General features: G+C 46.2%; 2 long non-coding RNA genes across 2 annotated transcripts; both read right to left on the bottom strand.

Moving 5' to 3' along the window:
* Positions 1-10,979: 10,979 nt before the first annotated feature.
* LOC134472477 (uncharacterized) lies at positions 10,980-31,668 on the bottom strand. The gene is made up of 4 exons (XR_010042319.1): positions 16,422-31,668; positions 15,648-15,999; positions 14,912-15,095; positions 10,980-13,122 (listed from the first exon to the last, which is right to left on the bottom strand). It is a non-coding gene; the product is annotated as an uncharacterized LOC134472477 (long non-coding RNA).
* A 31,354-nt stretch (positions 31,669-63,022) lies between these two features.
* On the bottom strand, positions 63,023-70,794 carry LOC134472478 (uncharacterized). The gene is made up of 4 exons (XR_010042320.1): positions 68,401-70,794; positions 67,627-67,978; positions 66,892-67,075; positions 63,023-65,102 (listed from the first exon to the last, which is right to left on the bottom strand). It is a non-coding gene; the product is annotated as an uncharacterized LOC134472478 (long non-coding RNA).
* Between the last annotated feature and the right edge of the window lie 1,295 nt (positions 70,795-72,089).

Genomic DNA, 72,089 nt, shown 5'->3' with positions numbered 1-72,089 from the left:
AGATGGCACCGCCATGTTGCACAAGGAGGCAGTACACCCTTGGTGTGTCCTCTGGTTGTCACTGGTCAGCTGACGGTGAAGGAAATCATTGGCAATAGGATGCTCTGTGCACCCTAGAGCAATAGTAACACCTGCACTTGCAGAGATGTGGGACCTGAGGTAATTCCACAAGGAGGCTCCCAAGGGCACCCACATGCGAGCACAAGTGAGTGCAGACAAGTACATGGTGCTGGTGCCACTACTCGTGTGGGCAAGGGATCAGGGGATTCAGGAGATCAGCAACCCCCACTGCACCACTTGTACTGACAGAGATTAGTCATCACCTCTTTATGTGGATATGCGCGGGCCTTGCTTGGAGTTTCTGTGTGCACTGCAGTGGGTAAGAGTCTGCACGGGGCACATGTGGTAGGTAGGCTTGGGGAACCTCAGGATGACTGGCTCCAGGTGCTCAGTGTCACCATCCTGACTGAAATTCTGGCTTTTGTCTTCCTACATGGTTGTGCATAGGACTAGCAGCCCTAGCTACCTGCTGCACATTTTCAATGCTTTCTGTGGTAAGAATATTCTGCATTTTGATTCATCCTTTCTTTCTTGTATTCTTTCAAAAAGTGTGCCTTTGGTTCCTCTTGTGCATGGTCATTATTCTAATAGCGTTGAAAAATTGAAGATGCAACAGGGATATAGTGAACTTGCATCTAGCAGAGACAGGCACATGAATGAGAAGCTCACACCGCAGGTGATTCTTGCCATGGAGAAAAAACAAGACAGAGATGGAGTGCAGAGGGGTGATGCAGGTGAAGGAAATGAGAACATTGGTAACCACAATATCCATGTAGCCAAAACAGGTACTGAGGCCCCACCTACAAACAGCATAGTGTTCCTGTGCCCAAGTGAAGGAAAAAGAACTTTGTGGGGGATGATCTGGAGCTGTGTGGTGAGGAGTGAGGTGTGAGATGGTGTGTGCATGTGTGAGGCATGTAGGTGTAGTTGTACACTTGGGTACGTTAGGTTGAGGGCTGAGGAGAACTCTGACTTGGAGAATTCTGGAGGCCACCAGCATCTAGCTTGGCTTTAGTGTCACACAGCCTAACATACCCTTACAATCCAATGGTAGCCATGCAGTGGTGATAGTTGTGTTATTTTGATTTATGTGGAATTCATTTTAAAGTTACACACATACAGAATCATCCCATGGTACACGTTGATAGCACAAGTATTTATTTGATAGGTATATCCGGCAATTGTTGTGAGGGCTTACCCCAAAATCCTTTTGCCTCCCTCTCTAGTGCGGGGATTATAGGTATGCACCACACCACCCAGCTCCAGCTATCTCACCTCACATGACACTGTACATGGGAGATTGTACACCTGACCTTATGTTCTTTTTTCCTTCCTTACATTGAGCTGGAACCTCTTAATGTGGGTCCTGAGCTGTTGGCTGAGACCTTTCTGATCATTTGATATTTTTCCTTAGCTACTAGGTTAAGACATTGAGATAGCTCAGAAGGGTCTAGGTAAGGAACATAAAAAGCTGCTTCTTAGTCACAGTCCAGGAAATACTGTGTTGAATCCCCAAAATTTCTGTGTTTTGGCAAGATTATGTTTTAAAGTCAAGGCCTCACCTGGATCTGCAATGCCTGCTTTTCCCTCTGACTCTTGTGAGGATCTTGGTTGAGTCTGAGAAGCCTGGTCAGAGCGCTGCATGGTGCTCCATGGCCTTGTGGGTCCCACTCCTTGTGCAGGTGTGGCCCCTTCGAAGCCTCCCTGTTCCGTGAAGGGGCAAGTGGCGTACCAAGCTGCTGTCCACAAATACACACTGCTTCTGTCAGTTGCCCCACACCCTTTTCAGCACCTGTGAACAGTTTTGTTTTTTCTTGTCTCAGGAAAAGGTGGGAACAGCTTGCTTGGAATTCTTGCACCTTTACTAAATGCAGTTGCTCCACATTTGTATTGATTTCCAGTTGTATGAGTAGAAGCTGCAAGAAGGAAATGCCATTGGTGAGTTAAAGTGCTCCCAGTGGCCTAGGAGGCCTCAGGTTGCAGCAGACCCACGGGCCAAGGAAGCCCAGGTACATTTTAAAATTTGATACTGTGGAGAATACTGTTTATGTTTTTTCATTTCTTAACTGAGTGCATTGATATATTTCAGATATATAATCATCATGTTCATCATAGAGAATTTGTACAAGATCCCTTATGTAGCATAAAGATTTACATGCACTTTTTTTTAATTTACCAGTACCAGGGATCAAACTCATGACCACAGGCTCCCAAGGCAGGCACTTATGCTCCTGAGCTAATTCCCGAGCCCTAGAGGCACTTTTCAGTAAAGACAGCAGTATGGAATCTTGTCCTTCTGTTCTAGGTAGCGAGGATTTGCTTTCCTAGTTACCCAAGTGCTTCAGCGCATATATTTCAACACTAGGTGGTGGGTAGTGCTCTGGAATTGCCAGCTTTATGGTTAAGCCAGATATTTTCCCCCAGTGAGCCACCTTGAGCAGATAGCTTCACCCCATTACTGTCTGCATTTGGTGGGCTTTGGGAAGTGGTATGCAAGGCTGCGTGATGCAGAGATGTCATTTGTCCTGTGAGTCCCCTAATCAGCTTCTGCACCATGGGCCCTGTGTGTCCTCCATGATGAACTGAGAAGCACAGCTGTGATGCCAGAATAAAGCAGAGTTGTACTGGTGGGGAGATCCAGGGGTCACCCCCATAGTGAGTTCCAGGGTGTCACTGTGTGCCTGCCATCCCACTGTGTTTCTGTTTTGGTGAGTGGCACCCACAACTATAGTGTGGCCCTACACTTTGTAGAGATGCTTTGGGTTCTGTGTTTGGAGTGGGTGATCAGCGGGGGTGCATACGCCAAACATTTCTGAAACCAGTGACATTGATGCATTTTCAGCTGCTTGATGTGTCTCAGGCAGATCTCCCTGCAGAAAACTGACAGTCATTGTGCCTCAGTGCTTTCCTGCTGTCCTGATTATAGCTCCGACCTGCACATCCAGCTTGTCTCTGCATGGGGCCCAGAATCAGGCTTGTGTTCCATGCTGAGGGTTTGGTTAACAGCCTACTTGCCATTAGGTTGTGTGGGCTGCACTATGGAACCTTTTCATAAGACTTCACCAAGAGGCCTTTGCTGAAATCAGGATTCACACTATCCTGAGCAGCAGCCCATCAGTCCTGCTGTGGCCATGCAGGTGGTCAGTGCAGAGAGGGCTGTATTCAGTTAACCTTTCCAATTCAGGCTGTGTCATAGCCTAGTTCAAATTTGAGAGACTGTTTCTAAAATGCGTCAGTGGCTGAAACACATTTGTGCCTTCATACATTTAAGCTCCAGGGCAAAAACTTTGGATCTTTTGAGAAATTTGCAGTGCATTAAGTGTGTGACAGGAAAGCTGATCTCACCCTGGTCCTGAGTTGACTTTGACGGATGATCCTTTACTTGGATGAAGTGATCTAAAAAGATACAAAGGCAGTTTGTTATACAAGGGTAGGAAGCAGTCAGAGCTCAGGCTGTGGCATTAGCTCTCTTTTGTTTGCTGTTTGCACTTCATTTCCTTTATTTAGGTTGTGCTCTCAGATTTCCCTACAGAGAGTCAGGATGTGGGGGGCCTCTGCTGAGATCTACCTTGCAGGACATGGGAAATTCTCCTCACATGGATATTTTATAGGAGCCAACCCACACCTGAGATGACCAGGAATGTGGGTTGAGGGCCTTCTGTTCACACTGACCTGAGGGAAGGTCCACATATGTGAAATACTGAAGACATGGTTTTCCACTCACATCCATGTCCGAGAGGCACCCACACACCTGCAGTGATCGGGACAGGGTAGCTCTGAGCTCATCCACACACAACAATGTATGGTTGTTCCCACACTCATGCCTGGGATGGTTAGAAAATGGGGTACACAACTGCTCACACCAACATTGTAGAGACCTCCACACGTGTTTATAATGGTCAGAGTATGAGGATGAGGACATTCTGGTTATAGTAAGTTTCTATCAGGTTCCACACACCTCAGATGACCACAGCATGAGGCCTTTGTATATATTCACACTGCAAAGAGCAGACACTAAGTGATGGTCAGGACTGGCCATCCTGGACATCCACATTATGGAGGGCTCCCCACCCACCTGAGATAGGACATGGGGTGGCCTCTGCTCACATCCACAATGGAGACCTGTGCACAGAAATGACATGGTCAGACACGATGGAGGGCTGCTGCTCTTATCTGGGGAGGAGTGACCTCCATGCAGTGTGGTTGAAGTGGCAGGGACAGGGCTAAGAATCACAATGAGGTGGTAGAGATCTCTACTCACAGCATCTCAGGATGGGGCTTCATATGTGGGATGGGTGTGGCACTGTTAGGCTCTACTCTCATCTACATTGTAGATGGCTCCACACACACATTGTAGAAAGTAGGCAGTAGGGCGGGTCTTTGCTATCTACACTGTAGACAGCTCCACATACAGCCTCAGAGGGTTAGGACATGGGAGGCTCTGCTCATATCCAGGTCAAGTGGGTGCTTGGCCAGGATATAAAAGGCTGAGGACTCTTGGATATGGATGATTGAGTTTCTTCTCACATCCACATGTATAGAGCAGTCTACCCACACCTGAGTAGTTCAGAACATGGGTGAGACAGTAGTTACGTCCATGGTGTATAGGGATCCCCATACCATGGAGATGACCGTGATATTAAGGGAACTGTTGAGTATCCATGTTGAGAGGTCTCTGCTCATTTCTGAAATGGTCTGGATACTGGGGTCCTTAGTCACATCTGTGGCACATGCCAGATGAGGAAGGGAAATCAGGTGCTCGACTCACAACAACATTACAGAAGGCTTCAGGCACCTGAAGAGGTCAAAACCATGGGGTGGCCCTCAGTTCTCTGTTTTAGAGAACTTTAGAACCTGCCCAGATGGTCAGGAAATGGAAGGCTCTGAGAACCACCTCCTTGTAACAGGACTCAAAGTACCTGAGATGGGCTGGATACAGTGGCTCTGAGCACATCCCCAGGTCCACACACAGGGCTTCACACATACCCATACTATAGGGACACATGGAAACGCTATTCACCTTTCATTGTATGGGGCTGCACCCATGTGTGCGGCATTAGGATAGTAAGGGCACAACTAAGGCCATGTGCTCTCCAGCACTGCAACCATGGCTGACATGTTAGAGTTTGTACTGGGGCTGGTGCTCAAATACCCCAAATAGCAGCAGAGAGCTCTCTTGTTACAATGTCAGGTTTCTATCACATATAGATAACCCGTTATGGCACTGGTCATGCAGAAACTGAGACCTTGACCATTGGACCTCACATTGACAAGTGGCTAACATTGCCCCTTGTGGCCCATGAAATCACCGTTTGTGGTATGAGTGGGTAGGTTGTGAATGTCCTGTCAAAGAAAACCATTCATTGTTATTCTTGTTTTTTTACTGTGTTCCAATCACCAGGTGTGGTGGTACAAACTTGGAATCTCAGCCCTCAATAGGCTGAGGCAGGATGGCTTTGAGATAAAGGCCAGACTGGCCTACACAGCAAAACTAAAAATTAAAAATAAAAAGGAAATAGTTCTTTCTTTGTAGGGACACAGTTGAATAAACCCCCAGCTGCTAGTTTTCATTTCCCCACTTCTCTGCTGCTTTTCCAACCCCAACCCCAAAATGGAACCCCTGTCTCCAGTCCCTGCAGCCACAGACCTGTCAGATTCCCTGTCTGAGATTTCAGCTTCTCAGCTGCCTCTTCCAGAGCCCACTGATCCTGAGTGAAAATGGCCCTAAAGGTTGCACTAACATTCCTCAGTTTCCTTTTTCTGCTGGTTGTTGACATTGTCATATTTTACTACTACAGTATCACTCACTCTCATGCTATAAACCAGATTTTATTTTTTACTCTTTGCTTTCTTTATACCCTTCTATCCCACTGGAGAACGAGCCCAGAATTAAGCTTTTTGAATGCTAGAGATTGAACTCAGGACCTCACACATGCCAATCAAGCTGAACTACAACCCTAGCCCTTTAATTTAGTTATCTGCTTATTTCTATTATTTTTGAAACAGAATTCTACTAACTTGCCCAACTGTTTGGGCCCCAACTTGCAATCCTCCTGCCTCAAGCCTCTCAAGTAGCTAGGATTAACAGGCGTGTATCACCGCGTAAGACAAGTTATTATTTGTAACAACCGAAGGACTGCACAGAACGTCGGTTTTGGCTTTGGCATTTGAGCTGACTTTAGCCTTGAACGTGTCAGGCCACTCCATTGCCCACCCCGACCCCTGGGAAACCTCTCACCTGAGCTGCTTGCAGCCCTGGTAGATACAGCTTCACTGTCTTTGTGTAGTGTTCCTAACACTCTGGATGTTTTAAATGGTGACCAGTGCTTCCATAACAATTGGTACTTTGTTTTCCTTTGAACCAGCACTCTTTGCACCCTGGTTTAAAAACTAGGTAGCAGCAGGACACCAACAGCGACAGCCCTCCCTCTCTTTGGCCAGGAGCTTGTCCCTTTTGTTCTGGCCAGGTTCTACCTAATGACACATTGCCCATGAAACCACTGCTTTGCCAAGTAAAGCAGGACTCCCAAGAGTGGAAGCCATGGGCTCAAACCAGTTTTGCTCAACCTCTGTCTGGCAGCCGCTTGCCATGGGTCGGTTGGAAGATGCGAGGCAGTTCTCCCCCAGTGGGATATGCCCGTTGACTGAAGGTGGGACTGATGTCAACCTGAAGTGAGGGCCCTGGTTAGGCTGTTAGTGGCCTGCTTTGGATGCAGGTGTACAGTGAAGGCCTTTGAGGAGCCCGCGAATGTAGGCAGTGCTGCGTGTACAGTAGGCTGTGACCGCAGCGTGTGAGTGCTCAGACACTCAGCAGCGCTTTGGCCCCTGTAGTGACTTCCTGACCTCCAGTGCACAGGATCAGAGATGTCCTAGGCTCCAGATGCATGGGGTAAACACCATGTGTAGCGTCTCTCTTGCTCTACAGATGTGGGGTGGGACTCAGAGCACTCTCCCTGCTCAGGGCTTTTGGTGCTTCCTTTAACAAGTGGGTCCAGCATGCCCAGAGTTTCCCTTTCATCATTCCATTCATTGTATTCGTTCATTCTTCCAGGAAATTTTCTTTGGATTTTTTTTTAATATGTAAAGGAGTGTGGAGAAGTAAGGTAGTTGAGAGCCTGCAGTGTCTAGATGGACTGTATGGAAATAGACAGTGTCTTACGTGGCCACCAGCTGTCTTGCTGTTGCAGTGAAGCCATGCTAATTGTACCTGGTTCAGAGCAGGTGGCAAGACTGTTGTGCCAGATGCCAGGGTGTCCTGGCACTATGTGTGTGTGTCAGGGAAAAGGCTTGACTCCCTGTGTTTTAAGTGCTTAGCCCAGGAGTGAAGCCCTTTGTGTTGCATGATATAGGCATGACAGATGTCTCCCTTGTGCCCCTAACAACATGAGGCCATGTTGTCAGGTCCTACACCCTGGAGGTGGGAGGCTTTCCTGTGACACTGGTGATGCCCACTTCTTATTGATCTCCTGCCCTGGGTGAGCTGAGGTTGCAAACAGAACACAGCAAAATGATAGGAAGTCACTTGAGAGAGAAGATTAAAAGAGGCCTTACTTGTGTCTTGCATGTATCCTTTCTTCCTCACTCACAGGGACACCACCAGCCATGTCCTAAGTCACCCTGCAAGGAAGTCCTTGGTAAACTGGCATTAGGGACTGGAGCCTTCAGTCAGTGCCCATAGTGGAATGAATCCTTTTTGTATCTGAGTGACCATGTTTGTGTTAGGATGGTCACAGACTAGGGTCCTGATGTATCCACAGCTCTAACCTAGACATGTGACAGACAGAGGCAGAGACATAGAGCCGAACCTCATTCACTGTCCTTCTGCAAGGGATGGGTAACAGTGCTCTGGGTTGCTAAGGTTTGCTTTTCTTTGTGATGTAGAAGTGGAGCAGAGTGAAGTCTTTTACCAATATGGAGGAGCATTGTTTCTCTTGGATAATGCTTTTGGATTTCTTGGTCACCCATGTCACCTAATACATGACCACCACAATTTATTGGGTACCTTAGGTATCTGATTGAATGATTTCAGTACTGGGGACTGAAGCCATGTGGGCACTCACATGTACCTGGAACAGGCAGTTCTTGTGAAGTTTCCCGCACTGGCCCTCTCCTGCCTCACCTTGGATTTTTAGTTATGTACCACCACATCTAGCTGATTTTGAGTTCTGGGTTGTGTGCATGTAAAACAAAGTTCTGCTGTAGGTCATATCTGCAATGCTGACTGCTCTGCCCTCAGAAGACCCAATATGCTAGAGAGGTACATGGTGAATACCCCCAGGTTGTGGAGTGAAGCCGGGCCTCCTACTGTGCAGGATCACAGGCTAGGCAAGGAGAGCCATGTGCCACTGGCCCTGCAGACACTGAGACCCTGAGAATTGGACCTCACATTGGCAAGTGACTGGAGCTACCTCTCATGACCCACGAAAGCAGAGTGTTTCAGGATGGGTGAATAGGTCACCCATACAACGTGTAATGAAAACCTAATTTGTTTGTCTTGACTTCTTAGTGTTGTCTTCACCAAATGTGGTGATATACCCCTGTGTTCTTAGCACTTGAGAGGCTGAGGCAGACAGATTTTAAGTTGGAAGCTAGACTGCCCTACATACTGATATCACAGCCACTGATATCATACTGATATCATAAATGAAATTTTTTATCTCACAAAAAATTGTTGTCTTCTTAGATACACAGATAATTTCTATGCCTCCTGGGTATAATCCATAAGCAATTATACTTTGGGCCCTCGAATATCACCTGGAAGTTGATTTTTCTTAACTTAGCTCGCTTTGGTACCACTAATAAATGCTGACTCATAAAAATGTAATGTTAGAACCTGACGTGAATTTCATGAAGCTCCTCAGGAGTGGTCTACTTCCAGTTTAAATTATCCCACCAAAATCCAGGTTTGCCATGAATCCAAGGATGGGGCCACATTCTCCTGTCCACTGACCCCTAAACTAGTCAGAATCTCTGTCCAGATTTCAAATTCTCAGCTGCTTCTTTCAGAACCCACTGGTCCCAGAAAGAAGATAACCCTAAATGTGAGGGTGACAGTCCTAGGCATGGTTTTAGTTTTATGGCTTTGCAATATTTTACCACCGAAGCAGCACTCTTAGGCCATAAACCAGACCTTGTGTTTCTCTCTTTTTGTCCTTTTCATCTAAGGAAGGAGCCAGGAATTCTTTCCATTTCCAGTGCTCAGAATTTAAGTCAGATTGTCACACAAGCCACCATGAGTTACATTCCTAATTCTTGTACCTTACTATTTTATTTATTTATTTGTATTATTATTATTATTTTGAGACAAGATCTTAGAAATTTGCCCAGTAGGGGCTTGAACTTGTCATCCTACTGCTTCACCTTCTGTTTCAACTAGAATTGCTGACTTTTGCCACCCACCCAGCTACATTGTGATTTATAAGTGCTGAAGACGAAATAGAGGGTTGTTCTTTGCTGTCTGGCTCTGCTGTCATAGTGCCTCTGAGCTGCCCCCATAGCTCCTCCCCTCCACGAGGAGACAGACTAAGGTCCTACCTGGAGCCCTGGCAGACAGATCTTCACTGCCTCTGTGTGTCAGTGAATGTAACACCGTTGATGCTTTCAATGGTGAGGAGCACTATTGTAACAATATTTAAACTCCGTGGGTTTTTTTTTTAACATCTGTCCTTTTGCGCACTGGTTTTTACTAACTAGATATCAGCTGAATGCCAGCAGCCAAACTCACAGAGTCAGCCTGTGACCATATTGCCCTGAAAACCAGAGGAGTTCCTCCGCAACTGATGGCACCCAGATATGCCACCACAATCTAGCACAAAGGTACAGTGCTGCCATGGTTCAGCCTAGCATTGCCATTGGTCAGCTGCAAGGTGGAGCGAGGCATTGGTACTGGGATGTGCTCTGCACCAGCACTTGCAAAAGGTGTGAGTCCTGAGATAATCCCACATAGGCATTTCCCAAGGGCATGTGCATTTTAGGGCAGCTGTGTGCAAATACATGCCTGGTGCCAGTGCCAGTTCAGCTGCTGCTGTGGTTGTGCCCCATGTTCGGAAGCCAGTAGGCAAAAGTACACTGCATGTGGTGACGAGTTCCTGAGGTAGGCCCTGAGGAGGGGAAGAGTTCTGTGATACACACATGGCAGGTCGTGGGGACGACCTCAGGACACCTGGGCTCCTGGTACCCACAGCCTCTGTCCTCACTCAAGCTCTCATTTCTGTCTTACTATGTAGTTGCCGACTGGACTCAGGAACCTGGTCACCTGCTGCATGTTTTCAGTACTTTCTATGGTAAGAATGCTCTGTATTTTCATTCATTCATAAATGTTCCTTGGTTTCCTCCTGTGTGTGGGCATTGTTCTAATAGTGAACAAAATAGGAGACACAACGTGGTTGCAGCTTGTTATATAGACAGGATAAGAAGATGGATAAGAAGATGACAAAGCAGCTGGTTCATGCCAGAGCAGTACAGAGAGGTGATGCAGGTGAAGAGAGCCAGAAACTTGGTATCCATAGGAGCCAGGTAGCCAAAACAGGTTCCCAGGGGACACCTACAAAAAACCCAGTGCAGCTGGGATTAATTGAAGAAAAACTCTTTGTGGAGGACGATTGGGAACTGTGTGGTGTGGAGTGAGGTGTGAGATGGTGTGTGCATGTGTGATGCATGTAGGTATAGCTGTACACATGGGTGCTTTAGGGAGGGGCTGAACAGAAGCCACATTGAGAATTCTGAAGGCCACAAGCATCCAGCTGGGCTTTTGAACCCTGAGGCCTAAAGTGCCTGTATCTCTCAAGTGCCTGTACACTCCAGTGGTAACCATCGAATATTGATGGGTACGTTCATTCACTTGATGTGGAACTCAGTTTATAATGTACATGCATACGAAATCATCACATTATATACCTTGAATGTTTATTTGTCAGGTATACCATCCAAATTGTGAGAGTGGACCATGGAGTCATCCAGCCTCAGCCTCTTGCATACTGGGATTACAGGTATGTACCATTCCGTGCAGCTCATACTATCTTACGTACACCATGAACAGAAGATCCTACATCTGACCTTATGTTCATTTTTCCATCCTCCCTTTGAGCTGGAGCCTCTTGATGTGGGAGCTCAGCTTTCTGCTGAGACATTCTAATTGATTGTTATTTTTCTTAAGTGCTTGGTTGAGACATTCACATAGCTCAGAAGGGCCTACGTTAAGAACAAAGAAGTCTGCTTCTTAGTCACAGTTCAGGAAATGAGTCCCGCTGTGTTTGATACACAAATTTCTGTGTTTGTGCAAAAATGTGTCTCCTAAAGGCCAAGGCTACACCCTGGCTCTCCATTGCCTGATTTTCCAGCTGACCATGGTAGGCGTCTCGGTGTGGCATGGGGATTCTGCTTTCAAACTGCTGTGTGGTGCTCCATGGCCCATCCTTCCATGGGGTGGACGCTCTGGTGGTCACCCAGTTGTTCCTACAGTGCCTGAAGGGACATGTGCTGTGCCAAACTAATGTCTGCAAATACACACTCATTCTGATGGTTGCTTACACACTTACAAAGACATGTTAGTAGTTTTCCTTTTTCTGCTCTCATGAAAAGGTGAGAAAAGCTTAACTGGAATTGTTGCATCTTTACTAAAAGCAATTGCTCCTCCTTCCTACCAGTTGTCAGTGGCAAGAATCACAGACGTGCCTGGTGCCTGATGTGGGCGAGTGTGAGGGCTCCAAGTGGCCTAGGAAGGCCACAGTTTTGCATCAAGCCTCAGGGCAGAGAAAGCCTGAGTACAACTTAAAATTTGATACTGTGAGAACACTTTTATTTTTATCATTTTTCCTTTCATAATTATGATTATTGGTACATTTCAGATCCATAAGAATCATATTCAGGTTAGGGAATTTGTAAAAGAACCTTCCTGTAGCCTGAAGGATTTATATGCACTTTTGAATAAAGGCAGCAGTACTGAGCACTGAGTGCAAATCATTGAGGTGCACTGGGTGGTAGGCAGCGCTCTGGAGTTGCCAGCTCTAGGACTAAGCCAAGTGTTTTCCTCCAGTGAGTCACCTTGGGCAGATAGCTTCACCCCATTTTTGTCTACATTTGGTAGTCAGTGGGAGGTGGTATAATGGCCATAGGATACACAGATGCCTTTTTTTCTTTGAGTCCTCTAATGAGCTTCTGCACCATGGCCCTTGCATGTCCCCAGGGAAGTGCTGAAAAGCACAGCTGTAAAGTCAGAGTGATGCAGAGTTGTGGTGCTGGGAAGATACAGAGCTTGCCTACACAGTAGGCTCTGGTGTGTCCCTGTGTCCCTGTAATCTAAGTGTGGTTGTGTTTTGGTGAGTGGCATCCACCATTATAGTGTTGACCTCGACTTTGCAGAAATACTTTGGGATCTGTTTGGTGAGTGGCATCCACCATTATAGTGTTGACCTCGACTTTGCAGAAATACTTTGGGATCTGTGCTTGAGTCCGTGATGAAGGTACATAAGCCAAACAGTTCTCTAACCATTGACATCCATGCATTTTGAGCTGTGTGATGTCTGCGTCTTAGGCAGATCTCAATGGAGAAAACTAAGAGCCACCCATGCCTCAGGGCTGTCTCGTGCTGGAGCTCTGGCTGGCACATTCACCTTTCCTATCCCTTGGGCCTGGAAGCAGGCTTGGGTTCCATGTTGAGGGTTTGTTAAACAGCCTACTTGCCATACAGGTGTCTGGGCTCCACTATGGAACCTTTTCACAGGATGTCACCAGGAGGCCTTTGCTGAAATCAGGAGGATTGACAGTGTCCTGAGCTGCAGTCCATCAGTCCAGATCTGGCCATGTAGGATGACAGTGCACAGAGGGCGGTATTCGGTTCACCTTCCAAATTCAGGCTGTGCCTGGTTCAAACTTGAGATATTGTTTCTGAAATGGATCAGGCACTCTATCAGTCTCATGGCACCTTCCTACATCTCAGTCCCAGAGTAATAATTCTGCACCTTTTCTCAGCTTTGCAGTGTGTGATGTGTGTAACAGGAAAGCTGATCTCCTGTGATCCTGAGATTATTTTTGACAGATGATCCTTCAGTTGGCTGAAATGATCTAAACAGATACAAAGACAGTTTGTTATACAAGGGTAGTAAACCAGTCACAGCTTAGGCTATGAAATTAGCTCAGTATTCTTTGCAGAAGTTGTTTGCTTTTTGTCTTTCATGTGCTTTGTTTAGTTGGTGCTTATAGATCTCTCTAATGACAGTCAAGACATGGGGCCTCTGCCATGAACCACCTTGCAGAAGCTTCCACAAATGATTGCGAATGTTAGGAGAGTTGGGGACTCTGCCCACATCCTCCTGGAAGACGGTTCCCCCCACATCTGAGTGTTCATCCCTGGGGATCTCGGCTCATAGGCACAACGCACAGGGTTCTCTGTGTACTTTCGATAATTGGCGTGGGTGTAGCTCTGCTCACTTCTGTGTTGTAGGGGATCCACATCCAGGTGATAAAGTTCAGGATCTTTACTTCTATTCATGTTGTAGGAGGCTCTGCAGACACTAGTGATATGAGCACATGGTAGATTCTGCTGAGATCCACATATATGTGGAGCCTGAGATGGTAAACTCAGTGAGTGGAAGTCTCTGCTCACATCTGTGTTGTAGAGGGCTCCTCACATGCCTTTGATGGTCAGAACATGGGGTACTCTGCTCATATACACGTTTTAGAGGGATCAATACACACCTGAGATGGCCAGAAATGTGGGTGGAGTGTCTTCTGTTCACACTGACCTTAGGGAAGAGTCCAGATATCTGACATACTGAGGTCATGATGTTCCACTCATCCATGTCTGAGAAGCACCCACCTGTCCCTGAGATGTCAGGACACAGTAGCTCTGAGTTGATCCACACACATCAGTGTATAAGCTATTCCCACACTGCTGCATGGGATACTCAGAAAATGAGGTATATGACTATCCAGAGCCACAGCATACAGGGCTCTGTTATGGTAAAACTAGTCAGAGTTGAGGATGGGGACTTTCTGATTATACTACATTTCTGGAGGGTTCCACACACCTCAGATGACCAGGACACGAGTCCTGTGTCTATATTTTCATTGAAAAGAGCCCCACACAATATGATGATCAGGACTGGCCATCCTGGACATCCACATTACAGAGGGCTCCCCACACACCTGAGATAGTCAGAACATGGTGTGTGCCTCTGCTCCTATCCATGATAAAGACTCTGTACACAGGATATGTGGTCCGCCACCAGGAGGGGTGCTGGTCTTATTTGGGGAGGAGTGACCTGCATGCAGGGTGGCTTAAGTGCCTGGGACAGAACTAAGAGGTTCCAAAGTGTATATCTTCTTTTGTTATTGTTGCCAGTCTGTTTGCTTGTTTTTGTCCTAGGGATAGAACAGGTCACCTCATGTTTGCCAGGTAGGCACTGAGCTAAATCCCGAACTAGGATCAGAATGTGGTGGTAGAGAACTCTGTCATCTTAGTAGAGCATCTCACCATGTGGTTCAGTCTGGCCTTGGTCTCACTTTGGCTAGTATTGAACTTGGCTGACCAGGCTGGTCTCGAACTTGCAACAATCCACCTGCCTCAACCTCCCAAGTGCTGGGATTACAGGAGTGTGCTTCCATGCCCAGCTCAAACACCTGATTGTGAAGCTCTGCTCTCAACTACACAGTAGACAATTCAACCTATATCCTGAGAGGGTTAGGACATGGGAGGCTCTACTCATGTCCAGGTCCTGGGTTCTTGGCCAGGATATAGAAGGATAAGGACTGTTGTAATCTTGTTTTTTGGAGGGTACCTGCTCCCATCCACATGGTACAGCACTCCTCCCGCACCCTAGAAGATCAAGACATAGGGATGAAGAGTACTCACCTCCATGTTGTATATGGATCCTCATACCATGAAGATGATCAGGATTTTTACGGAAGTGTTTAAGCCAGGGTGGTGGTGTAATCCCAACACTTGGAGCTGAGGCACACAGGTGAATTGCTGTGAGTTTGTGCCCAGCCTGAGCTACAAAGTGAACTGAAGGCCAGCCCGAACCGCATAATGAGACCTTATTTGAAAAAAAAAAAAAAAAGCAGAACTATTGAGTATCCATAGGGAGAGGGCTCTGCGCATTTCTGAAAGGGTCTGGGTACTGGAGTTACCACTCATCTGTGGCACATGCCAGATGTGGAACAGACCTAGTCTGCTCGGCTCACAACAACATTACAGAAGGCTTCAGGCACTAGATGTGGTCAAAACAATGGGGTGGTGCTCAGTTCCCTGATTTGGAAAATTTCAGAATCTGCCAAAATGATCAGGAAATGGAAGGCTCTGAGGACCTCCTCCTTGTAACAGGGCTCCAAGGACCTGAGATGGGCTGGATAGAATGGCTCTGAGGACATTCTCAGGTCCACACACAGGGCTCCACACTTGTCCATAGTGTGGGGATACAGTTCTACTCCCCTTCTAACTGTTCAGGGCTGCATCCATATCTGGGGCATCCAGACATTGAGGACACAATGCAGGCCATGTGCTCTCTAGCACTGCACCCACTGCTGAGATGTTAGTGTTTATACAGAAGCTACTGTTCACAAACCCCTACTGATGGTGTCATGCATACCTATGCTCCGGAGAACTTAGTGTACGCTGCTTCCATTCACACTGAAGAGGGCTCCTCACATTGAAAAGCTGATAACCACATAGGGTGCTGCTGGTCATACCCACACTGGAAAAGTTTTCCAGGGGCCTGAGTTCGGATGAATATCGCAGCTCTTCTCATTTTACGGGGCTCATTATATGATGATGACACAAAAACATGTGGGCTGTGATCACACTGACATTGTAAAGGTAACACACACTGGCAGTTGTCACAATTTGGAGGGTCTCTTCTCTTGTCCATGATCGACCAGGCACCATCAAGGCATGAGGCCATCAGGATGTGGAACTCTAGCCTTGCGCATATCCACATATTCCTGAGGAGGTCAGGACAGGGAGCTTAATGATCATGACATTCTAGAATTGCCCACAAAGGAGAAAGGCTGCTGGATTAACAAATCTTTTAAGGCATTACACAGGTGATAAGGATATGGGGACTATTCAGGTCAACTTCATATTGTACAAGATTTCCTATTTGATTCCCATGGCAATGACAAGTGAGGTAGCAGGGACAGCTATGCTCACATTTATATATGGAGGGACGCATACACAGCAGGTTACTAAGGTGATGGGGCTATCAGGGAGCAACTACCTAGTACGGAAATCACAGACACATTAGTACGTCTACTATTGGGGGACTGCTGTGCATGTCCATGTTCTGCAGCACTCTGTGCAGGCCCATAATGTTGCTTTTCTGAAAATATCACATCAGATGCACATTTTATAGGATTCCACATACCTGAGGTGGTGCAGATGGTATGAAGATCTAGCCACGCAGAGGATGTCCAGGTCTTTAATAAAAATATCCTTGCTTTGATGGGATGTGCTGGCCTCCATTCTGATCCACAGTGTAACAGGCACTAAAACTGACACAGAGGGTAGGCACAAGGGGTCCAGGGGCTGCTCAAATCCCTGTCCTGCGGGCCACATATTGCCTGAGACAGAGTCTGCTCCCATGTACCTCCTCAAGATTGTGACTGCCAACCTGGACAGTCGGTACATGTGTGGAGATTCTGGTCCTATGTATGTTTTGCAAGGTGTCCTCACCCTTGAGGGAATCAGGTAGTTTGGTTTCTGCTCACAGCCTGGTTCTACAGGGCCTGACAATTGCCTGCTCCCATGGATATCTCCGTGGCGATGAGGAAATTAAATGACTTAGTGGTACTTACCAGAGGTGGTGAAGATTTGGCTTGGTGCTGCTTAAATGGGTATTTGAGGGGTTTCTCCAGGCTGCCTCTGTGGTCACAAATGTCTTGCAAGTCCCAGGCCATGTCGTCCTTGTGACTATGGGTTGTGCACATGAGAGCAGGTCAAGAGGTCAGGAGCAAAATGTGCTACTCACATGCATGGTGCAGATGAGTCTATGCACAGGAATTGTTAGTAGGACATGCAGTCTCTGCTCCCATCATGCTGTATGGGCTTGAGTTGTTCAGGACACAGGAGGATGCTACTCATGTCTGTGTTTGTACAGGGCAGCACATCTGCCTGGGATGGTGATGATGCATATGTGTGTACAGATGTCTGTGAGTGTATGCACATTTGTGCAGTGATAAAGGGGCTGTTTTGCACATACTCACCTTGCAGGTCATCCACATGTGGCTAAGGGATGAAGGAAATTGGCATCTCTGTTCACAACCTCATTGTGGAGGCCTCTGCACATGTGTGTGATCATTACCACAGGAAGTGGCTCTGGTCACAACCAAGCTGCAGAGGTTGTACTCCTATGTGAGGGTCAGAAGTAGGTCGAGCTCCTGTGCTCTCAATGGCGGCAGGGTCCATAGGTGACAGAGATGCAAAGGCCCTGCTTATGCTTACCTGCTGTAGAGACTGGAGACCCCTGTTGGCAGGAAGTGGAGACCCATTCTTCATATTGATCTCCCTCAAGTGTTCCCAAATGCCTGAGTGTCTCAGGACATGTTGAAGGGTGGCCGTTCTCACACATACATTGCACAGGTTCCCTATATTGTTTGTAAGTACAGTCTCTTTATGTGTGGAAGTCTCTGGCCACATTCGAATAGTAGATTCTTGACAGGAGTCTTCATAGTTGAGTCCTGCACTAGTCCAGCCAGATGCAGATGGAATCCAGCTCAACTCATAGGTGAGATGTAGTTTGGACATTGGCGGAGTCTGTTCCCAGAGTCACTTTATATAGTGCTCACAAACATGTGAGGTTGTGAGGATGTGATGGGACCTTTATCACAACATAATGGAGAGGCGTCCGATGTAGCTGATGGATTGGAGTTGTGAGACCTGTGTTTCCACTTACCTTGAGAGGGCTCCTAATCCCAGCAGAAGTTTGCACACGGGAAGTGTATTCACATCATCCATGTCTAAGATTCTTGACTTGGAAGGGTGATCAGCACCTGGCTGGGCTCCTCCCATTCCTCAGCTTGTCAGTACAGGAGGAGCATTGCATATAGAGATTCGTTAGGGCTCCATAAGAGCCTAAGATGGTGGTTTAAGGGTTGGCACACAGTGCCCATTTCCTGGTGGAGAGTTCCACACAGGCCTGAGGCATTGACGGAATGGACCGCTGTGTGTGTGTTACATGTTGAAAAGGGCTCCACATGCACGAGATAAGCACAACTGTGCACTGCTCTGCTCACCTCTGTGTCGTTGAAGCACTGTACCTACCTAAGAGAATCCAGCCACAAATGGTGTGCCTCTTCTGACCTGCACCCTATAGAGGGCTTCATGCATGATGCTGATGTCTGGAGCATGTGGGGCTCTGCTTGCCTCATCTTTGTACAGGAGCCACACTTCCCTGGGACTGTTGGAATGTCGAATAGCTGTTCTACATCCACACAGTGCAGGGCTCTTCCAGGGCCTGATGTTGTCAGGACACAGGGGAGGCTGCGCTCACAGTCACATCTTGTAGGGCGACATTAATTGCCAGAGTTGTTCACGACAGTGAGAGACTCTGCTCATATTCACTTTAGCGCTGAGTGCATATCCGTGGTGTTGAAGACAAGGGCAGAGCTCTGCTCACATTCACATTGGGAAGGCCACACAATCCTGAGGCTGATTACTGCAGGCAGTGGTTCTCTGGCTGTATTTGTGGGGTAGAGGTTTTCCACGGAGTATGCACTTGCTCCAGAAATGGTGTACCATTTGTCATGTCTTCTTCCTACAGGTGTGCGTGCAAGGTGATGATGCACATGACACGATTGTATTCTGTTCTCTTTGACTTTGCAAAGGGCACACACATCAGAGCTGGTCAAGAGATGGATGATCTGCACACACTTCCACATTCTGCAGCGCTCCAGCAGTGCCTGAGGTCATCAAGACGTGGAGTAGCTGTGCTCAGATCTGTGGTGTGTGATGCTACACATATTCATGGCATATTCACAACAAGAGTGTGTGTGCTCAACACTCTGCCTGGACTGAATGCCATGGGAGAGGTGACTAAAATGATGGTGACATTGCACCAAGCATCAGACTTAGTGGGAGTAGGGAGGACATGATGGGAACATGAGGTCAGGTTCACAATGCACAAGGTTTCATACATGCTTGAGGCAGGGCTGACAGGTCAGGGGGATGCAGGTTTACAATAGAGAGGGCCCCTTTTACAGTTGGTTATTGAGCTCATAGGGTTCTCAGGGGACAAGACATTGGACAGGAATCACAACTGTATCCGTGGTAGGTCCACTACAGGGGGGACTGGTGTTCATGTCCTTGTTCTGCAGGACTCTTCTGAGGCCCAGGATGTTCTTTATCTCAAGGTATCATAAAAGATGCACATTTTACAGGATTCCACATTCCCGCGGTGGGGCCAATGGGACGAAGATCTGACCATACAGTTGATGTGGAGGTCTTTTATAAAGAAATCCCTTCTCTGATGGGGATTGGGTGGGGCTCCATTGTCATACACAGTGTACCAGGCAGTGCAGGGGCCCCAGATGGTCAACACAAGGGGTGTCAGTGTGCTGCTAACATCCCCATCATGCAGGCCACACATGTACCTGAATCTGTCTGCCTGTGAGAGACCCAACTCACATGGACATCCTCCAGAGTGTGACTACAACCCTGGACAGTCGGTACACGTGTGGAGATTCTGATCACACATAGATTTGGCACGTTGTGTTCACCCTTAAGGGGGTCAGGTAGTTTGATTTCTGTTCACAGCGTGGTTCTCCGGGCCCTGACAATTGCCGATGTTGTTCAGAACATGCATTGCGCTGCTCCCATGCATATCTCAGCAGCGATGAGGAAAATGACTGAGTGCTACTTACCAGAGCTGGTGAAGAGTCGGCTTGGTACTGCTTGCATCGGTGTTTGAGGGGTCAATCCAGGCTGCCTCTCTGGTCACACATGTCTTGCAGTTCCCAGGCCATGTCCTCCTTGTGACTCTGGGAGGTGCACGTGGGAGCAGGTCAAGAGGTCAGGAGCAAAGTGTGCGACTTACATGCATGGTGCAGACAAGTCTACTGACAGGAATGGTAGCCAGGACATGCAGGCTCTGCTCCCATCATGCTGTATGGGCTTGAGTTGTCCAGGACACAGGAGGATGCTACTCATGTCTGTGTTTGCACAGGGCTGCACAGCTGCGTGGGATGGTGAGGATGCATATGTGGGTGCAGATGTGTGTGTGTGTGTGTGTGAGCTTATGGGCATGTGTGCTGTGACAGAGGGGCTGTTTTGCACATACTCACCTTGCAGATCTTTCCACATGTGGCTGAGGGATGGAGGAAATTGGCAGCACTTTTCAGAACCTCATTGTGGAGGCCTCTGCACATGGGTGTGATCATTACCCCAGGAAATGGCTTTGGTCACAGGCAAGCTGCAGTTTGCATTCCTCTGCGATGGTCAGGAGTAGGTTGAGCTCCTGTGGTGTCCACGGTGGCAAGGCTCCCCAGGAGACAGAGATGCCAAGGCCTTGCTCATGCTTACCTGATTTACAGAGACTGGAGGTCCCCGATTGGCAGGACACGGAGACCCCTTCTTCACATTCATGTCGCTCAGGTATTCCCAAATTCCTGAGTGTGTCAGGACAGGTTGAGAGGTGGTCTTGCTCACGTATATACTGGACAGGTTCCCTATATTGTTTGTAAGTGCAGTCTCTTTGTCTGTGGAGGCCTCTGTCCACATTCGCATAGTAGATTCTCCACAGGAATCTTCCATGGTTGAGTCCCGGACTGCTCCAGGGAGATGCAGATGCAAGCCAGCTCAAATCAGAGGTGAGATGTAGCTGGGGTGTTGGCAGAGGCTGTTCAGAGAGTCACTTTGTAGAGTGCTCACAAACATGTGAGTTTGTGAGGATGTGATGGGACATTTGTCACAGCATAATGTAGAGGCGTCCCACGTAGCTGATGGATTGAAGTTATGAGGCCTGTGCTTCCACTTACCTTGGAGAGGGCTCCCAATCCCAGCAGATGTTTGCAAGGGGGAAGTGAGTTCTCATCCTCCTTTTGTGAGGTTCTTGACTTGCAGAGGTGATCATCGCCTATCTGGGCTGCAACCGTACCTCAGGTAGTCTGGACAAGACATGGCATCGCCCACATAGTTTTTGAGGGCTCCACAGGAACCTGAGATGGTCTTTGTGTGTGCGGGCACACGGTGACCATTTCCTGGTGGAGAGTTCCGCACAGGCCTGAGGCATTGATGGAATGAGCCGCTGTGTGCCTCTTACATGTTGAAAAGGGCTCCACATGGGTGAGATGAGCACCACTGTGCACTGCTCTGCTCACCTCTGTGTCACTGAAGGCTTGTACCTACCTGAGAGAGTCTGTCAGCAAATGGTGTGCCTCTTCTTGCCTCCACCCTTTAGAAGGCTTCATGCATGATGCTGAGGTCTGCAGTATGTGGGGCTCTTCTTGCCTTCTCTTTATAGTGGGGCCAGACTTACCTGAGAATTTTGGTGTGTGGAAAGGCTGTGTCCTGATCCACCCTGTCCAGGGCTCTTCCATGGCCTGAGGTTGTCAGTACAAAGGGGAGGCTCTGCTCTAAGTCAAATTGTGCAGGGGGCCACACATGCCTGAGTTGCTCAGGACAGTGAGAGGTTCTGCTCACATTCACTTGAGAGCTGAGTGCACATCCGTGGTGTTTAAGACAAGGGCAGGGTCCTGCTCACATTCACTTGGGGAGGGCCACACAATGGTGGGGCTGATGAGCGCAGGCTGTGGTTCCCTGGCTGAAACTGTGTGATAGAGGTTTTTCACAGAGTCTGCACTTGGTCCAGAAATGGTGCACCACTTGTCATGTCCTCTTCCTAAGGGGCTGCATGTAAGGTGATGAGGCATATGCCATGTCTGTGCTGTGTTCTCTTTGACTTTGCACAGGGCACACACATCAGAGCGGGTCAGGAGATGAATGATGGGCACACACTTCCACATTCTGCAGGGCTCCAGCAGTGCCTGAGGTCATCAAGACACGGCGGAGTGGCCCTGCTCACATCTGTGGTGTGTGGTGCTACACCCATTCATGGCAGAGTCAGAACAGGAGTGTGTGCTCACCACTCTGTGCTGGACTCCATGCCATGGGACAGGTGACTAAAATGATGGTGACATTGCACTAAGCATCAGACAAGTGGGAGTAGGGAGGACATGATGGGAACATGAGGTCAGGTTCACAATGCACAAGGTTTCATACATGCTTGAGGCAGGGCTGACAGGTCAGGGGGATGCAGGTTTACAATAGAGAGGGCCCCTTTTACAGTTGGTTATTGAGCTCATAGGGTTCTCAGGGGACAAGACATTGGACAGGAATCACAACTGTATCCGTGGTAGGTCCACTACAGGGGGGACTGGTGTTCATGTCCTTGTTCTGCAGGACTCTTCTGAGGCCCAGGATGTTCTTTATCTCAAGGTATCATAAAAGATGCACATTTTACAGGATTCCACATCCCTGTGGTGGTGCCGATGAGACGAAGATCTGACCATACGGATGATGTGGAGGTCTTTTATAAAGAAATCCCTTCTCTGATGGGGATTGGGCGAGGCTGCATTGTCATCTACAGTGTAGCAGGCACTGCAGGGGCCCAAAATGGTCAACACAAGGGGTGTCAGTGTGCTCCTAACATCCCCATCGTGCAGGCCACACATGTACCTGAATCTGTCTGCCTGTGACAGACCCAACTCACATGGACATCCTCCAGAGTGTGACTACAACCCTGGACAGTTGGTACATGTGTGGAGATTCTGATCACACATAGATTTGGCACGTTGTGTTCACCCTTAAGGGGGTCAGGTAGTTTGATTTCTGTTCACAGCGTGGTTCTCCAGGCCCTGACAATTGCCGATGTTGTTCAGAACATGCATTGCCCTGCTCCCATGCATATCTCAGCAGCGATGAGGAAAATGACTGAGTGCTACTTACCAGAGCTGGTGAAGAGTCGGCTTGGTACTGCTTGCATCGGTGTTTGAGGGGTCAATCCAGGCTGCCTCTCTGGTCACACATGTCTTGCAGTTCCCAGGCCATGTCCTCCTTGTGACTCTGGGAGGTGCACGCGGGAGCAGGTCAAGAGGTCAGGAGCAAAGTGTGCGACTTACATGCATGGTGCAGACAAGTCTACTGACAGGAATGGTAGCCAGGACATGCAGGCTCTGCTCCCATCATGCTGTATGGGCTTGAGTTGTCCAGGACACAGGAGGATGCTACTCATGTCTGTGTTTGCACAGGGCTGCACAGCTGCGTGGGATGGTGAGGATGCATATGTGGGTGCAGATGTGTGTGTGTGTGTGAGCTTATAGGCATGTGTGCTGTGACAGAGGGGCTGTTTTGCACATACTCACCTTGCAGATCTTTCCACATGTGGCTGAGGGATGGAGGAAATTGGCAGCACTTTTCAGAACCTCATTGTGGAGGCCTCTGCACATGGGTGTGATCATTACCCCAGGAAATGGCTTTGGTCACAGGCAAGCTGCAGTTTGCATTCCTCTGCGATGGTCAGGAGTAGGTTGAGCTCCTGTGGAGTCCACGGTGGCAAGGCTCCCCAGGAGACAGAGATGCAAAGGCCTTGCTCATGCTTACCTGATTTACAGAGACTGGAGGTCCCCGATTGGCAGGACACGGAGACCCCTTCTTCACATTCATGTTGCTCAGGTATTCCCAAATTCCTGAGTGTGTCAGGACAGGTTGAGAGGTGGTCTTGCTCACGTATATACTGGACAGGTTCCCTATATTGTTTGTAAGTGCAGTCTCTTTGTCTGTGGAGGCCTCTGTCCACATTCGCATAGTAGATTCTCCACAGGAATCTTCCATGGTTGAGTCCCGGACTGCTCCAGGGAGATGCAGATGCAAGCCAGCTCAAATCAGAGGTGAGATGTAGCTGGGGTGTTGGCAGAGGCTGTTCGGAGAGTCATTTTGTAGAGTGCTCACAAACATGTGAGTTTGTGAGGATGTGATGGGACATTTGTCACAGCATAATGTAGAGGCATCCCACGTAGCTGATGGATTGAAGTTATGAGGCCTGTACTTCCACTTACCTTGGAGAGGGCTCCCAATCCCAGCAGATGTTTGCAAGGGGGAAGTGAGTTCTCATCCTCCTTTTGTGAGGTTCTTGACTTGCAGAGGTGATCATCGCCTATCTGGGCTGCAACCGTACCTCAGGTAGTCTGGACAAGACACGGCATCGCCCACATAGTTTTTGAGGGCTCCACAGGAACCTGAGATGGTCTTTGTGTGTGCGGGCACACGGTGACCATTTCCCGGTGGAGAGTTCCGCACAGGCCTGAGGCATTGATGGAATGAGCCGCTGTGTGCCTCTTACATGTTGAAAAGGGCTCCACATGGGTGAGATGAGCACCACTGTGCACTGCTCTGCTCACCTCTGTGTCACTGAAGGCTTGTACCTACCTGAGAGAGTCTGTCAGCAAATGGTGTGCCTCTTCTTGCCTCCACCCTTTAGAAGGCTTCATGCATGATGCTGAGGTCTGCAGTATGTGGGGCTCTTCTTGCCTTCTCTTTATAGTGGGGCCAGACTTACCTGAGAATTTTGGTGTGTGGAAAGGCTGTGTCCTGATCCACCCTGTCCAGGGCTCTTCCATGGCCTGAGGTTGTCAGTACAAAGGGGAGGCTCTGCTCTAAGTCAAATTGTGCAGGGGGCCACACATGCCTGAGTTGCTCAGGACAGTGAGAGTTTCTGCTCACATTCACTTGAGAGCTGAGTGCACATCCGTGGTGTTTAAGACAAGGGCAGGGTCCTGCTCACATTCACTTGGGGAGGGCCACACAATGGTGGGGCTGATGAGCGCAGGCTGTGGTTCCCTGGCTGAAACTGTGTGATAGAGGTTTTTCACAGAGTCTGCACTTGGTCCAGAAATGGTGCACCACTTGTCATGTCCTCTTCCTAAGGGGCTGCATGTAAGGTGATGAGGCATATGCCATGTCTGTGCTGTGTTCTCTTTGACTTTGCACAGGGCACACACATCAGAGCGGGTCAGGAGATGAATGATGGGCACACACTTCCACATTCTGCAGGGCTCCAGCAGTGCCTGAGGTCATCAAGACACGGCGGAGTGGCCCTGCTCACATCTGTGGTGTGTGGTGCTACACCCATTCATGGCAGAGTCAGAACAGGAGTGTGTGCTCACCACTCTGTGCTGGACTCCATGCCATGGGACAGGTGACTAAAATGATGGTGACATTGCACTAAGCATCAGACAAGTGGGAGTAGGGAGGACATGATGGGAACATGAGGTCAGGTTCACAATGCACAAGGTTTCATACATGCTTGAGGCAGGGCTGACAGGTCAGGGGGATGCAGGTTTACAATAGAGAGGGCCCCTTTTACAGTTGGTTATTGAGCTCATAGGGTTCTCAGGGGACAAGACATTGGACAGGAATCACAACTGTATCCGTGGTAGGTCCACTACAGGGGGGACTGGTGTTCATGTCCTTGTTCTGCAGGACTCTTCTGAGGCCCAGGATGTTTTTTATCTCAAGGTATCATAAAAGATGCACATTTTACAGAATTCCACATCCCTGTGGTGGTGCCGATGAGACGAAGATCTGACCATACGGATGATGTGGAGGTCTTTTATAAAGAAATCCCTTCTCTGATGGGGATTGGGCGAGGCTGCATTGTCATCTACAGTGTAGCAGGCACTGCAGGGGCCCAAAATGGTCAACACAAGGGGTGTCAGTGTGCTCCTAACATCCCCATCGTGCAGGCCACACATGTACCTGAATCTGTCTGCCTGTGACAGACCCAACTCACATGGACATCCTCCAGAGTGTGACTACAACCCTGGACAGTTGGTACATGTGTGGAGATTCTGATCACACATAGATTTGGCACGTTGTGTTCACCCTTAAGGGGGTCAGGTAGTTTGATTTCTGTTCACAGCGTGGTTCTCCAGGCCCTGACAATTGCCGATGTTGTTCAGAACATGCATTGCCCTGCTCCCATGCATATCTCAGCAGCGATGAGGAAAATGACTGAGTGCTACTTACCAGAGCTGGTGAAGAGTCGGCTTGGTACTGCTTGCATCGGTGTTTGAGGGGTCAATCCAGGCTGCCTCTCTGGTCACACATGTCTTGCAGTTCCCAGGCCATGTCCTCCTTGTGATTCTGGGAGGTGCACGCGGGAGCAGGTCAAGAGGTCAGGAGCAAAGTGTGCGACTTACATGCATGGTGCAGACAAGTCTACTGACAGGAATGGTAGCCAGGACATGCAGGCTCTGCTCCCATCATGCTGTATGGGCTTGAGTTGTCCAGGACACAGGAGGATGCTACTCATGTCTGTGTTTGCACAGGGCTGCACAGCTGCGTGGGATGGTGAGGATGCATATGTGGGTGCAGATGTGTGTGTGTGTGTGAGCTTATAGGCATGTGTGCTGTGACAGAGGGGCTGTTTTGCACATACTCACCTTGCAGATCTTTCCACATGTGGCTGAGGGATGGAGGAAATTGGCAGCACTTTTCAGAACCTCATTGTGGAGGCCTCTGCACATGGGTGTGATCATTACCCCAGGAAATGGCTTTGGTCACAGGCAAGCTGCAGTTTGCATTCCTCTGCGATGGTCAGGAGTAGGTTGAGCTCCTGTGGAGTCCACGGTGGCAGGGCTCCCCAGGAGACAGAGATGCAAAGGCCTTGCTCATGCTTACCTGATTTACAGAGACTGGAGGTCCCCGATTGGCAGGACACGGAGACCCCTTCTTCACATTCATGTTGCTCAGGTATTCCCAAATTCCTGAGTGTGTCAGGACAGGTTGAGAGGTGGTCTTGCTCACGTATATACTGGACAGGTTCCCTATATTGTTTGTAAGTGCAGTCTCTTTGTCTGTGGAGGCCTCTGTCCACATTCGCATAGTAGATTCTCCACAGGAATCTTCCATGGTTGAGTCCCGGACTGCTCCAGGGAGGTGCAGAGGCAAGCCAGCTCAAATCAGAGGTGAGATGTAGCTGGGGTGTTGGCAGAGGCTGTTCAGAGAGTCACTTTGTAGAGTGCTCACAAACATGTGAGTTTGTGAGGATGTGATGGGACATTTGTCACAGCATAATGTAGAGGCGTCCCACATAGCTGACGGATTGAAGTTATGAGGCCTGTGCTCCCACTTACCTTGGAGAGGGCTCCCAATCCCAGCAGATGTTTGCAAGGGGGAAGTGAGTTCTCATCCTCCTTTTGTGAGGTTCTTGACTTGCAGAGGTGATCATCGCCTATCTGGGCTGCAACCGTACCTCAGGTAGTCTGGACAAGACACGGCATCGCCCACATAGTTTTTGAGGGCTCCACAGGAACCTGAGATGGTCTTTGTGTGTGCGGGCACACGGTGACCATTTCCCGGTGGAGAGTTCCGCACAGGCCTGAGGCATTGATGGAATGAGCCGCTGTGTGCCTCTTACATGTTGAAAAGGGCTCCACATGGGTGAGATGAGCACCACTGTGCACTGCTCTGCTCACCTCTGTGTCACTGAAGGCTTGTACCTACCTGAGAGAGTCTGTCAGCAAATGGTGTGCCTCTTCTTGCCTCCACCCTTTAGAAGGCTTCATGCATGATGCTGAGGTCTGCAGTATGTGGGGCTCTTCTTGCCTTCTCTTTATAGTGGGGCCAGACTTACCTGAGAATTTTGGTGTGTGGAAAGGCTGTGTCCTGATCCACCCTGTCCAGGGCTCTTCCATGGCCTGAGGTTGTCAGTACAAAGGGGAGGCTCTGCTCTCAGTCAAATCATGCTGGGGGCCACACATGCCTGAGTTGTTCAGGACAGTGAGAGGCTCTGCTCACATTCACTTTAGAGCTCAGTGCACATCCGTGGTGTTTAAGACAAGGGCAGGGTGCTGCTCACATTCTCTTGGGGAGGGCCACACAATGGTGAGGCTGATGAGCGCAGGCTGTGCTTCCCTGGCTGAAACTGTGTGATAGAGGTTTTTTTCAGAGTCTGCACTTGGTCCAGAAATGGTGCACCACTTGTCATGTCCTCTTCCTAAGGGGCTGCATGCAAGGTGATGATGCATATTCCATGTCTGTGCTGTGTTCTCTTTGACTTTGCACAGGGCACACACATCAGAGCGGCTCAGGAGATGAATGCTGGGCACATACTTCCACATTCTGCAGGGCTCCAGCAGTGCCTGAGGTCATCAAGACACGGCGGAGTGGCCCTGGTCACATCTGTGGTGTGTGGTGCTACACACATTCATGGCCTAGTCAGAACAGGAGTGTGTGCTCGCCACTCTTTGCTGGACTCCATGCCATGGGACAGGTGAATGAAATGATGGTGACATTGCACTAAGCATCAGACAAGTGGGAGTAGGGAGGACATGACGGGAACATGAGGTCAGGTTCACAATGCACAAGGTTTCATACATGCTTGAGGCAGGGCTGACAGGTCAGGGGATGCAGGTTTACAATAGAGAGGGCCCCATTTACATTTGCTTATTGAGCTCAGAGGGTTCTCAGGGGACAAGACATTGGACAGCAATCACAACTGTATCAGTGGTAGGTCCACTACAAGGGGGGACTGGTGTTCACGTCCTTGTTCTGCAGGACTCTTCTGAGGCCCAGGATGTTCTTTATCTCAAGGTATCATACAAGATGCACATTTTACAGGATTCCACATTCCCACGGTTGTGCCGATGGGACGAAGATCTGACCATACAGATGATGTGGAGGTCTTTTATAAAGAAATCCCTTCTCTGATGGCGATTGGGTGGGGCTGCTTTGTCATCCACATTGCACCAGGCACTGCAGGAGCCCCAGATGGTTAATACAAGAGCTGTCAGTTGCTCCTAACATCCTCATCCTGCAGGCCACATGTACTTAACTCCGTCTGGCTGTGAGAAACCCCACTCTCTTGTACATCCTCCTGAGTGTGACTGCCACCTTGGATAGTCTGTGCATGTGTAGAGCTTCTGGTCGTATGTAGATTTTGCAAGTCGTCTTCACCTTTAAATGAGTCTTGTAATTTGTTTTCTGCTCACAGACTTCTTCTCCAGGGTCTGACAATTACCGACGTTGTTCAGAACATGTAGTGCGCTGCTCCCATGCATATGGGAGGAAACTAGCATCGATGAGGAAAATGACTTGGTGCTACTTACCAGAGCTGGTGAATAGTCGGCTTTGTTATGCTTGCATGGGTGTTTGAGGGGTCTCTGCAGGCTGCATCTGTGGTCACATATGTCTTGCAAGTCCCAAGGCATGTCCTCCTTGAGACTGTGGGAAGTCCACGTGGGAGCCGGTCAAGAGGTGAGTCAAAGTGTGCTACTCACCTGCATGGTGCAGACGAGTCTACGCACAGGAATGGTAACCAGGACATGCAGGCTCTGCTCCCATCATGTTGTATGGGCTTGAGTTATTCAGGATACAGGAGAATGCTACTCATGTCTGTGTTTGCACAGGGCTGCACAGCTCCCTGGGATAGTGTGTGCATATGCACATTTGTGCTGCAATAGAGGGGATGTTTCGCACATGCCTTGCAGATCTTTCCATATGTGGTTGAGGTATGGAGGAAATTGGCAACTCTGTTCACAACTTCATTGTGGAGGCCTCAGCAAACAGGTGTGATCATTACCCCATGAAATGGCTCTGGTCACAGCTAAGCTGCAGTTTGTATTCCTCTGGGAGGATCAGATGTAGGTAGAGCTCCTGTGCTTTCCATGGCGGTAGGGCTCCATAGGTGATGCAAAGACCCTGCTTATGCTTACCTGCTGTAGAGAGACTAGAGACTCCTGATTGGCAGGACGTGGAGACCCCTTCTTTGCATTCATGTCACTCAGGTGTTCCCAAATGCCTGAGTGTGTCAGGACTCAGGCATGTTGAGGGGTGGCCCTGCTCACATATACAGTGGACAGGTTCCCTATATTGTTTGTAAGCCCAGTCTCTTTGTCTGTGAAGGCCTCTTTCCACATTTGCATAGTAAATTCTCAACAGGATTCTTCCATGGTTGAATCCTGGGCTGCTCCAGCCAGATGTAGATGGAAGCCAGCTCAACTCAGAGGTGAGATGTAGTTGGGACATTGGCAGAGGCTGTTCGGAGAGTCACTTTATAGAGTAACTCACAAACCTGTGAGGTTGTGAGGATGTGATGGGACATTTCTCACACCAAAATGTAGAGGCGTCCCACGTAGCTGATGGATCGGAGTTGTGAGGCCTGTGCTTGCACTTACCCTGGAGACAGCTCAATTCGCATCAGAAGTTTGCATGGGGATGTGTGTTCACTTCCTCCTTGTCTAAGGTTCTTGACGTTACTTGGAGAGGTGATCACCACCTGGCTGGCTCCACCCATGCCTCAGGTTGTCTGGACAGGAGAGGGCATTTCCCACAGAGTTCTACAGGGCTCCACAGGATCCTGAGATGGTCATTGTGTGTGTGGGCACACAGTGCCCATTTCCTGTTAGAGTTCCACACACCCCGGGGCATTGTTGGGCTGGGCCGCTGTGTGTGTGTTGCATGTTGAAAAGGGCTCCACATGCACGAGATGAGCACCCCTCTACGGTGCTGTGCTCACCTTTGTGTGGCTGAAGGTTTGCACCTACCTGAGAAAGTCGATCAGCAAATGATGTGCCTGTACTCACCTCCACCCTGTAGAGGTTTCCATTCGTGATGCTGATGCCCAGCATGAGGCTCTGCTTGCCTTCTGCTTTGTAGCGGGGCCACACTTCCCTGGAATTGTTGTTGCATGGAAGAGCTATATCCACATCCACAGTCTTTGAGGCTCCTGCAGTGCCTGAGGTCATCAGGACACAAGGGAGGTTCTGCTCACAGTCACATCTTAGAGGGCACCACACATGCCTGAGTTTTTCAGGATAGTGAAAGGCTCTGCTCACATTCACTTTAGGGCTGAGTGCACATCCATGGTGTTTAAGACAAGGGCAGGGCTCTGCCCACATTCACTTGGGGAGGGCTGCATGCAGTGCTGTGTGAGTTGGGACATGGTGCCTTATGTGGGACACTCTGTTTACAGTCAAGTTGTATAGGGCTCTATGTAGAGCCTTGATGATCATGACATGGACATCAGGAGCTCTGTTTACATCCTATCATTCAGAATTGAACATAGGCCTGAGGTTACCAGGACATGGGGTTAGGTTCTAGTTCCCATACATGTTTCTAGTGGCAAGAAGTCCAGGCAGTTGGAGGACAGAGGGGATGGATACTCTTCCATGTTCTCTTTTCTGAGGGCCACACACAGGTGACTTCGTTGGGCCCTGGGTCCTTGAGGCAAGGCTTCTAAATGACAGGCTGCACACATGCAGAACATGGATGCGACATCACATTCTCTGCCATCCTCCACAGAGCTGAGGCATCCACTTACTTGATTGTATCCAAAGAGTGATGCAGAAGATTCTCAGACAGCTAAGGGGGACAGGGCTTGTAGTCCTGTGTATTACACACCTTTGCTATCATAAGGCAAGTGGTTGGGCTCCTTGTCTTCAGAACTTTTTTGCTCTCAGGGCAGCCCCCTTCCCATTCAGGCATGTGGGGCAGCACAAATGCTTTTGACCTGCTCCACACTGTGAAAACCCTTTCCTGACAGTCCTGCTGACCTTACAGACAGCTCTCACCTCTGCTCTCCCTCCTCCACCACACCCACAAAGCGCCCCTTGTTCTGCTCTGCCGCCATCTTCACTGTCACCTCCTTCCTCCCCCACTACTCCTCCATTGCTGTCTTCTCTCCCCCAACCCACCCTGCTTCCTGCTTCTCTTCCACTCCACTGTCACCATTGTTTCCATTGCCAGATCATGCTCCTCTCTCTCACCAGGTCTTCAGGCCCCTCACACCCACTGCCATCTGGAAACCCTTCCACATGCTGTCTGCAGTATCCCTTCCCCAGCCACCTTTCACATGATGCTCACCCCAACTCCTCCTTCCCCTTTGTGAGATGACAGGAACCCAAGGCTTAGTCTCCGTTCATGTCCCTTTTTCCCTCTTTGATCTCTCACGTATCTTCCACCATGTAAAATCTTTTGTTGCAGACCCATTCAATTATATAAAAAACCTTAACTTCATTATTGAATCCTATCTACAAAGATCATTATGTTATTCTCACTTCCACTTGTCCCCTCAACAAATAATTGCAATCCTATTTTATTTCCCAAGCACAACCAGCCATTCATACTAAATTCAAAAAGTCATACCTTGGTCTCTCTGGGGAGACCTCTTAGATATGCCTTTCCATGTCTTCAACAGGAGGAAAACACAGCAAAAACAAAACAGCCTCAAAAAGGTTACATTCCAGGTCAACCTTAAAAAGGCTGCATTCCAAGCTAAACTCCATGGCACATTCCTGGCAATTGCAGCAGCAGCTACAGTAGCAGCAGCTCTCAGAGCTTAAGATAAGACACAGGCTAGAGAAAAAAACTCCAGCCCACCCCTACCACCATGCTTCAAGTGCAGTTGAAAAATGACACTGGACATGAGCCTGCCCTGCCCTGCAGCCACAACTGGGAACCAGTCCTATCTGCAACCAAGAGGGCCTCTGGAAGTGTGACTGTCCTGTCTGCCAGAAAACGAGGAAGTCCTCACCTTCCCTGCCCTCACAGGATAGGACACTGTCACCTTGGACTCATCACCAGCTGATCTGATCAGCAGCACCACTAACTAGGCATCTGTCTTAGAGCCCTGATTCTCGCTGGACATCTCAGGTAAAACCCCCTAGTTCTTTGTTGACATGGAGGCCATTCATAGTGTTCTTCCTGAGTTTTCAGGCTGATGTTCCCAGTCTGCAGTCTCTTTTGTGGGAGTTGATGGCCAGTGTCCATGAAGTCCCAAGAAAGGACCTACTCCCTGCAGATTCCAAACCTTTTCTTTAGATACACCTGTCTTATTATCTCAACCTGTCGTGTACCCTTATTTGATTCAAAAAAAAAAAAAACCTCCAAAACTCAATTTCTCTTATACTCTCTCCCTCTCTGTCTCCCCATGGCTCTCCTATTCCAACCCCAAATGTCACGTGCCACTGACTCAGCCCTTCCCCTTTCCTCCTTCCTCTTTGACCCTGCAGTTTGAGACACCTCCAATCTCACTGATGCCACCCACATTACTCCACTGCTAATTCACTTCAAACACTCACTCTTCCCTTCTGTCCCCAATACCCACTAGCCTCTAAACATCAATGGGGGCTCCAACCTATAGTTTTCTGTTTAAGTAATGTGCCTCTGAAAATTACTCACTCACCTTATGACAGCTCTGTTCTCCCTGTCTTCAAATCCAACAACTCCTGTCATCTAGTTTAGGATTCCAGAGCTATTCACAGTGTGGTAACACCAATTCACCCAGTGCTTCCAAAGGCTTACACTGCGCTGTCTCCTATTCTTCCATGTACCTCTGACTTCTTGTGTTAGACCTTAAAGATAATTTTCACTATTCCCTTACACTATGATTGCCTTTACATGGACAAATCCAAACCCTCCACTCTACTCAGCTGCCCTAGACAGTCCTACCACAAGGCTTCAGGGACAATCGACACTTCTTCAGCCAAGCCATTGCTGTTGACCACACAGGTCTTACTCTTAAACCTAACAATCATCTCTAATATACAGATAATTTCTCCTCTGTTCTCCATACTGTGCTCTGACTATACGACATATACCTACCCTTCTCAACTTTCTCTCAAGTCACAAACACAGGGTGTCCCCAGTAAAGCCCAAATAATTACACCACAGGTTAAATTCCTGGGTCTCTCTCTCACCCCCATCACACTTTATAAACTCAAACCACAAAACCTGTATCCATGCTCTCCAGGTGCCAACTACAAAACAACAACTTCTTTCTTTTTAGGTTTAAAATCTTCTTTGATTTCTGAGTTCCTAATTTTGCTACAGTAGCTCAACCTCTCTAGAAGACATCTAAACATTCCCTATCAAAGCCTCTCAACCTGCTACTCCTATACACTCCTCACGTTCTAATCTAAAAGAGGCCCTTTCAAAGGCCCCAGCCCCTAGTCTCCCTGACCCAGCCAAGCTTTCTGCCTCTCAAGATCATAATGCTGTAGGAGTTTTAAAAAACACACACCAACACATACATACACACAAACAAACCGTTCTTTCCAAGCAGTATCCTACCTCTCAATACAACTGGATAACACAGTACAGAGCTGACCTGGCTGCCTTTGAGCACGTGCCTCAGCAGCCACACTAATGCAAGAAGCCAAAAATTCACCCTGTAACAATCAGTTATGATGCAGTCACCCCGTTACACCATGACTTTATTTCACACAGACACTTCAGCAAGCTGACTTAATACTCATACAAAATCCTTCAGTCACCATCTCTGCCAGCAGCTCCCCCAACCCAGCCACCTACCTTCCCATCGCTGATGTGATGCCCTGTCCACAGTTATGTTGAGGTTCCACAGATGACTCCTACTCCCTTCCTTCACACTGACAGTATTCCTCTCCCTACAGCTTCTGATACCCAATTCATAGATACTAAAATAACCAACACAACACTCAAAAGACAACAAAACGTGCTATAATCAATGGTTCTAAGGTAATAGAACCATTGTCCAATGTACATGACCTCCCCAGACAGGACCTATTTCATGCAGATTGGCCCACTGCCACCTAAAACATCTTCACAAAAAGCAAAACTAATTGCCTTCACATGGGCCCTCACATTAATTACACAATCATAAAAATATATACTGATTCCAGATATACATTTAACACCCTTTGCTGTCATACCACTTGCCAGAAAAAATGTAATTAATACCCAGAAGACCGAGGCCCGGATTTAGCTCTGTGACATAAGTCCCTGCTTGGCAAACATAAGGTCGTGAGTTCAATTCCCAGTACCAAAAAAAAAAAAAAAAAAAATACACAAGGGACACCCATCACTAATGCATCTCTCTGCTCAAACTGCTTGAGACACCAAAATTCCAAAACAGGTAACAATCATTTACTATAGGGGACACCAAACATCATTAGACTCTATGTCTCAGGAAGATACCTTTGCAAAAAATGGGTGAAATTAGCTGCACAAAGCCATGTCTCTCTCACCAGCTCTCCCTTATCCCAAACACCTTGCCCGCACCTCAGCAATCATCTACTCAACCACAATTCATTCACAAACCCACATAGAGCTCACACTTAGAGCTATTAAGTGAAAATTTCGATAAAAATCTAGAGAAAAGAAACACAATTAACCTGGCCACTTTGCTTCCAGTCCAACCAAGAGCCTTCCTTCTTGATAGTACAAATTGTGAATGAGATAACCTCAAGCCATGGAGATTTTACCAATCGCCTTCTGAGAGACACCAATGTTGAATATTTTACAGATGAAAACAGTTTTGCGTTGGAAGAGGAACAAAGAATAGGCTTTCTGGTGGTGACACTGGAGTCTGTGGTAGTGGTCCTATGCCTAATAGAACCGCTATAAAGAGGCCTGAATTAATAGCCAACCGGCTGTGTTGTTAGCTAAGGACCAGAAGGTTAATGTCTGTACTGATTTCAAGTCTGCCTTTGCTATGCTTCATGTTCATGGGATTATATACAAGGATGGAGGGATCCTCACGGCTGAAGAAAAAAGGTACAAAAGAGAAAATGTTATAGCTCCTCAATGCTATGTGAACGCCCATAGAACTAGCTGTTGTACATGCAGGGGACATCCACAGGCTGGTATGATGGAGGCCTAAGAAAACCAAAAAGCACACAGGGAAACAAAATGGGGTATTATGCTGGCTTCAAAAGGCAAAAATGGGGTCCTCACACTACCCCTCACCCCAGAAGCCCCACTCCAAGAGAACTCAAGTTGTACTTCACTTAAAAAGAAACAGTTCACCCAGGAACATGAGACTTTGATCAAGCAAGGATGTGGAGACTCTCTGACAGGAGACACGCTATACCCCAAATGATAGCCCCGAGGTTTCTGAGGGGTGTCTCACATGCAGAAAACCACATGAGACACATCACTGAATCATCACATTTGTGTGACATGGCTCACTCCAGTGACTGGAGCTGTTACATTGCTTGTCTAAGCTGTGCACAAAACACTGAAAAATAAGGGGTGGACAGGTCCCAGTTTATCCTAGATGGTGTCACCCTGTGTGAACTTCCTTGTGAACCTCACTGAACTGCCCTAAGGGGGACAGTATTAAATGTATGTTGACGCTAATAGGCCAAAGCCTCCAACTCAGACAGAAAAGGCACTAAAACTGACAATGGTAGCGGTAAAGGCTGTCATCCCAAGATTTGAACTGGCCCTCAATGTGGGATAAGACACTGGGCCAGAATTCATGGCTGAGACAGTTCAAGAGCTCACACAGATTTTAAAAATAAAATACAGAAAATAAAATACAAATTACATACAACTTCCCAGCCTCACAGATCTGAAAGTTAGAATGTGTGAGGCAGATGCTAAAACAATATTGAAAAAACCATTGTTAAGAAACACCCTAGGGACAGGATGAAGTCCTGCCCCGAACTCTCCTCCATGTCTGATTTAACTTTACAAAACCATCACACATTCCTTTATAAAATCTTATTTGTCTGGCCATCCTAATTATAAGTCAAATTATAAGTTATCTCCACAAACTAGAAAAATTAACTCTAAGAGACAAAAGGAAGTGTGGCAATTACTATGAAGATTATCCATGGCTGGGTAGAGCAAAACAGGCTTATAACTTGCACACACCCAATTTACCTATTTAAATCGAGAGACTCTGAGTCAAAAAATTAAATCCTACCACCCTTGTGCCATATAGCCTCATCCCCACACTGTAATCTCATCTATGCCCACTACTGTTAATGTTGCATAATTTGTGCCTTGGATCCACCACAGCTACCTGAAACCAACAGCACAAGACAAATGGACCAGCCAACAGGATCCAGAATGACCAAACTTGTGGATCCTGTAGGAGAGTGACCATCACCAGTGATGACAGCCTTGCTTTAGTCATAATGGAAGGTGACTAGTATCCCCACCACAGAAGTCTGAGGATCAACAGCCCTGCTCTGGTGTTTCCAGAGGCTGACCAGTTGTTGCACCGGAAAATCTTGAGGAATGTCATGCAGTTACAACCACCACGTGAGTTCTTTTCCTTTTTGTTATAGTTCTCCATAACCCTAGTATGGAACCTAGCCCCCACTACCAAAGTAAATAGTAATCATGGTGATGCTTTCTATTAAAACTCATTGACAGAAACCATCCATGGGGGAAATAAAACAGTAACTTCTGTCCCTGTATGTCAAGTTTTATAAATTCCTTTTCCCATAACATCCTGTTATGTCTGAGCAGGGCCACCAAGAAATAAAACTGTCACATCTTGACAAACGGCCTTTGTACTTGTGCCTGTATACAAGTTCCATGCAAAAGACCACAATTCTCTTGACCAAGTGTGTAAAACCTGGGTCCTGTCCTCTGTCCTTTCCTCAGGCACTTTGATCAGTAGAGCCACTGTATACCTAACACAAAGTCCTCTTGTTTTCCCTACTGGTGTCTCCAATATCTTAAACCCTGCGACAGTAATTTATGACAAACTTATGACCATCTTTTCCAAATCATCATGTGAGTCCTCTCTCTTCATTTGGCTCCTATCCTCAAATTTCAGTGGCCACAACCTATATGTGGCTCCTTGGGGGTACATCAGGACTGGCGTCCCTCTGATGAGGTACTTAGTTTAGTGGCCTGCACACTGTTGAGATGGTAATGAGAAGACCATGTTCATCTCCTTGCTTCTACAAGTAGCTGAATATGTCAGATCATGGTGGGGGGAGTCTTAACACAAGTGGCTGAAAAATTCCCATCCTTTTTGAGGGTCCCATGTGTCTGCATTGCTCATGAGGGTATGGGAGAACTGCTCACCATCCCCATTATCCAGGACTCCACTAGTGTCTGAGATTTAGTCAGGCCGTTGTACAAATGTCTATTCCTGCCCTTGATCCTTAGAATATGGGAGACTCTGGTCACCTTCCTGGCAGGAGGTTTTGATCTTTGTTCTGCAGAACTCATGTCTGCCTTCCACACTGCAGTGTCACATACCTCGGTAAAACTGAGGTCAGTGAGCCCTGGACGTCTTGTCTGAAGCAGTGGTTCCCAAGCTTGTTCATGCGTGATGCTCTACAGCATTGTCAAAGTGAGGATGAGCTTTGATTCTGGCCACATAAGAAGCACCATCATCTAGTGAAACGTAAGATAAGAAACAGTTATGTTGGAGCTTTTTGGGGAATTTTGCAGGAACTACACTAAGTTCAGTAACTCTATCACTTCAAATTTTGCCATGAGCATGAGAACCACTTTTATTTGAGGTGAGGGTCAGACATGCTTTGGAGCTGCTCAGGAGTATTCTGCAACAGTCAGCCTTGATGAGCGGTGCTGGAATTCCTACATAAACACCCTTTAGTGTGATGGGTGTGCAGATCAGTAGCACAGGAGTTGCCTCACATGCCCAGGATCCTAGGGTCAGTTCTCAATTTCAAACTCAAAACAATACACAACAAAACACCTCTCAGAAGAATGACAGAATTATTACATCTAATGATGTTTAATCATTTAAATTCTAAGTTCAGGTCAGGGTCATTTCTGGTTTTTACTTTCTAATACTAAAAGAAGCAATGAACTGTGTTTGAACAGAGGAATAGCAAATAGGATTGAAAACTTCTGTGGTAGGAAATGTCTTCAATCCCAGTCTTCCGGGAGGCTGAGGCAGGGTAAGATCAAAACATGATCCTACCCTGCACAATTTAGTGACTTAGCAACATCTTGTCTCCAAATAAAATTGTAAAACCAGGACACAGTATTAGTCAATGAGAAGACCCTTGGGTTATTCCTCAGTACCACAAAAAACCAACCAAGCCAAACATTCCATTTGCTTATTGAAGCATTGTCTCAGCATGATAACAATAAGTAGGATGATGTCATTTGTATAAAACTACTTGTTATATGGCCAAAAGAAAGATTTGGGATAATTAATAGCAATGTATGCCCCCTGCTGCCATTTAGCAACTAGAAGGTGTCTAGGAGAGCCAGTGTTGGTAGCAACTAAGCGATATAGAGCAACTAAATGCTTGTATTGTTGGGTTGATTATGCTGACCTGAGGCCATAGGTCTGAGCATCTCTTGGGAGGATAACTGCATGCAATATAGCAAATATGAAGGATTTCCATGTATCTTCCCTTTGAAGGCAACTATTGTTTTCACTGTTGCTTTGTTTTGATCCATTGTCTTGCTCTATTCAATATTCTGTTTTGATCTGTCTTACATTGTTCTGTTTCTGGTTTAATCTTGCTATACCTGATTCAATGGACAACCACTGTGAAATTAACAAGACATACTATGGAACCTATTATTGTTGTCCCAGTATCCTGCCCTGAAGTTCTGTGCCAATTTCAGTGCACTGTTTTGACTGGCTTTGTTCTGTCTTGTTGTATTTTACTACCTTCCAAATAAAATTTAAAAAATATATATACTTTAAACACCTTAATTGTTTACTGAAGCATGTTATTTCTTGTGTTTTCCTATCGTTTCAGGTGTCCAGCTGCTCTTTGGCAAATCTCAGTGTATTCACAGGACTGACAAAATGCAGTTGTAGAAACATGAGGTAATTGTAATAATTACAAATACTTTTCCTTCTCAAAAATCAAAAGCAAAATGAACCTTATAATGATCTACTGCACATTTACAACATACCCCCTCATGTGGAAAGATGCTCCAAGCTCCTGGTTTACTGAACATTGTGAAGTCTTGTTTCACTCAATGAATTTACAGGTATCGAACGGGCCTAGGAACTGCCCAAGGAAATTGTGGAACTGATCGCTTCTTTATATCCTGGGTATCAGAACCTTCTCATAGGTCTCCAGTGGCACATCAGTTAGGGCATGGTACTCATAAAGTACCTTCTGAGATAAATTATTATCAAGTATTTTCTCCTGTCAGAGAGCTGGCTTTTCCTGTCTTTGAAGGTGAATGCTGATGTGCAGATGTTAAAAGGAATCATGTTTGTAGTGCTGGGAATTGATCCCATGCCAGGCAAGCACTCTCCCACTGAGCTACATTTCCAAGTACAACAGTTTTAAATTTTGGTGAATCCTTTTTATGTATTTCTTCTTTTATTACACATCACCTAAAAACACCCACTGCAAAAATCAGTGTTGGGAAGATTTACCCTTATATTTTTTTTCCAAGAGTTTCACAATTTTCGGTACTACCTGTGGATATTTGTTGTATTTTGTGTTAATTTTTGGATATGGTAAGAGCAAGGATTCCAATTACTTCTTTCACGTGTGGGTGTCCTGTTATCACAGCACCCTTCCTTGTCCTTTGGATGCATCCACATGAAGCATGATAGAAAAAGGAAAGATACTTTCCGAGACTAGTAAACTCGGTATTTTTGTCTCTCTTATTACCTTAAAACTCTACACATAGATATGAAAATTAATGAAGAATTTTCTGTATTGCAAGTTTTATCAAACTTAAATGACCCCAGTTTATCTCATCCCCTTAAAGGACTTGCAGACAGCAACATAAGATTAAAATAATTTTTAGCACTTAGCAGTAGTAAATTCCATCAAGACTCAATTTTCTAGCCAAATGGTATTATAAGGTGTCCTAATACAAAGTCAAGATTTCTCAAGAAAAGGTGACATCTGATACATGTTTTAACTCTAAGACCAGAACAGTTGACCTCAGGAAAACAGGCAATTTGTTGTCTGGCTCCCCCAGAGTCCAAACAGCAACCAAGGGCTTTTTTGTAGCAGTATCAGATTTCTACCCCTTATAGATAACCCATTATGCCACTAGCCCTGCAGAGACTGAGATGCTGACCATTGGACCTCACATTGACAAGTGGCTAATATTGTCCAGTGTGACCCAGGAAACCACAGTTTCTGGTATGAGTGGGTAGGTTAGGAACGTGGTATACAAGAAAATGATTTTTGACAGTGTTCCAGTCACCAGGTGTGGTGGCACATACTTGTAATCTCAGTCCTCAAGGGCTCAAGGGCCTTGAGATCAAGGCCAGACTGGACTACACAGCAAAACTTTAGTTTCAAACAAATGAAAACAAAAAAGGAAAAAGTGTTTTCTTTTTGTGTACACAGTGAATTTCTATGGTGTGCTGGATATAATCCATAAGCAGTTATAATTTGAGGCATGTAATACCACATTCTTGAATTTCCCTTTTGTCTCTCAATTGTCTAGTGGGTTCAGTTATAAAACGTGAGACACAAAAACAGTTTCAAAAGTTCAGGTGAAGTGGAATAAATCCCCCAGGGATTAGCCTGTTACTGCTTTCAATTCCCCACTTCTCTAGAGCTTTTCCCAATCCCAGCCCAAAGACGAGGCCGCTGTCTCCAGTTTCTGGAACCGCAGACCTGTCAGAGTCCCTGTCTGGGATTTCACCTTCTCAGCTGCCTCTTCCAGAGCCCTGATCCTGAGTGAAAGTGGCCCTAAATGTTGCACTAACATTCCTCAGTTTCCTTTTTCTGCTGGTTGTTGACATTGTCATATTTTACTACTACAGTATCACTCACTCTCATGCCATAAACCAGATTTTAGTCCTCATCTCTTTTTTTTTTAACTTTGTGTCCCATAGGAGAACCAGCCCAGAATTAATTTTTTGGATGCTGGGGATGGAGCTCAGGACTTCACACATGCCAAAAAGTAAGTGCTCCACTGCAGAGCTACAACCGTAACTCTTTAATTTTCTATTTATTTTTATTATTTTGAAACAAGATCTCACTAACTTGTCCTGGCTGGGCCCCAACTCACAATCTTTTTGCCACAGCCTCTGTAGTAGCTACCATTAACAGGCCTGTATCACTGTGTCAGATAACATTATTATTACTAACAACTGAAGGACTAAACAGAGCATTGGTTTTGGCACCTGAGCTCACCTTAGCCTGATGGTAGCAGGCCACTCCATTTCCCTCCCGGATCTCCAAGCCACCTCTCACCTGAGCTGCAGCCCTGCAGACACAGCTTGACTATCCGTGCTGGTCAAGATCCTAAGACTGTGGCTGTTTGAGTGGTGACCAGCGCTTCCATAACAATCCCTACTGTGTGTGTGTTTTTTTTTTTTTTTTTGAATCATCAGTCTTTGTACCCTTGTTGAAAAAGTCAGTAACAGCAGGATGCCAACAGTTACAGCCCAGCCTCTCCTTGGCCAGAGTGGAGCTTCTCCCTTGGGTTCTGGCCAGCATCTGCCACAGGACATGTTGTCCAGGAAACCGGTGGCCTTCCAATGACAGTTTGGCTCAGCCTCTGTGGGCTAGCTGCTTTCCATTGGTCGGTTGGAGGATACAAGGAACAGTTCTGGCCCAATGGGATGCGCCGGTTCTCTGAAGGCGGGAATGATGGGACCCTGAAGCTCCTGGCCTGGTTCTACTGCTAGTCCAGCGCCTTTGAGTGCATGTAGGTTCGTGGACCTTGGCCAGTACTGGGCACGCGGGTGTAGAGTGGAGACGGTTGTGGAACCCGCAAATGTAGGCAGCGCGGCGCGTGCAATGGGGTTTGTGGGTTCCTCGTGGGTGCGCGAACGCTCTGTGGCGCTTTTGTTGTAAAAAAGAGAGGAAGAAGAAAGCTCTCTAAAGGATACAACTGCAAGTGTGTTTGGGTGTGTTAAGATAGATGACCATATTGCTGGGTCTTTGTTGGATCATTGAACACAATTGTTTGCAGTCTCACTGTTTGAATGTCCACTTTGTATGCTTTAATCCTGTAACTTAACTATTTCTAAAATGACAATATGTAATCTATTAACTAGTGATTACTTAGTTTTTTTTTTTTTTGAAATTCTATATTCCTTCTATCCTTATATTGTTTTGGGTTTTTTTCCCTTTAAATAAAAAAATAAAAAAATTTTAAAAATTCAGAAAAAGAAGGGGAATGGAACTCAAGAGCACTCTAGCTGCTGAGGGTTTTTGGTGCTCCCGTTTGTGCTGTCAGCACGACTTGCATTTCCCTTTCATCATTCCATTCTATCTATTTGATTGTTCTTTCTAGAAATTTTCTTTGGATTTTTTTGTATTTGGAAATTGTTTTAATAGCAGTGAATGAATAAGAGACCAGTTCTGATCTAGTGAGTTTGAAGAAGTCTGTCTAAAGAAGACAAACAAATCAGTAAGATCCCACATAAGGTGGTGAGTACCATGGAGAAAAATCAGGAGGGGTGGGAAGGAGTGTGGAGAAGTGAAGTGCATGAGGGCCTACAGTGACGTGATGGACAGTATGTACATGGGCAGTGTCTAAGTGGACTCCAGCTGTCTTGACATTCAGTGTTGTCATGCCAATTGTACGTTGTGCAGAGCAGGTGGCAAGGCTCTGCGGTGTCCTGGCAGGACATGGGTGTGTCAGGAGGAAGCTCTGAATCCCTGAGCTTAAGTGCTCAGCCCAAGAGTGAAACATTCTGTGTTCAGTGATATGGACATGACAGAATGTCTACCTTGTATCCTGGGGCCATGTTGTCACACCTTGCACCTTGGAGGTGGGCAGCCTCTCCTGTAGCCTCTGGTGATGCCCACATCTAAGTGATCTCCCTTCCTGAATGAGCTGAGATGGTGATCAGGACACAGAAGAAATAATGGGAAGTCACTTGAGAGTAAAGGTTAAAAGAGGATGTTCTTGTGTCTTGCGTGTACCTCTTCATCTTCAGTCACTGGAACACCACCTGTCATGTCCCAAATTGCCCTATGGAGAAGCCCTTGGTAACCTGGCAGTGGGAACTGGAGCCTTCAGTCAGTGCCCATAGTGGAATGAATCCTTATTGTACCGGAATGACCAAGGGGTTGTGTCATTGTGTCATCCCTATTTGGATGGTCACAGATGAGGCTCCAGATGTATCCACAGCTCTAGCCTACACATGTGACAGACAGACAGGCAAAGGAATAGAACTAAGCATCATCCACTGTCCTAAGGGATGGGTAACAGTGCTCTGGGTTGCTAAGCTTTGCTTTTCTTTGTGATGCAGAAATGCATCATGGTGCGCAGTCTTTTACCATATAGAGGAGCTTTGCTTCCTTGGTTAATGCCTTTGAATTTGTTGGTCACCTATGTCATCTTACACATGACCACCTATACATGACCCCCTATACACCAATACATTACAATTTATTGGGATGCTAAGGCATCTGATTAGTTGAATGGCTTCAATATTGGGGATTGAACCCATGTGAGTATTGACATGCACTTCCAGCAGACAGTTCTTGTGAAGTTTCCCACACTGGTTTGAACTTGCCATCTCCTGCTTCATCTTGGATTTATAGTTATGCACCACCACATCTAGCTGATTTTGAGTTCTGAGTCAGGTGCACACAAGAGAAAGTTCTGCAGCAGGTCATATCTGTAATGCGGACTGTCCTCCTTTCAGAAGACACAGTGTGCTAGAGAGATACAAGAGCCCTCAGGTTGTGGGTGAAACTAGCCTTCCTACTGTGCAAAATCACAGGCTATGTAAGGAGAGCCATGTGCCACTGGCCCTATAGACACTGAGACCCTGAGAATTGGACCTTATATTGGCAAGTGACTGAAGCTACCCCTCATGACCCACTAAAGCAGTGGTTCAGAAGGGGTGAATATGTCACCCATAAACTGTGCAATGTAAACCTAAATGGTTTTTCCTGAATTTTTGTAGTACTGTCTTCACCAAGTGTGCTGACACAAACCTGCATTCTTAGCACTTGAGAGGCTGAGGCAGGCAGATCTTATGTTGGAAGCCAGACTGCCCTACATACTGATATCACAGCCAGTATGGACCATACAGTGAGATCTTTATCTCACAAAAAATTGTTGCCTTCTTACATACACAGCTAATTTCTATGCCTCCTGGGTGTAATCCATAATCAATTAGAATTTGAGGCCTGTAATATCTCCTAGAATCTGCCTTTTCTTCACTCAGCTGGCTTTGGTACCACTAATAAATTCTGACTCATATAAATGTAATTTTAGACCCTGGGCTGAACTTCATGAAGTTCCTCAGGGGTGGTCTACTTCCAGTTTAAAGTAGACCCCCTTAATCCATCTTTCCTATGACTCATAGGATGGGGTCCCATTCTCCTGTCCACTGACCCCCAAACTAGTCACAATCTCTGTGCAGGATTTCAAATTCTCAGCTGCTTCTTTCAGAACCCACAAATCCCTGAATGAAAACGGTCCTAAATGTGAGGGTGACGGTCCTAGGCTTGCTTTTCTTGTGATTATGGCTTCATGATATTTTACCACTAAAGCACCACTGTTAGGCCATAAACCGGAACTTGATTTTCTCTTTCTTTCTTTTTTATCTGGAAGAAGGAGCCAAGAATTCTTTCCTTTTCCAGTGTTGAAGGTTGAAGTCAGTGCCTCACACATGCCAGCATGAGCTTCATTCCTAGCTCTTGTGGCTATCATTCCATCTTGTATCTATTAAATTATTTATTTGTCTTATCATTGTTACTATGAGACAAGATCTCAGTAAACTGCCCAGGCAGGGCTTGAACTTGCCATCCTACTGCTTCACCCTCCAGAGTAGCTAGGATTACAGGCTTGCCCAGCAGCCCAACTACATTATGATATGTAAGTGCTGAAGATGAAATAAAGGGTTGTCCTTTGCTCATGCACTGCTGTCACAGTCAGTGACCTTGGGCTGCCCCACAGCCCTTCCCTACCTGGAGGAGACAAACTAAGGTCCTGAACTGGAGCCCTGCAGACAGATCTTCGCTGCCTCTGTGTGCCAGTGAACTGTGTAATGCTGTTGATGCTTTAAAAGGTGACAAGCACTATTGTAACAGTCTCTAATCTATGTGTTATTTTTTTTAACATCTGCCCTTTTTGTAATTAGATACCATAGTTCTGGGAGGGGAGCCACTGTCATTTACTGGGACACGTGCCATGCTGGGACCTGGAGTGCTGGGAAACCAAGCAACCCCCTAACACAGCCATAAGCCGCTGTGAGCATGGCAGGATCCAGCAGCCCAGGACGGGAGCCACCAGCATTACTGGGACCTGGCATCATGCCGGGACCTGGAATGCTGGGAAATCCGGCAGTCCCTTCCCCCTTGCCTGTTACGTTTCGTTGAACTTCCATATACAGGAAAGTACATACAGCTGTGTTGAAGAGAACGAAAGACTCTACAACAGCCCTTAGTGACTTCCCTGTTGTCTGGTTTTGAAGACCTAAAATGCCTTCCTCATTCTGTTCAGATCAGTTTTACGCTATGTTGTTTTGTATGAATTTCTGTATGCGAAGACGTAGACAACTATTTGGAAGAAAACAAGAGATGATATAATAGATAGTGAAGATCTCAGGTGGTCTAGCTTTGAAATTTATATCTCTCACATTGCTTTTTTCTGTCCTGTTTTGTTCTGTTTTGTTTTGTTTAATTTTACCCCCTTTTAAATAAAAATTTAAAAAATTTTTAAAAAGACATTGAGATATCTCAGAAGAGTTCAAGTTAGGAACATAGAAATCTGCTTCTTAGTCACAATTGAGGAAATAAGTCCTGTTATCTTTAAAACCAGAAATTTCTGTGTTTGTGCAAGAATGTGTCTCTTCAAGGTCAAGGCCACACCCTGGCTGTTCACTGCCTGATTTTCCATCTGACCTTTGTAGGGGTCTTGCCATGGCATGGGGAGGCTGCTCACAAACTTCTGTGTGGTGCTGCCCAGCCTGTGTGGGTTGCACACCTTTGGTGGAGTGCACCCTCTGAGGTCTCCCAGTTGTTCCTACAGTGCCTGAAGGGGCACATGTTGTGCCGAGCTGATGTCTACAAATACACACCCATTCTGTTAGTTGCCCCTCACACTTAAGAGCACCTGTTAGTGGTTTTGTTTTCTCCTCTCATGAAAAGGTGGCAACAGCTTAATTGGAATTAGTGCATGTTTAATAAAGGCAATTGGTCCTCTTTCCTAGCTGTTGGCAAGAATTGGAGATGGATGAGGCACCTGATGTGGGCCAGTGCAACCGCTCCCAGTGGCACAGGAGGCTGCAGGCTGCAGCAGGCCTGAGGGCAGAGGAAGCCTGGGTACATTTTAAAATTTGATACTGCGATAAACACCCTTTTATTTTTATTTTTTCCTTTCATACTTACATTTCAAAACTGGTTTGCTTTGCTGCTGGTCCGATGGCAGTGGGTTAGCAGAACTTATTAACATTAGTGTCACTAAAGGTGGTATACCACCCCTCCACTGCTTAATTTGACTGGCTTTAAAAAAAAAAAAAACTGGTCTGCTCACATCCGCCTTGTCCAGGGTTTTCCAGTTGCCTGTGGATGTCTGGCCACCAAAGTCTCTGCTCACATTCTGCTCTTTTTGGGTTTCAAACAGGCCTGTGGTTATCAGGACAAGGTGTGGCTCTTGTCATAGCCCAGATGCAAAGGTTTCCCCGCAGAACTGAGGACATGGGGTAGCCTTGTTCACACTGACATGGAGGAGGGCTGCAGACTCTTGAGAGCTGATCATCTTGTGTTGAGTTTTGCTGGTCACACCGATGTGGTAGAGCTTTTACACAGGTCTACATTGGTTCAGAAATGAAGCGGTACTTATTGATGCCTCTTTGTATACTGTTCCATGCAGGACTCGACACACATGCCATGTGCGGGTTCTTTTTTAGTTGACCTTGTAAGGGACACACAAAACAGTGCTGCTCAGGAGATGGAGGATCTGTAAGCACTTCCACATTCTGCAGGGCTCCAGCAGTACCTGAGGTCATCAAGACATAGTGGAGTGGCCCTGCTGACATCTGTGGTGAGCAGTGCTACACACAGGGCCGGATGGGAGAGGAGTGTGTCTGCTCACAACCCTGTCATGGACTCCACCCCCTGGGCAGGTGGCAGGCGGGTGGATTGATGTTGTCACTGCATAAGTCATGAGACAAGTCTTAGTTGTTGGGCCATGCTTGGTGTTGAGGTCAAGTCCATAGTGTACAGGTTTTCTACACTTCTGTTGCTCAGGGTGATGCAAGCAGCCCTGCTCACATTTGTAATAAAGAGGGCCCCATCTGCAGCCAGTTTTTGAATTCTCTTCAGGGGACAACCACCTTGGACAGGGATCATAATAGCATTAGAAATAGGTATACTATAGCAGGACTGGTGTTCATATCCTTGTTCTGCAGGACTCTGCTTATGTCTGGGATGTTCTGTGTCTGCAGGTATCACACCAATGCACACTGGGCAGGATTCCACAGGCCTGAGATGGTGAATGTAGGGTAGGAATCTGACTGTGTGGATGATATGGAGGCCTGCGCTTCACTCTCATCCACAGTGTACTGGCTGACACACAGCCAGATGGAAACTGCAAGGGGTCACTGGGTGTGCCTCAAATGCTAGTCATACGGGCTATACATTACCCAAGATTTTCCATTTATTGGGTACCCCATTCACATGTATATATTATATTACGGAACACCAGTGCTACCCCAGATAGTTGGGAAATACAGGGAGGTTCTTGGTCACAGCTCCATTTTTCCAGGTATCATCGTACACCTAAGGAGCTCAAGTCCTGGGTTTCTGCTCACAACCTGCTTCTGTGGGTTCTCACACTTGTGTGCATTGTGCAGAGCATGGAGTGCGCTGCTCACATGCATATTCTAGAGGAGGTGAGGAGACGCCTTAGTGTTACTTACCACAGGTAGACAGGACATGGGCTGGTGCTGCTCACAGTCATTGTAGAGGGTTTTTCAAGTAGTTTCAGTGGTCATGTCTTACAAGCGCTAACCACATCCTCCTTGTGACTGTGGTGTATGCACATGGGAGAAGGTCAGGAGGTCAAAAGAGAAGTGTGCTACTCCCATCCATGTTGTTGAAAATTCTGCACACAGTGATTGTCAGCAGGACATGCAGGCTGTGGTCCCATCATGGTGCATGTGCCTGATTTGGATGGGATATGGGAGATCAAAGTGGTTGCTTAAGTCTGGGCTTTCACAGAGCTGCACAGCTGCCTGAGATTGTGAGTGTGCAAATATGTGTGTGTGTGTGTGTGTGTGTGTGTGTGTGTGCACACGCACTGGGGTATGGAGGGTGTTCCTCACATACTTCCCTTGCAGAGGGTTCTACACAGGAAGGAGGAATTGAGGATATTGGCATGTGTTCACATCCTTGGTGTGGAGACCTCTACACACAGGTGGTTTCACACCACAGGCACATGGCTGTGGTTACAACCACACTGCAGATAGTTTGCACACTTCTGAGAGTGTCAGAAGTAGGTGGGGTTCATGTGCTGTCCTCTGGGGACAGGGCTCCATAGGTGATAGATGTGGAGCTGTCTTATCTGTGCTTCCTGTTGTAGAGGGACCACACATGCCCTGCTTGGCAGGACACGGAGAGCTGCCCTTCGTTTCCATGTCACCAGTTAGTTTTTAGCTCCCGGGTCTATCATCACACTTGAGTGCTGACATTCTCATACTTACATTGAGAGGCTCCTTGCTTAAAAGTCCATTCACACTGGACATGGAGGTCTCAGTCTACATTCACTTAGTAGGGCCTTTGCAATAATCTGACATTGTTCTAACTTGTGGTGTTCTGGTCACGTGCAGGGGGAAGCCAGCTGAACACAGAGCTGTGATGCAGCGTGGACCTGAGGAGGGGCTGTTCACACAGTCACTTCATACACAGCTCACAAACACCTGAAGTTTTGAGAGTGTCATGGGGCATTTCGCACCACATGTTCAACGTATCCATGGCTGAGAGATTTGAGACATGGGTGCTGTGCTTCCACTGAACGTGGGGAGGTCTCACAGTCAAAGCGGAAGGGTGCACAGGAAAGTGTGTTCACATCCCCCTGTCAAAGGCTTTCTACTTGGAGAGGTGATCACCACCTTATATGGTTCCACTCCTGCCTCAGGTTGTCTGGACAGGAGAGGGCACTGCCCACAGAGCATGCTGCACAGGGCTGCACATGATCTGAGTTGGTCAGCATGAGTGTGGGTGCACAGTGCCCATTGCCTGGTAGAGGGTTCCATCCATGCTGGAGGTTTTGACAGAATGGGCTGTTGTGCCCCTGCTGAGTGTTCGAAGGGCCCCACATACATTGGATGGGCACTATTCTGACTCTGAGCTAAGGCAGCAGAGCTCCTCTGTGTCATAGCAAGTTTGCACCTACCTGAGAATGTTCGTTAGCAAATGGTGTGCCTCTTCTCACATATACCCTGCTGAGGACTCCAAGCATGATGCAGATGTCAGGGGCATGTGGGGCTCTGCTTGCCTTCTCTTTGAAGCAGAACCTCACATCCCTGGGACTGTAAGTGTATGGAAGGGCTGTGCCCAAATTCACACCATGCAGGGATCCACCACTACCTGAGATCATTGGAACACTGGGGGGGCTTTGCTCACATTCACATCATGCAGGGCCACACATGTGACTGAGTTGTTCAGGACAGCAAGAGGTACTGCTCACATTCATTTTTGGAGCTGAGTGCACATTTTTGATGCCTAAGAAAAGAACAGGGTATTAGTCACATTTACATTGGGCCTGGCTCCAAATACTCCTGAGGGAGGCAGGACATTGTGCTTATGGGAGACTTTGGAGGGTGGCTCTGCTTACAGTTAAGTTGCACAGGGATCCATGTATGACTTTCGTGTTCAGGACATGGACATGGGGAGCTCTGTTTACATCCACACGGTACAAGTTTCAATATAGGCTGGAGGTCACCAAGATATGGGGTGGCTTCCTGTTCACATATAATTTATTTAGTGACCCAGGCTCCATGCAGGAGGAGGACAGAGGGGATGACTGTGCTTCCATGTTCTCTTTACACAAGTGATGTAGTGGGGATCAGGGTCCTTGCCTCACAGCTTCTATATCCAGGGCTGCACACATGCACAACATGGATGTGACATGTGGTTCTCTGTTGTCACCCATCTAGCTGAGGATACCAATACTCTGATTGTGCCCAAAAAGTGAGGCAGTGATCACATTTGTGGCTTCCAGCAAATTCTCTGAAATCAGTTCTGAGGCAGCAGACATAAGAAGCATGGGTTACCCCTTTGGTGACAAGGGCTCCAAGCACATGAGATAGTCAACAGACAGGTGGGCTGCTTACATTCATCTTGTGCAGGCCTCTGCATGTGCCTGCAGTGGACAGTCCAAAAAGAGTTTTGCTCACATTCTGGTGGTAGAGAGCTCCATCCTTGCCTGTGATAGTCAGGACATGGCATAGCTCTGCTCACATTCTAGATGCACAGGTTTCCACACAGCACTGCACTCCCGAGGCTATTTAGTGGCTTTATTCACATTCATGTTGAGGAGGGCCACACAATCATGAGACCTGATGATCACAGGCTGTGGTTTGCTGATTGTACCTATGTGGTAGAGGTTTTTTGCAGTCGTCTGCACTGGTCTAGAAATGGTGCACTTCTTGTCATGTTCTCTTCCTACAGGGTTGTATGCAGGCTTGTGATACATGTAATATGTGCGCTCTGTACTTGATGACTTTGCAAAGGGCACACACATCAGAACTGGTCAGGAAATGCAGGGTCTGTATGCACATCCACATTCTCCAGGACTCCAGCAGTGTCTGAAGCCATAAAGACCTGGTGCACATCTTCAAGACTGGCTTAGATCTGTGGTGTGTGGTACTACATATTGGTGGGAGAGTCAGAAGAAGAGCATGCATATTTGAAATTCTGTCGTGAACACCATGCCAAGGGCCATGTGACCTGATTGATGGTGATATTGCACAAGTCATCAGAAAAGTTTGAGCAGTTGGAACATGGTGGGTTTTGAGGTCATAATGTACAAGGTTTTTACATGCCTGAGGCAGGATTTTAAGTCATGGAGATGCAGGCATCCCTGCTCTGATTTACAATAGAGATGGCCCTGTTTATAGCCAGTTAGTGAGGTCGTGGGTTTCTCAGGGGCCAACCATATTGAACAGGGATCACAATCACATTAGATGTAGGTGTACTACAGGGGAACTGGTGTTTATGTCCTTATGCTGTAGAACTTTGTTCAGACCCACGATATTCTGTATCTGAGGGTATCAGCCCAGATGGACATTGGGCAGGATTTCACATTGGGCCTGAGGTAGTACAGATGGAATACGGATGTAGCCCCATGGACGATATGGTGGGCTCATATAAAGAAATCCCTGCTGTGGTAGGGATGAGCTAGGACTTCACCTTCACCCACAGTATCCTGGACACAACACAGGCCACAGATCATTAGCACAAGGGGTTCCAGGGTAATGTTAGCATCTTTTTCATGGAAAGCAGCACATATGCCTGAGTTCAGTGCAGTAGCTTTCATGAGTTCTATCCCCAGTACCAGAAAAAAGAAAAGAAAAGAAAACAAATAGAAATTTAATTCATGATAGTAATGATAAGTAGGATTGTGTCATGTATAAAATTACTTGTTATGTAATCAAAAGAATGATTTTCTGTGTAGAGAATGGTTTAATGTGACTACTGAATTGGAATGTCATAAGTGTCTTATACAGCCCATGAGTCTATGTCTTCATCTATTAATGCAGGTAACAGCTCATATTTAGCAAATCTCAACTGTGTGCAGGAATCACATGGTACAATTGTAGAAATTTGGAGAAATGTTGGTAGTCACTAACATTTTCCCCTCTGGAGAATCCAAAATAAAATGAAGCTTACAATGATCTTATCCATTTTTACAGCCTCCATTCTGTCTCTGTAGGAGGTGGAAAAGTGATCTGAGAGAGCAGGTAGAAATGAGGAGAGTATTGTGTGCTGTTGTAGTGATTCAGTGAGAGGTCAGCAGCCCAGAGGAGGTGGTGGCTGGACAGGGGAAAGGATCCCTCCTGTTTTAACTAGTGATTGTGAAGAGTGATAGAGCACTTCTTAAGAGAGCCCAGCTTCTCTCAGTGCTATAGCCTGGGGTGCCAAGATTAAGATGGTTGTTAGATGACAGTGTGGAGAAGCCAGGGAGCTGAGTAGGATGTGTAGGGTGGCAGTTTCTGGAGAACTGAGATTCAAGGGGAACACAGGTGTCATTGCCACTCACTGCACGTTCTGGTAATGCGATCTACTGTAGCAAAATGCCGTTAGGACAGACACATGGACAAAGGGGTGGAAATAGTAGGGTTTGGCCTGCAATGGAGATCTGACGAATGTTAACACTGAGGAAAAAGGAAAGTGAGAGGTTAGCATCTAGGACATCAGTAACAGTGTCCAACAAAAGAGGGAGTGAGCCATTCTTTGTTTTTTTTTTTTTAATTTAAGAGGAAAAAGAGAAAAACACAAAACAAAACAAAGCAGTGTAAGGTTACACATAATACAGAACTACAAAAAAAAACATAACAGTAAGAAATCACCTGTTAATAGATTACATATTATCATCTTGGAAATAGTTGCTCAAATCACAGTATCAAAGAATACAAAGTAGACATTCAAACAGAGAGACTGCAAACAGCTGTGTTCAATGATCCAAAAACATTAATATAGTCAGCTGTTTAACATCCCTAAACACACTTGCTGTTATATCCGTTAGAGCTCTTTTTTTTTTCCCTCCCTCTCTTTTTTACAACAAAATTTACACATTTTATTACTCCTTAGTTCTTATTACTTTTTTGGGGGGGAGAGAATAAAGTCAAATATGGCAAAACAAATCTGTAAGTCAAAACCAAGGATAGACATAGCACATGATGTAGAACAGAGTACAAGGTCATCAACAATGGTTATCAACATTGTCTCTTGTTTCCTTAAAAGGAATTGTCCATCTCATTAGATATTATAAAGCCGGACAAAACAGTGGAGAACAAGACCAATAAAACTTAGGCATTGTGAACATTACAGGACTTCCAAAGGAGACAATAGTCAAACCAGAATGGGCATCTTTGTGAATCTTATTGCCTTCAAATTAGTTGCCTATACCTTCAGACTTGCTACTATCGCACAGAATGGAACAGAGTCTAATCAGTCAAAACAAGATCTTGGGAGTATTACAGGACTTCAAAACAAGTTAATAGGAGATCAAAAAGAGTTACTACTATATATCCTAATTTTTTAAATTTTTCCCTTAATTAAAATCAACATAAGAAATAGCTAAATAATTTTTTAAAGAATAGTAGTTACCATAGTGTCTGTCTTTTTCCTTAAAATATTTGGATAAAACTTCATATACTATAGCTTCAAATATTTCCATATCAAAAAGCCCAGAATAAAGCCTTCTTTCTAATTAATAAGTGAAAATTTTATAAGGCTTCAAGGCCACATAATGGGGAATCATGATTATCACATATTTTTATATATTTGAATCATTACTTACATTAGGGAAACTATTCGGTATTCATACATGCGAGATTGATTTATTTCACTTATGAGTATGGTCTCAAGCTGCGCCCATTTATTGATAAATATCTCAATGCAATCCTTCTTTATAGCTGAATAATACTCCATTGTATAGAAATACCACAACTTTTTTATCCATTCCTCAGTTGATGGACACTTGGGTTGTTTCCAAGATCTGGCGATTACAAATTGTGCTGCTATAAACATAGGTGCACATATATCCCTGTGGTATGATGCTTTCAGTTCTTCTGGGAATATGCCTAGAAGTGGAATAGCTGGAATAAATGGGATTTCCAATCCCAACTTTTTGAGAAACCTCCAGACAGACCTCCACAAAGGCTGTACCAGTCTACACTCCCACCAACAGTGCAGGAGAGTTCCTTTTTCCCCACAGCCTCTCCAGCATTTGTTGTTGTTGGTTTTCTTGATCCTGGCCATTCTTTCAGGAGTGAGATGGTATCTCAGTGTGGTTTTAATTTGCATTTCTCTAATGACCAATGATGATGAGCATTTTTTCATGTATTTATTTGCCATTTGCATTTCTTCATCTGAGAATTGCGTATTCATCTCAGATGCCCATTTTTGGATTGGATCTTTGAATTTTGGAGGTCTGAGTTTTTTTAATTCTTTATATGTTTTAGACAAGAGTCCCTTGTCTGAGAGAGAGTTCACTAAAATCTTTTCCCAGTTTGTGGGTTTTCTTTTCACTATGCTGGAGATTTCTTTTGACATGCAAAAACTTTTTAATAAGAAGTGGTCTCAGTTATTGATTCTGGGAAGTATTTCCCGTGCAGTTTGAGTCCTATTCATGAATTCTCTACCTACTCCTATGTCTCCAAGGTTTCTACCCAATTTGTCTTCCAATAGATTTAGCGTTTCTGTTTTAATATTCAGATCTTTGACCCATTTAGATTTTAATTTAGTACATGGTGATAGACATGGGTCTAGCTTTAGTTTTCGGCAAATGGAGAGCCAGTTTTTCCAGCACCATTTATTAAAGAGACTGTCGTTCTTCCAGTGAACCTGCTTGGCTCCTTTATCAAAGATAAGGTGGTTGAGTGTGTTTGTAGTTGTGGTTGTATCTTCTAATCTATTCCATTGATCTTCAGCTCTGTTTTGATTCCAATACCATGTTGATTTTACTACTGTTGCTTTGTAGTATAATTTCAAGTCAGGGATTGTGATGCCTCCTGCTTTGTCTTTGCTGCTTAGAATTGCTTTTGCGATTCTAGGTCTCTTCTGGTTCCAGATGAAATTTAGGAGTGATTTCTCTAGATCTATAAGGTATGTTGATGGTATTTCTATTGGGATTGCATTGAATCTGTATAAGAGTTTTGGGAGAATGGCCATCTTCACAATGTTTGTTCTTCCTATCCATGAGCAAGGGATGTCTTTCCATTTTCTGAGATCATCTTCAATTTCCTTTTTCAGTGTAATATAGTTTTCACTGTATAAGTCTTTCACTTCTTTCGTAAGAGTAATTCCTAAATATTTCATTTTTTTGCTTGCTAATGTGAATAGTCCAGTTTCCCTTATTTCCCTCTCTGTGGTTTTGTTGTTTGTGTATAGGAATGCTATTGATTTCTGAGTATTGATTTTGTATCCAGCCACATTACTGAATTTATTTATTGTATCTAAGAGTCTTTCAATGGAGCTTAGGGGGTCTTCTATGTAGAGTATCATGTCACCTGCAAACAATGACAACTTAACTTCTTCTTTTCCTATCTTTACCCCTTTTATTTCTCTTTCTTGCCTAATTGCTCTGGCTAGTACTTCCAGTACTATATTAAATAGGAGTGGTGATAATGGACATCCTTGTCTTGTGCCTGATTTTAAAGTAAAGGCTTTCAATTTTTGGCCATTTAGTATGATGCTGGCTGTTGGTTTGTCATAGATGGCCTTTATTATATTGAGGTAAAGACCATCTATTCCAATTTTCTGTAGAGTTTTTATCATGAATAAATGTTGGACCTTATCGAAGGCTTTTTCTGCATCTATAGAAATGATCATGTGATTCTTATTTTTGGCTTTATTGATATGGTGGATTACATTTATTGATTTGTGTATGTTGAACCATCCTTGCATTCCCACTTGGTCATGGTGTATAATCTTCTTGATGATTTGCTGGATCCTATTTGCCAATATTTTATTGAGGATTTTTGCATCTGTGTTCATTAGGGAGATCAGTCTATAGTTCTCTTTTTTAGTTGGGTCTTTCTCAGGTTTTGGTACTAGAGTGATATTTGCTTCCAGGAATGACTTAGGAAGGATTGCTTCCCTTTCAATTTCATTGAATAGTTTGAGGAGTGTCGGCATTAGGTCTTCTTTGTATTTCTTGTAGAATTCTGCAGTGAATCCATCTGGGCCTGGGCTCTTCTTGGTGGGTAAGGACTTAATTACATTTTCAATTTCAGTAACCGAGATTGGGTTATTCAACAATTTTACATCCTCTTGATCTAGCTTTGGCACTTCATATGCTTCTAAGAAACTGTCTATTTCTTCTGTGTTATCAAACTTTTGAGAGTAGAGGGTTTCGAAATAGGTGTTGATGATCTTCTGTATTTCTATTGGGTCTGTAGTGACTTCTCCTTTTTCATTTCTTATTGCATGAATTTGAGCTTTTTCTTCCCTTTTTTTAATAAGGTTGGCTAGGGGCTTATCGATTTTATTTATTCTTTCAAAGAACCAACTCTTTGATTTGTTGATCCTTTGGATTGTTTTCTTAGTCTCTATTGCATTGATTTCTGCTCTGATTTTTATAATTTCCTCGCTTCTTTTGGCTTTGGGCTTGACTTGCTCTTTTTTTTCTAGCTGTTTGAGGTGTAGCATCAAGTTATTTATTTGTATTCATTCTGTTTTCCTGATGTGGGAACTCAGTGCAATAAATTTTCCTCTCAGGACGGCTTTCATTGCATCCCACAGATTCCGGTAAGTTGTATCTGCATTTTCATTTTCTTTTAGGTATTGTTTGATTTCTTCTTTAATTTCTTCTGTGACCCACTGATTACTCAAGAGTGTGTTATTCAGTTTCCATGTGTTTGTGGGATTTTTGCAGTATCTTTGATCGTTAATTTCTAATTTCAGAGTGCTGTGATCCGATAACATGCAAGGGATGATTTCAGCTCTTTTGCACTTGTTTAAATATGTTCTATGAGCTAATATATGGTCTATTTTAGAAAATGATCCATGTACTGCTGAGAAGAATGTGTATTCTGATGTTGTTGGGTGGAACATTCTGTATATGTCTATCAAACCCATTTGTTCACAGGTATGATTCAGTTCTGTTATTTCTTTACTCATTTTCTGTCTGGTCGATCTGTCCCTTGGTGTCAATGGCGTATTAAGGTCTCCTGTTACAATTGTGTTACTGATAATTTGAGTTTTCATTTCTGTTAATAATTGTTTTATATAACTGGGCGCTCTGGAGTTTGGTGCATATATATTTAAGATAGTTATCTCTTCCCCTTGGAGTTTTCCCCTTACGAGTATGTAGTGACCTTCTTTATCCTTTATGGTCATTGTTGGTTTAAAGTTCACGTTGTCTGCAAACAGAATGGCTACTCCTGCCTTTTTTTGGATTCCTGCTGCATGAAGAATTGTTTTCCATCCTTTGACTTTCAGTCTGTGAGTATCCTTCTGGGTTAGATGGGTTTCCTGTAAACAGCATATGGTTGGATTTTGTTTCTTGATCCATTCTGCTAGTCTGTTTCTTTTGATTGGTGCATTGAGACCATTTACATTAATGGTTATTACTGTTAAATGTTGGTTAATTGTAGGATTCTTATCTCTCTGCTGTTGCATCTTTATCTTTCTGTTCTGTTTAATTATTTGCTTTGCTTAGTGGTTTTTTCCTTTGTGTACCTAAACTGTCTTTCAATATTTTTTGCAGGGTTGGTTTGGTGTTCATGAAGTTCTTCAGCTGTTCTTTGTCATGGAAGTATCGTATTTCACCATCTATTTTAAATGATAGTTTTGCAGGATATATCAGTCTAGGTTGGAAATCATTTTGCTTTAGGATCTGGAATACTTCACTCCATGCTCTTCTTGACTTTATTGTTTGTGATGAGAAGTCTGCTGTGATTCTGATAGGTTTTCCTTTATAAGTGATCTGTCTTTTCTCTCTGACAGCTTTTAATAATCTATTCTTGTGTTGGATTTCTGGGATGGTGATTATTATATGTCTGGGTGTAGTTTTATTTTGGTTATGACTATTTGGAGTTCTATATGCTTCACTGATCCTGATGTCAGTTTCTGATCTCATGCTTGGGAAGTTTTCAGCTATTGCTTCTCTAAATATCCTCTTGATATCCTTTATGTTGTCTCCTTCTTTTTCATTAATCCCTATCATTCTTATGTTATTCTTCTTTGCATCATCTTGCAGTTGTTGAATTGTTGTTTCCTGATTCCTTGTTATTTTTAAAATATCTTTCCTTTCCTGTTCACTAGCTGCAATCCTGTCTTCAAGGTCTGAAATTCTATCTTCACTTTCATTATGGCGGTTTTTACAACTTTCAGTGGAGTTTTTTATTTCCTGTATATCTCTGTGCATCTGCATTATGTATTCTGTTTGTTTCTTATATTGCTCATCTAGGGATTCTATCTTTTTGTTTAGTTCCTCCAATTTTTTATCTGTGTTTTCTTTAGATATATTTAGAATCTCTTTCATTTCTTTTATCATTTCTTCTTTTATCTGGGAGATTATTTCGAGTTTGAATTTCTTTAAAGCTTCCTGGAGTTGCTTGTCAATTTCAGTAGCGATTGTGTCCGATATATGAGGTGGATGGGATATATTTTCTTCTGTATACATCACTCCTAGGGTTTCTTGAGATGGGCTGGAGGTTTGAGGTTGTAATTTGGTCTTTCGTTTTGTCATTTTCCTATATTTCTGTGTTTCAAGTGTTATTTGAAAGCCTCCTCAGGATCTGTTGAAAATCCCCTTCTATGTTTGCAGCTACTGAGACTCTGGCACCACTCTACCCCAGGCCATTGGGCCTGCAGAACCAATGGCCCTCCTCTGCTTGTTCAGAACTCCGCGGTTCCAGACAAGCTGGGCCTCAGGGACCCTGTGCGCCCACCTGCCCCTTGGTAGATCCACAGCTCTTGGATCGCAGCCGGGTTAGGGTACTCACCACAGACCGCAGTGCCTCAGGAGCCTGTGATCCCTCCCTGCTTGCAGAGATATCCACAGTCCTCCAGACAAAGGAAGGGCCTCCTGCGGGCACTCCAGATCCACCCAGCTCCTCCTCTGCACGCAGATGGCTATGCGTGGCTGGGCACAGGCCGAGGTGCCTCAGTAACCTGGGATCCCTCCTCCTCCAGACAAAGGAAGGGGCTTCTGCAGGCGCTCCGGATCTGCGCAGCTCTTCCTCTGCACACCGATGGCTAGGCGCAGCTGGGCACAGGCCGAGGTGCCTCAGGAACCCGGGATCCCTCCTCCTCCAGACAAAGGAAGGGGCTTCTGCAGGCGCTCCGGATCCGCGCAGCTCCTCCTCTGCACACTGATGGCTAGGCGCGGCTGGGCACAGGGCGAGGTGCCTCAGGAACCCGGGATCCCTCCTCCTCCAGACAAAGAAATGAATCCTTTTTGTATCTGAGTGACCGTGTTTGTGTTAGGATGGTCACAGACTAGGGTCCTGATGTATCCACAGCTCTAGCCTAGACATGTGACAGACAGAGGCAGAGACATAGGGCCGAACCTCATTCACTGTCCTTCTGCAAGGGATGGGTAACAGTGCTCTGGGTTGCTAAGGTTTGCTTTTCTTTGTGATGTGGAAGTGGAGCAGAGTGAAGTCTTTTACCAATATGGAGGAGCATTGTTTCTCTTGGATAATGCTTTTGGATTTCTTGGTCACCCATGTCACCTAATACATGACCACCACAATTTATTTGGTACCTTAGGTATCTGATTGAATGATTTCAGTACTGGGGATTGAAGCCATGGGGGCACTCACATGTACCTGGAACAGGCAGTTCTTGTGAAGTTTCCCGCACTGGCCCGCTCCTGCCTCACCTTGGATTTTTAGTTATGTACCACCACATCTAGCTGATTTTGAGTTCTGGGTTGTGTGCATGTAAAACAAAGTTCTGCTGTAGGTCATATCTGCAATGCTGACTGCTCTGCCCTCAGAAGACCCAATATGCTAGAGAGGTACATGGTGAATACCCCCAGGTTGTGGAGTGAAGCCGGACCTCCTACTGTGCAGGATCACAGGCTAGGCAAGGAGAGCCATGTGCCACTGGCCCTGCAGACACTGAGACCCTGAGAATTGGACCTCACATTGGCAAGTGACTGGAGCTACCTCTCATGACCCACGAAAGCAGAGTGTTTCAGGATGGGTGAATAGGTCACCCATACAACGTGTAATGAAAACCTAATTTGTTTGTCTTGACTTCTTAGTGTTGTCTTCACCAAATGTGGTGATATACCCCTGTGTTCTTAGCACTTGAGAGGCTGAGGCAGACAGATTTTAAGTTGGAAGCTAGACTGCCCTACATACTGATATCACAGCCACTGATATCATACTGATATCATAAATGAAATTTTTTATCTCACAAAAAATTGTTGTCTTCTTAGATACACAGATAATTTCTATGCCTCCTGGGTATAATCCATAAGCAATTATACTTTGGGCCCTCGAATATCACCTGGAAGTTGATTTTTCTTAACTTAGCTCGCTTTGGTACCACTAATAAATGCTGACTCATAAAAATGTAATGTTAGAACCTGACGTGAATTTCATGAAGCTCCTCAGGAGTGGTCTACTTCCAGTTTAAATTATCCCACCAAAATCCAGGTTTGCCATGAATCCAAGGATGGGGCCACATTCTCCTGTCCACTGACCCCTAAACTAGTCAGAATCTCTGTCCAGATTTCAAATTCTCAGCTGCTTCTTTCAGAACCCACTGGTCCCAGAAAGAAGATAACCCTAAATGTGAGGGTGACAGTCCTAGGCATGGTTTTAGTTTTATGGCTTTGCAATATTTTACCACCGAAGCAGCACTCTTAGGCCATAAACCAGACCTTGTGTTTCTCTCTTTTTGTCCTTTTCATCTAAGGAAGGAGCCAGGAATTCTTTCCATTTCCAGTGCTCAGAATTTAAGTCAGATTGTCACACAAGCCACCATGAGTTACATTCCTAATTCTTGTACCTTACTATTTTATTTATTTATTTGTATTATTATTATTATTTTGAGACAAGATCTTAGAAATTTGCCCAGTAGGGGCTTGAACTTGTCATCCTACTGCTTCACCTTCTGTTTCAACTAGAATTGCTGACTTTTGCCACCCACCCAGCTACATTGTGATTTATAAGTGCTGAAGACGAAATAGAGGGTTGTTCTTTGCTGTCTGGCTCTGCTGTCATAGTGCCTCTGAGCTGCCCCCATAGCTCCTCCCCTCCACGAGGAGACAGACTAAGGTCCTACCTGGAGCCCTGGCAGACAGATCTTCACTGCCTCTGTGTGTCAGTGAATGTAACACCGTTGATGCTTTCAATGGTGAGGAGCACTATTGTAACAATATTTAAACTCCGTGGGTTTTTTTTTTAACATCTGTCCTTTTGCGCACTGGTTTTTACTAACTAGATATCAGCTGAATGCCAGCAGCCAAACTCACAGAGTCAGCCTGTGACCATATTGCCCTGAAAACCAGAGGAGTTCCTCCGCAACTGATGGCACCCAGATATGCCACCACAATCTAGCACAAAGGTACAGTGCTGCCATGGTTCAGCCTAGCATTGCCATTGGTCAGCTGCAAGGTGGAGCGAGGCATTGGTACTGGGATGTGCTCTGCACCAGCACTTGCAAAAGGTGTGAGTCCTGAGATAATCCCACATAGGCATTTCCCAAGGGCATGTGCATTTTAGGGCAGCTGTGTGCAAATACATGCCTGGTGCCAGTGCCAGTTCAGCTGCTGCTGTGGTTGTGCCCCATGTTCGGAAGCCAGTAGGCAAAAGTACACTGCATGTGGTGACGAGTTCCTGAGGTAGGCCCTGAGGAGGGGAAGAGTTCTGTGATACACACATGGCAGGTCGTGGGGACGACCTCAGGACACCTGGGCTCCTGGTACCCACAGCCTCTGTCCTCACTCAAGCTCTCATTTCTGTCTTACTATGTAGTTGCCGACTGGACTCAGGAACCTGGTCACCTGCTGCATGTTTTCAGTACTTTCTATGGTAAGAATGCTCTGTATTTTCATTCATTCATAAATGTTCCTTGGTTTCCTCCTGTGTGTGGGCATTGTTCTAATAGTGAACAAAATAGGAGACACAACGTGGTTGCAGCTTGTTATATAGACAGGATAAGAAGATGGATAAGAAGATGACAAAGCAGCTGGTTCATGCCAGAGCAGTACAGAGAGGTGATGCAGGTGAAGAGAGCCAGAAACTTGGTATCCATAGGAGCCAGGTAGCCAAAACAGGTTCCCAGGGGACACCTACAAAAAACCCAGTGCAGCTGGGATTAATTGAAGAAAAACTCTTTGTGAAGGACGATTGGGAACTGTGTGGTGTGGAGTGAGGTGTGAGATGGTGTGTGCATGTGTGAGGCATGTAGGTATAGCTGTACACATGGGTGCTTTAGGGAGGGGCTGAACAGAAGCCACATTGAGAATTCTGAAGGCCACAAGCATCCAGCTGGGCTTTTGAACCCTGAGGCCTAAAGTGCCTGTATCTCTCAAGTGCCTGTACACTCCAGTGGTAACCATCGAATATTGATGGGTACGTTCATTCACTTGATGTGGAACTCAGTTTATAATGTACATGCATACGAAATCATCACATTATATACCTTGAATGTTTATTTGTCAGGTATACCATCCAAATTGTGAGAGTGGACCATGGAGTCATCCAGCCTCAGCCTCTTGCATACTGGGATTACAGGTATGTACCATTCCGTGCAGCTCATACTATCTTACGTACACCATGAACAGAAGATCCTACATCTGACCTTATGTTCATTTTTCCATCCTCCCTTTGAGCTGGAGCCTCTTGATGTGGGAGCTCAGCTTTCTGCTGAGACATTCTAATTGATTGTTATTTTTCTTAAGTGCTTGGTTGAGACATTCACATAGCTCAGAAGGGCCTACGTTAAGAACAAAGAAGTCTGCTTCTTAGTCACAGTTCAGGAAATGAGTCCCGCTGTGTTTGATACACAAATTTCTGTGTTTGTGCAAAAATGTGTCTCCTAAAGGCCAAGGCTACACCCTGGCTCTCCATTGCCTGATTTTCCAGCTGACCATGGTAGGCGTCTCGGTGTGGCATGGGGATTCTGCTTTCAAACTGCTGTGTGGTGCTCCATGGCCCATCCTTCCATGGGGTGGACGCTCTGGTGGTCACCCAGTTGTTCCTACAGTGCCTGAAGGGACATGTGCTGTGCCAAACTAATGTCTGCAAATACACACTCATTCTGATGGTTGCTTACACACTTACAAAGACATGTTAGTAGTTTTCCTTTTTCTGCTCTCATGAAAAGGTGAGAAAAGCTTAACTGGAATTGTTGCATCTTTACTAAAAGCAATTGCTCCTCCTTCCTACCAGTTGTCAGTGGCAAGAATCACAGACGTGCCTGGTGCCTGATGTGGGCGAGTGTGAGGGCTCCAAGTGGCCTAGGAAGGCCACAGTTTTGCATCAAGCCTCAGGGCAGAGAAAGCCTGAGTACAACTTAAAATTTGATACTGTGAGAACACTTTTATTTTTATCATTTTTCCTTTCATAATTATGATTATTGGTACATTTCAGATCCATAAGAATCATATTCAGGTTAGGGAATTTGTAAAAGAACCTTCCTGTAGCCTGAAGGATTTATATGCACTTTTGAATAAAGGCAGCAGTACTGAGCACTGAGTGCAAATCATTGAGGTGCACTGGGTGGTAGGCAGCGCTCTGGAGTTGCCAGCTCTAGGACTAAGCCAAGTGTTTTCCTCCAGTGAGTCACCTTGGGCAGATAGCTTCACCCCATTTTTGTCTACATTTGGTAGTCAGTGGGAGGTGGTATAATGGCCATAGGATACACAGATGCCTTTTTTTCTTTGAGTCCTCTAATGAGCTTCTGCACCATGGCCCTTGCATGTCCCCAGGGAAGTGCTGAAAAGCACAGCTGTAAAGTCAGAGTGATGCAGAGTTGTGGTGCTGGGAAGATACAGAGCTTGCCTACACAGTAGGCTCTGGTGTGTCCCTGTGTCCCTGTAATCTAAGTGTGGTTGTGTTTTGGTGAGTGGCATCCACCATTATAGTGTTGACCTCGACTTTGCAGAAATACTTTGGGATCTGTGCTTGAGTCCGTGATGAAGGTACATAAGCCAAACAGTTCTCTAACCATTGACATCCATGCATTTTGAGCTGTGTGATGTCTGCGTCTTAGGCAGATCTCAATGGAGAAAACTAAGAGCCACCCATGCCTCAGGGCTGTCTCGTGCTGGAGCTCTGGCTGGCACATTCACCTTTCCTCTCCCTTGGGCCTGGAAGCAGGCTTGGGTTCCATGTTGAGGGTTTGTTAAACAGCCTACTTGCCATACAGGTGTCTGGGCTCCACTATGGAACCTTTTCACAGGATGTCACCAGGAGGCCTTTGCTGAAATCAGGAGGATTGACAGTGTCCTGAGCTGCAGTCCATCAGTCCAGATCTGGCCATGTAGGATGACAGTGCACAGAGGGCGGTATTCGGTTCACCTTCCAAATTCAGGCTGTGCCTGGTTCAAACTTGAGATATTGTTTCTGAAATGGATCAGGCACTCTATCAGTCTCATGGCACCTTCCTACATCTCAGTCCCAGAGTAATAATTCTGCACCTTTTCTCAGCTTTGCAGTGTGTGATGTGTGTAACAGGAAAGCTGATCTCCTGTGATCCTGAGATTATTTTTGACAGATGATCCTTCAGTTGGCTGAAATGATCTAAACAGATACAAAGACAGTTTGTTATACAAGGGTAGTAAACCAGTCACAGCTTAGGCTATGAAATTAGCTCAGTATTCTTTGCAGAAGTTGTTTGCTTTTTGTCTTTCATGTGCTTTGTTTAGTTGGTGCTTATAGATCTCTCTAATGACAGTCAAGACATGGGGCCTCTGCCATGAACCACCTTGCAGAAGCTTCCACAAATGATTGCGAATGTTAGGAGAGTTGGTGACTCTGCCCACATCCTCCTGGAAGACGGTTCCCCCCACATCTGAGTGTTCATCCCTGGGGATCTCGGCTCATAGGCACAACGCACAGGGTTCTCTGTGTACTTTCGATAATTGGCGTGGGTGTAGCTCTGCTCACTTCTGTGTTGTAGGGGATCCACATCCAGGTGATAAAGTTCAGGATCTTTACTTCTATTCATGTTGTAGGAGGCTCTGCAGACACTAGTGATATGAGCACATGGTAGATTCTGCTGAGATCCACATATATGTGGAGCCTGAGATGGTAAACTCAGTGAGTGGAAGTCTCTGCTCACATCTGTGTTGTAGAGGGCTCCTCACATGCCTTTGATGGTCAGAACATGGGGTACTCTGCTCATATACACGTTTTAGAGGGATCAATACACACCTGAGATGGCCAGAAATGTGGGTGGAGTGTCTTCTGTTCACACTGACCTTAGGGAAGAGTCCAGATATCTGACATACTGAGGTCATGATGTTCCACTCATCCATGTCTGAGAAGCACCCACCTGTCCCTGAGATGTCAGGACACAGTAGCTCTGAGTTGATCCACACACATCAGTGTATAAGCTATTCCCACACTGCTGCATGGGATACTCAGAAAATGAGGTATATGACTATCCAGAGCCACAGCATACAGGGCTCTGTTATGGTAAAACTAGTCAGAGTTGAGGATGGGGACTTTCTGATTATACTACATTTCTGGAGGGTTCCACACACCTCAGATGACCAGGACACGAGTCCTGTGTCTATATTTTCATTGAAAAGAGCCCCACACAATATGATGATCAGGACTGGCCATCCTGGACATCCACATTACAGAGGGCTCCCCACACACCTGAGATAGTCAGAACATGGTGTGTGCCTCTGCTCCTATCCATGATAAAGACTCTGTACACAGGATATGTGGTCCGCCACCAGGAGGGGTGCTGGTCTTATTTGGGGAGGAGTGACCTGCATGCAGGGTGGCTTAAGTGCCTGGGACAGAACTAAGAGGTTCCAAAGTGTATATCTTCTTTTGTTATTGTTGCCAGTCTGTTTGCTTGTTTTTGTCCTAGGGATAGAACAGGTCACCTCATGTTTGCCAGGTAGGCACTGAGCTAAATCCCGAACTAGGATCAGAATGTGGTGGTAGAGAACTCTGTCATCTTAGTAGAGCATCTCACCATGTGGTTCAGTCTGGCCTTGGTCTCACTTTGGCTAGTATTGAACTTGGCTGACCAGGCTGGTCTCGAACTTGCAACAATCCACCTGCCTCAACCTCCCAAGTGCTGGGATTACAGGAGTGTGCTTCCATGCCCAGCTCAAACACCTGATTGTGAAGCTCTGCTCTCAACTACACAGTAGACAATTCAACCTATATCCTGAGAGGGTTAGGACATGGGAGGCTCTACTCATGTCCAGGTCCTGGGTTCTTGGCCAGGATATAGAAGGATAAGGACTGTTGTAATCTTGTTTTTTGGAGGGTACCTGCTCCCATCCACATGGTACAGCACTCCTCCCGCACCCTAGAAGATCAAGACATAGGGATGAAGAGTACTCACCTCCATGTTGTATATGGATCCTCATACCATGAAGATGATCAGGATTTTTACGGAAGTGTTTAAGCCAGGGTGGTGGTGTAATCCCAACACTTGGAGCTGAGGCACACAGGTGAATTGCTGTGAGTTTGTGCCCAGCCTGAGCTACAAAGTGAACTGAAGGCCAGCCCGAACCGCATAATGAGACCTTATTTGAAAAAAAAAAAAAAAGCAGAACTATTGAGTATCCATAGGGAGAGGGCTCTGCGCATTTCTGAAAGGGTCTGGGTACTGGAGTTACCACTCATCTGTGGCACATGCCAGATGTGGAACAGACCTAGTCTGCTCGGCTCACAACAACATTACAGAAGGCTTCAGGCACTAGATGTGGTCAAAACAATGGGGTGGTGCTCAGTTCCCTGATTTGGAAAATTTCAGAATCTGCCAAAATGATCAGGAAATGGAAGGCTCTGAGGACCTCCTCCTTGTAACAGGGCTCCAAGGACCTGAGATGGGCTGGATAGAATGGCTCTGAGGACATTCTCAGGTCCACACACAGGGCTCCACACTTGTCCATAGTGTGGGGATACAGTTCTACTCCCCTTCTAACTGTTCAGGGCTGCATCCATATCTGGGGCATCCAGACATTGAGGACACAATGCAGGCCATGTGCTCTCTAGCACTGCACCCACTGCTGAGATGTTAGTGTTTATACAGAAGCTACTGTTCACAAACCCCTACTGATGGTGTCATGCATACCTATGCTCCGGAGAACTTAGTGTACGCTGCTTCCATTCACACTGAAGAGGGCTCCTCACATTGAAAAGCTGATAACCACATAGGGTGCTGCTGGTCATACCCACACTGGAAAAGTTTTCCAGGGGCCTGAGTTCGGATGAATATCGCAGCTCTTCTCATTTTACGGGGCTCATTATATGATGATGACACAAAAACATGTGGGCTGTGATCACACTGACATTGTAAAGGTAACACACACTGGCAGTTGTCACAATTTGGAGGGTCTCTTCTCTTGTCCATGATCGACCAGGCACCATCAAGGCATGAGGCCATCAGGATGTGGAACTCTAGCCTTGCGCATATCCACATATTCCTGAGGAGGTCAGGACAGGGAGCTTAATGATCATGACATTCTAGAATTGCCCACAAAGGAGAAAGGCTGCTGGATTAACAAATCTTTTAAGGCATTACACAGGTGATAAGGATATGGGGACTATTCAGGTCAACTTCATATTGTACAAGATTTCCTATTTGATTCCCACGGCAATGACAAGTGAGGTAGCAGGGACAGCTATGCTCACATTTATATATGGAGGGACGCATACACAGCAGGTTACTAAGGTGATGGGGCTATCAGGGAGCAACTACCTAGTACGGAAATCACAGACACATTAGTACGTCTACTATTGGGGGACTGCTGTGCATGTCCATGTTCTGCAGCACTCTGTGCAGGCCCATAATGTTGCTTTTCTGAAAATATCACATCAGATGCACATTTTATAGGATTCCACATACCTGAGGTGGTGCAGATGGTATGAAGATCTAGCCACGCAGAGGATGTCCAGGTCTTTAATAAAAATATCCTTGCTTTGATGGGATGTGCTGGCCTCCATTCTGATCCACAGTGTAACAGGCACTAAAACTGACACAGAGGGTAGGCACAAGGGGTCCAGGGGCTGCTCAAATCCCTGTCCTGCGGGCCACATATTGCCTGAGACAGAGTCTGCTCCCATGTACCTCCTCAAGATTGTGACTGCCAACCTGGACAGTCGGTACATGTGTGGAGATTCTGGTCCTATGTATGTTTTGCAAGGTGTCCTCACCCTTGAGGGAATCAGGTAGTTTGGTTTCTGCTCACAGCCTGGTTCTACAGGGCCTGACAATTGCCTGCTCCCATGGATATCTCCGTGGCGATGAGGAAATTAAATGACTTAGTGGTACTTACCAGAGGTGGTGAAGATTTGGCTTGGTGCTGCTTAAATGGGTATTTGAGGGGTTTCTCCAGGCTGCCTCTGTGGTCACAAATGTCTTGCAAGTCCCAGGCCATGTCGTCCTTGTGACTATGGGTTGTGCACATGAGAGCAGGTCAAGAGGTCAGGAGCAAAATGTGCTACTCACATGCATGGTGCAGATGAGTCTATGCACAGGAATTGTTAGTAGGACATGCAGTCTCTGCTCCCATCATGCTGTATGGGCTTGAGTTGTTCAGGACACAGGAGGATGCTACTCATGTCTGTGTTTGTACAGGGCAGCACATCTGCCTGGGATGGTGATGATGCATATGTGTGTACAGATGTCTGTGAGTGTATGCACATTTGTGCAGTGATAAAGGGGCTGTTTTGCACATACTCACCTTGCAGGTCATCCACATGTGGCTAAGGGATGAAGGAAATTGGCATCTCTGTTCACAACCTCATTGTGGAGGCCTCTGCACATGTGTGTGATCATTACCACAGGAAGTGGCTCTGGTCACAACCAAGCTGCAGAGGTTGTACTCCTATGTGAGGGTCAGAAGTAGGTCGAGCTCCTGTGCTCTCAATGGCGGCAGGGTCCATAGGTGACAGAGATGCAAAGGCCCTGCTTATGCTTACCTGCTGTAGAGACTGGAGACCCCTGTTGGCAGGAAGTGGAGACCCATTCTTCATATTGATCTCCCTCAAGTGTTCCCAAATGCCTGAGTGTCTCAGGACATGTTGAAGGGTGGCCGTTCTCACACATACATTGCACAGGTTCCCTATATTGTTTGTAAGTACAGTCTCTTTATGTGTGGAAGTCTCTGGCCACATTCGAATAGTAGATTCTTGACAGGAGTCTTCATAGTTGAGTCCTGCACTAGTCCAGCCAGATGCAGATGGAATCCAGCTCAACTCATAGGTGAGATGTAGTTTGGACATTGGCGGAGTCTGTTCCCAGAGTCACTTTATATAGTGCTCACAAACATGTGAGGTTGTGAGGATGTGATGGGACCTTTATCACAACATAATGGAGAGGCGTCCGATGTAGCTGATGGATTGGAGTTGTGAGACCTGTGTTTCCACTTACCTTGAGAGGGCTCCTAATCCCAGCAGAAGTTTGCACACGGGAAGTGTATTCACATCATCCATGTCTAAGATTCTTGACTTGGAAGGGTGATCAGCACCTGGCTGGGCTCCTCCCATTCCTCAGCTTGTCAGTACAGGAGGAGCATTGCATATAGAGATTCGTTAGGGCTCCATAAGAGCCTAAGATGGTGGTTTAAGGGTGGGCACACAGTGCCCATTTCCTGGTGGAGAGTTCCACACAGGCCTGAGGCATTGACGGAATGGACCGCTGTGTGTGTGTTACATGTTGAAAAGGGCTCCACATGCACGAGATAAGCACAACTGTGCACTGCTCTGCTCACCTCTGTGTCCTTGAAGGACTGTACCTACCTAAGAGAATCCAGCCACAAATGGTGTGCCTCTTCTGACCTGCACCCTATAGAGGGCTTCATGCATGATGCTGATGTCTGGAGCATGTGGGGCTCTGCTTGCCTCATCTTTGTACAGGAGCCACACTTCCCTGGGACTGTTGGAATGTCGAATAGCTGTTCTACATCCACACTGTGCAGGGCTCTTCCAGGGCCTGATGTTGTCAGGACACGGGAAGCTGCGCTCACAGTCACATCTTGTAGGGTGCCATTAATTGCCAGAGTTGTTCACGACAGTGAGAGACTCTGCTCATATTCACTTTAGCGCTGAGTGCATATCCGTGGTGTTTAAGACAAGGGCAGAGCTCTGCTCACATTCACATTGGGAAGGCCACACAATCCTGAGGCTGATTACTGCAGGCAGTGGTTCTCTGGCTGTATTTGTGGGGTAGAGGTTTTCCACGGAGTATGCACTTGCTCCAGAAATGGTGTACCATTTGTCATGTCTTCTTCCTACAGGTGTGCGTGCAAGGTGATGATGCACATGACACGACTGTATTCTGTTCTCTTTGACTTTGCAAAGGGCACACACATCAGAGCTGGTCAAGAGATGGATGATCTGCACACACTTCCACATTCTGCAGCGCTCCAGCAGTGCCTGAGGTCATCAAGACGTGGAGTAGCTGTGCTCAGATCTGTGGTGTGTGATGCTACACATATTCATGGCATATTCACAACAAGAGTGTGTGTGCTCAACACTCTGCCTGGACTGAATGCCATGGGAGAGGTGACTAAAATGATGGTGACATTGCACCAAGCATCAGACTTAGTGGGAGTAGGGAGGACATGATGGGAACATGAGGTCAGGTTCACAATGCACAAGGTTTCATACATGCTTGAGGCAGGGCTGACAGGTCAGGGGGATGCAGGTTTACAATAGAGAGGGCCCCTTTTACAGTTGGTTATTGAGCTCATAGGGTTCTCAGGGGACAAGATATTGGACAGGAATCACAACTGTATCCGTGGTAGGTCCACTACAGGGGGGACTGGTGTTCATGTCCTTGTTCTGCAGGACTCTTCTGAGGCCCAGGATGTTCTTTATCTCAAGGTATCATAAAAGATGCACATTTTACAGCATTCCACATTCCCGCGGTAGGGCCAATGGGACGAAGATCTGACCATACAGTTGATGTGGAGGTCTTTTATAAAGAAATCCCTTCTCTGATGGGGATTGGGTGGGGCTCCATTGTCATACACAGTGTACCAGGCAGTGCAGGGGCCCCAGATGGTCAACACAAGGGGTGTCAGTGTGCTGCTAACATCCCCATCATGCAGGCCACACATGTACCTGAATCTGTCTGCCTGTGAGAGACCCAACTCACATGGACATCCTCCAGAGTGTGACTACAACCCTGGACAGTCGGTACACGTGTGGAGATTCTGATCACACATAGATTTGGCACGTTGTGTTCACCCTTAAGGGGGTCAGGTAGTTTGATTTCTGTTCACAGCGTGGTTCTCCGGGCCCTGACAATTGCCGATGTTGTTCAGAACATGCATTGCGCTGCTCCCATGCATATCTCAGCAGCGATGAGGAAAATGACTGAGTGCTACTTACCAGAGCTGGTGAAGAGTCGGCTTGGTACTGCTTGCATCGGTGTTTGAGGGGTCAATCCAGGCTGCCTCTCTGGTCACACATGTCTTGCAGTTCCCAGGCCATGTCCTCCTTGTGACTCTGGGAGGTGCACGTGGGAGCAGGTCAAGAGGTCAGGAGCAAAGTGTGCGACTTACATGCATGGTGCAGACAAGTCTACTG

This window comes from Cavia porcellus, unplaced genomic scaffold (genome assembly GCF_034190915.1).
Source record: "Cavia porcellus strain 051 isolate PalLab524CR breed Dunkin Hartley unplaced genomic scaffold, mCavPor4.1 scaffold_23, whole genome shotgun sequence".
NCBI lineage: Eukaryota > Metazoa > Chordata > Mammalia > Rodentia > Caviidae > Cavia > Cavia porcellus.
This window is presented reverse-complemented; position numbering and strand designations above follow the sequence as displayed.